Source organism: Bidens hawaiensis, unplaced genomic scaffold (assembly GCF_021521415.1).
Source record: "Bidens hawaiensis isolate Kalapana, Puna unplaced genomic scaffold, B.hawaiensis_p1.1 tig00004595_1, whole genome shotgun sequence".
NCBI lineage: Eukaryota > Viridiplantae > Streptophyta > Magnoliopsida > Asterales > Asteraceae > Bidens > Bidens hawaiensis.
In genome coordinates this window covers 931,967-985,306 of record NW_027491279.1, presented here as the reverse complement: position 1 = coordinate 985,306, position 53,340 = coordinate 931,967, and the positions used below count along the sequence as shown (strand labels likewise).

The 53,340-nt window shown below is 33.9% G+C and overlaps 5 protein-coding genes and 1 pseudogene across 6 annotated transcripts; 1 reads left to right on the top strand and 5 right to left on the bottom strand.

Annotated features, from left to right (window-relative positions):
- Positions 1-9,578: 9,578 nt before the first annotated feature.
- Positions 9,579-11,851, top strand: LOC143627055 (uncharacterized; the record flags this gene model as incomplete). The annotated part of the gene is made up of 4 exons (XM_077096954.1): positions 9,579-9,674; positions 11,017-11,264; positions 11,344-11,533; positions 11,611-11,851. Coding segments are annotated over 4 exons (681 nt in total), but the record flags the coding sequence as incomplete, so codon positions are not given.
- Positions 11,811-12,933, bottom strand: LOC143627028 (peroxidase 66-like). Its single transcript, XM_077096932.1, has 3 exons — positions 12,839-12,933; positions 12,554-12,739; positions 11,811-12,477 (listed from the first exon to the last, which is right to left on the bottom strand). The coding sequence occupies exons 1-3, from the start codon at positions 12,863-12,865 to the stop codon at positions 11,929-11,931; spliced, it is 762 nt and encodes a 253-aa protein (XP_076953047.1). The 5' UTR covers positions 12,866-12,933; the 3' UTR covers positions 11,811-11,928.
- A 1,554-nt stretch (positions 12,934-14,487) lies between these two features.
- Positions 14,488-15,811, bottom strand: LOC143627085 (peroxidase 66-like). Its single transcript, XM_077096986.1, has 3 exons — positions 15,437-15,811; positions 15,152-15,340; positions 14,488-15,076 (listed from the first exon to the last, which is right to left on the bottom strand). Exons 1-3 carry the CDS (start codon positions 15,644-15,646, stop codon positions 14,528-14,530), a joined length of 948 nt encoding a protein of 315 aa, XP_076953101.1. The 5' UTR covers positions 15,647-15,811; the 3' UTR covers positions 14,488-14,527.
- Positions 15,812-19,096: 3,285 nt separating this feature from the next.
- On the bottom strand, positions 19,097-21,781 carry LOC143627084 (protein HOTHEAD-like). Of its 2 annotated transcripts, none has more exons than XM_077096984.1 (5): positions 21,615-21,781; positions 20,581-21,222; positions 19,989-20,377; positions 19,335-19,870; positions 19,097-19,230 (listed from the first exon to the last, which is right to left on the bottom strand). In XM_077096984.1, exons 1-5 carry the CDS (start codon positions 21,709-21,711, stop codon positions 19,179-19,181), a joined length of 1,716 nt encoding a protein of 571 aa, XP_076953099.1. In that variant the 5' UTR covers positions 21,712-21,781; the 3' UTR covers positions 19,097-19,178. The 2 variants fall into 2 exon arrangements, with proteins under 2 accessions (XP_076953099.1, XP_076953100.1); XM_077096985.1 differs by lacking the exon at positions 21,615-21,781 and adding an exon at positions 21,462-21,488.
- A 7,754-nt stretch (positions 21,782-29,535) lies between these two features.
- LOC143627053 (uncharacterized) lies at positions 29,536-29,877 on the bottom strand. Its single transcript, XM_077096953.1, has one exon. The coding sequence runs from the start codon at positions 29,875-29,877 to the stop codon at positions 29,536-29,538; it is 342 nt and encodes a 113-aa protein (XP_076953068.1).
- Positions 29,878-44,284: 14,407 nt separating this feature from the next.
- On the bottom strand, positions 44,285-45,083 carry LOC143627083 (dehydration-responsive element-binding protein 1E pseudogene; annotated as a pseudogene).
- Between the last annotated feature and the right edge of the window lie 8,257 nt (positions 45,084-53,340).

The window sequence follows — 53,340 nt, the reverse complement described above, 5'->3', positions numbered from 1 at the left end:
CATACTACAATAATGATTTTCTTTACCTTGTTTTCCAACTACCGTTTTTAATTCTTTCTTTACTAAGGTAGGTTATAGCTTTTAAATGTGTATTATTATGTATGTAACACTCGTACAATTTATACTTATATGTTTTATGTATTAAAATTTGGACCAACTAGCATATAATTCCGGGTCCCTCCTTTGCCTACTTAGTATCTATATTAATGTTTTGAATTTATTCAAATTTTCTTTGATCATAAACACATCTACATCTTTAAAAGTTAGCTTTGAAGTATATAACGTCATACACATAATCACGTTTAAAAACCTAAGAGTCGTTATGTTTATAGTATACTCGTACCTAAACAAAAAATCATATCACGCACTAGTCGTTATTGTCAAGTCCTCGGATCGATAATCAAATACGAAGTAAACGAATAACTCTCGTTTATATTAATCAGAAAATCTAACTCAAAAAACAGATTACAATATCTATCAAACCTTAACTTGGTTTGACTCTTGATGAACTCTAACTCGGTTGCATCTAGATAAACCCTAACTCGGTTACATCTCGAGTGTGCCTCTTAGATAAATCCTAACTCAGTTGCATTTCACACCACAATCTATATTGTCTAACCATGACATGTTTATATTGACTAACCTAACTTGTTATCCAAGACATTACTAATTATAATTACAATACAATTAGGAAACATAACCACTTTATGACCTACTTGTCAATATTGGTCCATCAAGTTCACCGACTTATGACTTGGAGTCCAAAATTACTTCCAGCATATTGCAGAAGAATATGTTCTTATTAAAATATTTATAATCAAGGAGCTTGTTCATAACTATTCTTACTTTATAAACCTATAAGAACGTCTTGGAGGTTCAAGGGAGCAGCGCCCCCTTATTTCCAGTTATTCGTCCCACCCACCGACTTGCTTCACTCGTTTAACCAGTGTGTTCCATAATCATACGACTTAAACAGAGATTGTTTAAAAGTATTTGATTGGAGCGGGATTGGGTAGCCATTCCCGGTCCAACCATGTGAAAAACTACTTTAAACCCATATAAGATTCAGTTCAAATACATAACAAATAAGTATAATAATGAAGATGTGTAATGATGAAGAGCTTTTAATACATCTTGACGTATAATTTATATCTAGAATTTAATTTGCCTAGTGTACCTTTTGCATCACATATATCCCAACATACTAAAAGAGCTTTCCCAATAATCCATAACTAGTTGAATTATCTCGGGTGATATGGCAGGAATTCAGTTTTGGCCGTTATCCATTCATTACATTTTGTTACGATGTTGAAACTCGATATAGCAATCGAAAGAAAAAATCTATAGAGTATAGTTATGATACGCGCAAAATAAAGAAACGAATGAAATTGTGATATGTTCAAAAGGGATACCGGCAAGAGTTTTACATTCATCGAAAACATAAAAATCAACAGCGTTGAGGATAAAAAATCAAAGTTGTAGTTTCTTTTAAGCTAAAATTAAAAATTCAAAGTTGTGTAGTTAAATTTCAGAAAATAAAGGTTTTGTGATTTGTATAAAAATAAAAAAAGCTCTTTCATCAAACTTATAAGTATAAAACTTTGTGATCAATTTTAAAGAGTAAATGTACTATTTATTGTCGAATTCAAGACAGAAATATCAATATAGATTTAAAAATATATAAAACAAATCCATTTTTTTTATTTTAATTTGATAAATAATAACTTAGTGAAGAACCAGATCGAATACTAAACTTAACATAACATTTATAAATGAAATTAAACAAGCTAACTAAAATACCAATGTTAGCCTACCATGCCTAAACCTTCACATTATTTAATATTAATCTGTTATTTTTAAAAACACAAAAGAGTAATAATAAATAATATAATTAGGGGAAACGTGTCATGGGTCTGAGATCCAGATTCGTAACCTACACAAATATTCCTGACTTCTTGTGTGTATGTCGACTATTCAAATTTCGAAAGGTTTTGTGGGGTGTCACGATATATGCTTAAGTTTAATTATTATCACCTATTTATTTGAGTTTTTTTTTATTTAATAAATATATATAAGTTGAAATATTATTTTTGTACTAATAACCAATGCGACAACGCCAACTCTTAACTTATAAATGTGTGTGTTCAATTTTAGGAATAAAAAAACAAAGGACTTGAAAACTTTATATTAAACTTTAAAAATTTTTAGAAGTTTTTTTTTTTAAATTGATAGATTACTTTTGAAACATACTTAAACGTAACTAAAACGAATTTACATGGATTAAATCATGCATAAATAGTAAAATAAAATATAGTAACATACAAATTTGTAAGAAAATGTCATGTCTAGCTTGTGGTCAAAGTACAATATTAAGAAGAGAAGAATATACAGAGGGCTGACAATTGGGAACCTGTTAAAGACACGATAAGACCTGCTAATCAAAAAAGTGCGGTTTTTGAATTTTTTATTTTCTTAAATAATTGAAATTAGTATGCTAGACTCCCTCATTATCCCTTATTGGTACACAAAACTTAAAACTGTCTTATAGTTATGACATATAAAATAGTTAACCGAGTCGTATTCAAGTTTGATATTTGTGTTACGTGTGTCGCCTCTTACCTGTTAAACCTGTTAAGACACGGATTGCCAGCTCTTATATACTCAAGGGGTTTTTCTTTTTTTCATGACAAAAGTAATCAAATTTGAATTGAAAAAAAAAAATAGATTGAAACATGGAATATGTTATAGGTATAATGAGACATGTATTTGGGATCAATGCTAAGTATGATATTAGTGTGCACTTTAAAGTTATTGACTTCAAACAATTTTATTATACGAATTATTCTACTAATTGTGCTTTATCAAAGGAAATTCACAAAGTTTATACTCTTATTATCTTTTATAAAAAAGTGATATAAGCTTTATAGAGTCTTTTCCACTTTGGCATCTTCTATAGCATTTTAACCATATTTTTAATATTTTCATTTTACGATCTTGACCTATATGCATATTTGTATAAAGTAAATGAAAATGTCTCTTTCTTCTTATTCAAACACCCAATAAAATATGAGTTATTTAGTTAAGCTTGTAAGACAGAGTGTTGTGGATGGTTACGAGTAACGCCCCTTGACCATGCAGTTTGTTTTCAGTTCTAACCTCTCTCTCTTTAATGTTCGTCAACGGACCGGTGCCTTCACCCTTAGCGCCCATGCACAATAGTGTTTAACTCTCTTTGGTGGCCCGAAAGATGTTGACATTGCCATGGGTGGCGCCCCGTGGCCTTCCACAATATTTGATCTAATATGATTGAAGCTTGTTTTGTATATTACAACTTATAAGGTTATGTGTAGTGGGCTAGAGTTTGGGCGACATTTGGGCGCGAAGGGGCGCGAACACCGCCCCCTGGGCGAAATTGGGGAGATTTGGGCGGGGCGTGGGTTATTTGTCGCCGGAAGATGATTGATTTTATTATTATATTACTAGTGTGTGTTATATATATATATACATATATATACATATATATATTATTATATTTGTAGCCTATGTGTGAGTATATATATGTATATGTATATATGTTGTGTGTGTGTATATATGTATATGCAAAATGAATCCAAGAAACAACCCGAACCAACCGAACCACCCATTCCCTCCTTTCGGTCAACACCATGGTTCGCAAAACCAACCGAACGTGAACTTACAATGGAACCTGATGAACCTAAACCAACCGAGCTAACTGTTTTAATTTCCCGACCCGAACCTAAACATGCACGCCAACCGAGCTATATGTTTTTTTTTATTTTTAGTTATGTATTATTTTTGTATTTCTTTTTAATTTTAATGCATTTTTATTTAATTATTTAAATAAACTAGTTTTTATTTGATTAGTTTAATTATAAAAAGAAAATAATAAAAAAAAGATACTGTGTGCCTAACTTGTAGCTCATACACCATTACACCTAAAAAACAAATTCGCCCCCTTTGCTGACTGGGCGTCACGTGTCACAATTCGCCCCCAATTGTAACACCTCCACTACACATAGCCTAAGACACTTATTATGGGAGTTCATAAAATAGATTTGAAGTTAAAGAGAAGTACGTTCTTCATAATACAAATCAAAAAAAAAAAGAAAAAAGAAAAGAAAGTGTTCAAAATATGAGTAAGTAGGTATAGGCATATATCATATGATTTAATGATTGATATAATGTTGTTTTGTAAGGTTCGTAGAAAACGAAAACCATGTAAACTAAATGATCGAGATGGGGAGCGTTCTTGTCTCCAACATTTACATGTGTTTTTGTTTCTCTCCTCCTTGTCGTGTCTTTTGCAATGTATCATCCATCTTCAATTTAAGATAAAGATTATCCATTTTTCTATTATTATTATTATTATATGTTTTTTAATTTTTTTTATTTAAACTACATGACAATGCGTATAAATTAAGGGTTATTGGATTTTAATAATCTAAATTTTATTCATTGAATATTCATTGAACAATGCTAAGTCAAGCTTTAAGAATGTACCATAACAATCCCAAGTTTCGATTTATTGACCGCCAACAGACTTTTTATTAACGGGGTTAGATTTCGTTAGTTTTTTATGATGTGGATGATGATGCGTATGATGATGTGGCAAAAATAGTGATGTGGCTGCTTATGTGGTAAAAAGTTATTTTTAAATTAAAATTTAAATTTCTAACCAAAATAAACGAACCAGACCATTTTTTTTAACAAAAATAAATGAACGAAGTTACCTTTTTAACATAAATAAACTAACCGAATCATTTTTTTTTAACAAAAATAAACAAACAGAACCATTTTTTTAACAAAAATAAATGAACCAAGCCTTTTTTAACAAAAATAAACGAACCAAACCACTTTTTTTAAGAAAAACCAACGACCGAAACTAACGGAATCTAATCTCGTTAGTGAAAAGCTCGTTGAATAGATCAAAACTTGAGATTATGGTGGTACATTTTTAAAGTTTAGCTTAATGTCATCAATGAAATAAAGTTTGAATTATTAAAAAGGTTATTATCATAAATTAAAAACAAGTCTTTTTTTACATTTTTGGTAAATGCAACCAACTTACTTGAGTTAATATAACTTTTCAAGTGTTAACTAATTATATTGCCAGATAGATTATTTTCTTTCAATATTCTTTTAATAGTAAAGAAAGTTGTACATTCTGCTTTCAACGACAACAATGTTTACGTGATCGGACAAGTCGAATGAAAACCCGTGAGCATAGGTTATAATTTATGATCCTATCCTATTATTTCCCGGTTTTCTTATTTCACATTTGATTACTTTGTAATCAATATCCATGGTAAAGTTAAAATACAAAGGACAATAAAAATAAGAATGGTGAGAAGGAATTCAGTTCATTGATCATAGATTTGAATGGCTGAGATTAATTTAATAAATAAAAATTGATGGAAAGGGCATGAAGGTAATAACCCATCTTTGTTGACTTTCTCTCTCCACATGCAAGGAACATGTCAATTCCCCCCCATCATTTTAAAATGTCCATAACTTTTTCATACGACATTAATTTTTTTTAAAAAAAGTCACCATAATAATAAGCGTTTTTTTATCTTTAATATGAGTATCATATTATTATATAAAAATAAAAAAAAATTAATGGATTTTTAATTGTGTTTTTTTTGTTGTTCATTGTGTCATTGTGTAATATGTTGTTTCCATTGTATTTTACGTTTCAAGTCATTGTGTTATATATATATTCACCATTGTGTTTTATGTTTTAGGCCATTGTGTTATACGCATTCACCATTGTGTCTTACGTTTTAGGTCATTGTGTTATACGTATTCACCATTGTGTTTTACGTTTCAAGTTATTGTGTAACATGCATTAATCATTGTGTTTTATGTATTAGATAATTTGTTGTTATTTTATCATTATTTTTACATATTATTATTACACAATGGTGTTATTAGTATTTAAAAAACATAATGATGAGTTAAAAGACACAATGACGAAAAAAGACAAAACGATAAGCGAAAAGACACAATGGTGTGCGAAAAAAATACACAATGGTGTGCGAAAAGACACAATGGCGAAAAAAGATACAATGATGTGCGAAAAGAAACAATGACAAAAAGAGACACAATGATAAGCGAAAAGACACAATGGTGTGCGAAAAGACACAATGACGAAAAAAGACACAATGATAAGCGAAAAGACACAATGGTGTGCGAAAAGACACAATGACGAAAAAGACACAATGACGAAAAACGACACAATGATAAGCAAAAAGACACAATCAGTGTGTGAAAAGACACAATGCCAAAAAAAACACAATTATAAGCGAAAAGACACAATGGTGTGCGAAAAAACACAATGACGAAAAAAAAACACAATGAGAAGCGAAAAGACACAATGACGAAAAAAGACACAATGATAAGCGAAAAGACACAATGGTGTGTGAAAAGACACAATTATAAGCAAAAATACACAATGGTGTGCGAAAATACACAATGACGAAAAAAGACACAATGATAGGCGAAAAGACATAATGGTGTGCGAAAAGACACAATGACGAAAAAAGACACAATGATAAGCGAAAAGACATAATGGTGTGCGAAAAGACGCAATGACGAAAAAAGACACAATGATAAGCGAAAAGACACAATGGTGTGCGAAAAGACACAATGACGTGATTTTGTTTTAAATTTTATATAACAAATATAATACTCATATTAAAGATAAAAAAACGCTTGTTATTATGATGATTTTTTTTTAAATATCATACGAAAAAGTTATAAACGTTCTAAAATAATAGGGGTATTAACATGTGGAGAGAGAAAATGTGTATAATTACCTTTATACCCTTTTTTCTTTGGTCCCCACTTGACACATGTCATTTATTTATGGCTTCTCACCCTTCTCATTTTTATTACCCTTTGTAGAATAATTTGACTCTCTATATCTATCTATCTATAATATATATAAACGAAGACATAAAAATCCTACGTGTCGCGATGTAGTCGCTCCCCCTTTTTTTGGAGTCACCAGATTTGCTTGATTTTTAAATGGAGGCTTCTCATGCATTTGACCCGAATTCATGGGTATGGGTCTTACCAAACTCAGATATTCCTTAAACGGGTTATAACATCTTATTAAATTAAAAAATATTCTCACCAAATTATTTATGTAAAATCCTATAAAATAGAATATAATAAAAAAATAATATCTTATTTATTTAAAAAAAGATATATATATATATATATATATATATATATATTATTTAAATTAAAAAACCAATTTGATAGTAAAAAAAATAAACGGGTCTTAGGTCTCATCAAACCAAAAGTATATTATTAACTTTCATAAATATTATTTATTATTAAAAAACCAATTTCATAGTAAAAAAAATAAACGGGTCTTGGGTCTCATCAAAACCATATAGCTTTTAAATCGGGTTATAACATCTCATTTATTTGTGAAACAATTTATCATCAAACCATAAGTATATTATGAACTTTCATACAATAAAAAAATATAAATTAAAAAAATAAAAAAATATTTGAACAAACAATATAAAACAACCCCCGTAATACGGGGGATAAAAACTAGTAATATATATAAACGAAAACTTAAAAATCCTACGTGTCGCGATGTGGTCGCTCCCCCTTTTTTTGGAGTCATCAGATTTGCTTGATTTTTAAATGGAAGCTTCTTATGCATTTGACCCGAATTCACGGGTATAGGTCTTACCAAACCCAGATATTCCTTAAACGGATTATAACATCTCATTAAATTAAATATTATTTTCATCAAATTATTGATGTGAAAATCCTATAAAAGAGGATATACTAAAAAGTATTATATGATTTTTTTTTAAATATTATTTATAATTAAGAAACACTTTTATAGTAAAAAAAAGCAGGTCTTGGGTCTTTCCAAACTCATATAACTTTTAAATCGGGTTATAACATCTTAGTTATTTGTGAAACTTTTTTATCATCAAACTCTAAGGATATTCTAAATTTTATTATAATAAATAAAATAAAATCCAAAAAAGTATATAAATATTAAAAAAAAAGTAATGTAAAACAGTCCCGTAATACAAGGGATAAAAACTAATATTTAAATAGTTATCTATTGCCCCGTGCCATCTAATTTTTTTATTCAGTTCAGTAACCCACCCGGTTCACTGTCGGGTCCAGCGCAATGAAACACACATATGACAGAGGTGTTAAACCAAGTAACCGAAGGCCATGGGTGTGTTTTTGTAAATCATTTTAATATTGGTATTAGCCTAATGATGTCAATGAGTTGGACAAGACTTCACATTTTTTATAGTGGTTTGGACTTGAGTCTTTAAGTGGTAGACATATCTAAATATAGTTGAACGAACAATATTGAGAGAACATCATTCTATATTTTTTTCGATCCTAAAAAATTAACCAAACTAGATTAAAATGTAGTGTGTCTAGAAAGTTTAAATGAATATATAAATATATAAACGTAAGCCAATGAAAGTGATCTTAAACGAACAAACATAAATGAACAAGACACGTGTTCATGTTTATTCGTTTAACTAAACGGCATGAAAAATGTGTTCATGTTCATTTGTTCATTAATAAATAAACAAGCATAACCAAACTTCTTATGAAACATTATACAGAATGTCAGATACATTTACGTGCCTAGGTTTAGTTACTTCAAACGTATAAACTAATACGAAACCATACCATTGGTAAAACAACCATATATATCTAGGGTTAATCCCAATAGTACCCAAGTAAAAGTGCTTAAATGATTCGAACGAGATGGTTGAAGATAAACTTATGTGAAGAGATAAATTAAAAGAAAGAGATGTAATATTAATAACGTTTATAGAAATATTTGTTGAGTTTGAGTTGAAATTTATTATGTATGTGTTTTAAGTGTTATTAGATTTACAGTTGGAGTAGAAAAACACGTTAATGTTTGTAGAAGTAGAGGTTTCATTGCATTTTGTGTAATTTTCATTTTTAATAACACTGAAAGGGTCATAGTGTGTCATCATAAAGTTATCGGTGTTGTTTATGTTGCTCAATCCAATTATTTCCAATAATATATTTTACTTTCCATCAATAATATATATTATGGTAGGTGGGCAAGAAAGTCGATTCCAAACTTGACCGGTACGAACACTACCTGACATGCAGGTACGGACTGGGTTTTGGTTCCTTAGAAAAATCAGACCCGACGGAACCAGTTCCACCTATACCTGGTCAAAACCCAACCGAACCCTACCCGAAACCTAGCAAACCCGGTCAAATACCCAACCATACATAGAACCGGTTCCGGACCCGACCAGACAGTTCCTACTGTCCGAAGTCCTATATATTAAGATTAATAAGGTGGACCTGGACGTGTTCAGCCCAAAAATAATAATACTCTTGGGTCACTACTAGACCTTTGGGCCTGAAAACAAGTTCGTCAACGACCCGATTACCCGAAAACATGAACCGGGTTTGGGGCATTAGGTTTTACAAATTCACAGAACCAAATACACAGAGGTCAAATTCATGAAGAGAATGGGTGATCGAAAGAAAGACGGTAATAAAATAGTGAAGAAATCAAAGCAGATGAATCCAATTGGCCGGTGATTAAACCAAAATCAGATATCCGTATCACTCGCCTTAAAGATCTCGATCTTTTTACTGTACGTTGTCTGTTCTAATTCAGCTGTTTCTTTACCTAATTAATAATAATAATTAAGTTTATATAATGAATTATTGAAAAGTTGTCAATTTGAGCTAATATTCAAGTTCTGAACTTAATAGCGTGGAGCGGATTGAATTTAAAGAAGCTTTCAATATTAAATTTCTAAAAAAACAAAATATCATTAACTCAATACTTTCGACTCTATAATGTCACTTAAAGTTAAAAAGAAAACATATATAAAACGAGCGCGGTTTAAATTTGAACTATGAAGTCAACACAAAAGAGGGAAATTTTAAAACTTAAAAAAAATAGTAAACTTTTTTTATATATACATAAAATTTATATATAAAACTAATTATTAAAAACTAATTCGAGCAAAACGAATCGAACCAAACTGATTTGCTCGTGCTTGGCTTGTTTTTAAATCGAACGGAGCCGAAATCGAATGAACATTTTTCATGCACTTTGGACAGCCATAGTCAGATTAGGGTTTTTAGTTGTCTTGAGTATAGTTAAATGCTGAGATCTCTGAAATATGTGACTCTGTTAACCAGAGAATCAAAATTACGTCTAGACATTTGCTAGTTATCTTCTTAGTGGTAGCTCAGCTAGTTTATTACTTATTAACTAATTTACATACATTTTTAATTATTTTTATATTATATTTTGAGGAAACTTTAAACAAGCCTTAGCTCAGATGTAGCTCGTGTGCTGTACCTAAAACAAGCCTAAGCTCGGATTGAGCTCGTGTGCAGTACCTTAAACGAGCCAAAGCTCGCCTGTTGTGTGTGAAATTAATACGTAAAAGTCCAAAAGAGTTAAAACATAGAAAATGTGTTAGGCTCGTTAAGGCTTGACGAGACTAAATGATCTTCCCATACAGGGCTTGAGCTTTGGCTCGATAACTAAATGAGCTTTATTTGAGGCTCGAGCTCGTTAAGGCTTGGCTTGTTTCGAGTTTTTTGTCGATTGGATTTTGAGTAGCTCGTGAGCTGGCTGGCTCGTTTGCACTCCTACTTAGTGGTTCTTCTTTTGTTTAAGATTCTCAGGTGCAGAACTTTTTGGACCGCGTGCACCTTAGGTAGTCAAAAGCAATGGGCCTTAGACCTTAGCGCGCGCCTCAAGCACACTTTTTTAAACCAACGAGTGAATATTCAAGTTTTGAACTTAAAGTATGTCAGATTAAGGTTTTTGGTTGTGCTGAGTTGCAGAAGATCTCCTTCAATTCTATGATTCTATTAAGGATTTATTTGAATAACCAGAAAACTAAAATGGCTTCTAGACACTCACGCTTACTCTTTTATTTTCTTAGTGGTGGTTCTTTTGTTTAAGATTTTCAGGTGCAAAACTTTTTAACAGCTGCTGAATCAAAGGCATTCATCAAAGCTGCAGAATCGATAGGGTTTGTTCACCAAGGGAGTCTTGGTCCAGCGAAAGGTGAAGCTTATAGAGGCAATGATCGTATTGCTGTAAACGATCCTGTTCTTGCTGATACATTATGGGAAACTGGACTTAGCAAGCTATTATCTCATCTTACCATTCGGGGCAAGGTTCCCGTTGGCCTAAACCCAAATATTAGACTTTACAGGTTTGTTCAAAGTTCAAACTCGCATATACTATATCAGTATTTCAAATGAATATAAGTTGATTTAATGATTTATATTCAGGTATAAGGTTGGTCAACGTTTCGGCCGACATATTGATGAAAGTGTCAATCTTGGAGAAGGAAAACACACCCATTACACTATGCTGATATATCTCAACGGTGGTGATGTGAACGGTTCGGATGACTCCATTGAACCTTTAGTTGGAGGTGAAACCGTGTTTTATGGTTCAAGAAATAGCCTTGTAGCCGAGGTACATTTTCCTTCTAATTTCTTTTTATGCCATGTACAATTTGCATATGTTTATGTCAGTAATACGTTGACTTTTAGGTGACTCCTACTCAAGGAATGGCTCTTTTTCATATTCATGGTGCCAAATGTATGTTACATGAATCACGCAATGTTACGAAAGGTGTCAAGTATATCTTAAGGTCAGATGTAGCTTTTGCATTATTATATTTGTGGTTTAAAATATGAGTTATGTCTTTAACATTGCTAGTTTGTATATCATGATTCTTGATATAATGATTGCTATATTCTATATCGAATAAACGTTACTTCAATAGGACAATAGCTCTGTTTTATTCATTTTATTATATACAATATAAAAATTGTAAAAAAGTTCAATCTTTCTCTTCGTCTCACGTGTTAATTCACGACATTACACTTCACTCTGATTTCGCCGTCTTCAGTGACACCAACATTCCCAAGTTTGACCATCGAAGCTGCAAATTCTTTGAAGAACAGTTTCTCGTCTTTCGCATATGAATCCACAATCCCTTTAGTCCTGTAATCTCCATACAACGCTTGGTCTGACCCAAACACGCCCTTACCCATAATAATGTTTTTATAATAATCGTTATCGAACTTTGATGACGTCGAATCCAAAAACTCTCCCGCATTGCGATCCTTGGTTTGTATGGGGCATTTCTTTTTTAGGGTCATAGAAAACTCACTATTAATGGTGGGATCAGTTGAGTTGTGTATGTGGGCGCTAAACGAAGAACAGTGTGAGAACCCTAATGTGTGCCCGCCTGAAAGTGTGACCAAATCTTTGACATTAAGTCCTCGTTTAGCAAAACTTTGAATAAGTGTTGTGGTGTTGGAGAATGGTGATGGCAGGTTTATAGTTTCGTTAGCTTTTGACACGAGCCCGTCTTTCCTTCCTTTGAGCACAGGCCACCATGGACCTTGAGACTGGACAAAAATGAAAGCGTTATGCTTATTATTTGAAAACGATTTTTGCGACTGAATGATAAATGAAAATGTGTACCATTGCAACTACATCTCTTGCAGCTATTGCTAACGCATCAGCACAAGAAACCGTGCGTGGGCATGCTTTTTCGATCTTTGCTTTGGCCTCCTCGATTACATAAAATGATCGGACCGAGATGTTTGGTGGTCCTTTTTCTGCTTTGTTTCCCGGGGTTGAATCAAGCAACAATGATGCGTCACATCCCTTAATATAACATGCATTTAGATCATTAATTCATGATGAAAGGGTAGAAAAAAAAGGTTAATAAAATAATAATTAGTTATTTGGAAGCATACTGCATACCCTAATGAAACAGTCATGGAAGAACATCCTAAGAAGCCGGGCCGGGACTTTAGGGTCGTAAATAGAGGCGTTACGAACCGTTTGATAGATAATATTCTCAGATTGTATGTACTTTTAAGGTACTCAAGTGTATGTTTTAACAGCTTTGTTGGTCTTCTAAACAAATAAAGAAAGAGGAAAGGATAATAGTAAACTTGTTAAGAATAGAGGTTGACAATAAAGTTGCAGGTGTGGAGATAGAGTTGGTTAGGATGTGGCAATCAGTTAGATGGTCAAATTAGGACAGTTGGTAAAAGATGGAGTATTGTACTTTTGTACTTCGTGGTTCTTTTTTTAGGACAAAGGAACAAGAACTGAGGTTAGAACTTAGAAGAGATGGCTTTGTATTGAGATTTGGATGTTGCATCAGAAGTTTTTAAACATGCAATCATTTATGATAAGAACCATAGGGTGTTAAATCATAATCAACTAGAAGGGTGCCCGATCTGCATAGGGTATTTGAACATAGACCCTGGTAATCACATGGCAGTTATGGGCGTTCATGGTTCGGCACGACGTGAAACACGGCCCGAACACGACACGATTTTAAGTGAGTTCGACATAACACAAATAAATATATGGGTTGAGTAAGGGTTAAAATTAATAATGTCAAATATCTGGGATTTGTTTTAGTTTAAAGAATAGCGTAGAAATATGTAATGATTTATCAAGCTAGTTAATTTAAGGTTAAAACTTGAATTAATATGTGTTACGGTTAAAGATATGAACTCATGAGGGGCTGATTAAAAATGTTGAATTTGGTTTGGGTCAAAATGAGTCATTTAACGGTTTTGGTCATTTCAAACCTTAAGCACCAAAATTTAAGAAATTTGAGCATCATAATGCACACAACTTAATAAATGCGAATGACATTGGTTAGGATATCAAAATACATGAAGCAAAGTAGCAAACAAAAAAGATCTTATATCCAACAACGTGTTTTTTTTCGAACGGTGACCAACAATATGTAAAATGCATGCATTGTTACATATATGATCACTAGTAACCGGTGATCAAACGAACAATATAAGTTGAACTTCTTGATTGAGTTGACCTCATGTATTCCAATACCTGATGCATGTATCTCGAGCGAACCAACTAGTTCCAGGTAGCAAGTCAGTTAGACTCGTGAACACTTTGTTGCCATGTATTCATGTATTCAATTGCTTGATGCATGTATCTCGAGTGAACACTTTGTAGCATGTTGATAATAATCATGCGTGCTTCAAATAAGTTGTCATTGTAGGGTAACTGTTGGCTAGGCTATCAATTCGATATCTGAGACGAAGAACAACACACGTTTTTGTCGCTACGATGTTGTTCTAACTTCTAACATCCGTAAATCTGGTGGCTCTTGATATCACTATTTCTATTTCCTATTTTGATTAGTATTGTCTGTTTGCTTTTCATTTGCCAAGCATTTGTTTTTAATTATTTATTTTATTATTATTATTATTAAACTGTCTTCTATGTGCATATGTTTTACTTGCAGACATTATCATATCAAATATATAAACAAACAAGGCAATATGCATGCTTTATTCACTACGTAAAATACAATAAAGCCAATAAGCTTTTGTATAAAAATTGTAAAAAAAGGGTTCAATCTTTCTCTTCCTCTTCCATACTTCGCCTTCTCCCCCTCGCGCATTAATTCACGACATTACACTTCACTCTGACTTCACCGTCTTCAATGACACCAACATTTCCAAGTTTGACCATCGAAGCTGCAAATTCTTTAAAGAACAGTTTCTCATCTTTCGCATACGAATCCACAATCCCTTTAGTCCTGTAATCTCCATACAACGCTTGGTCTGACCCAAACACGCCTTTACCCATAATAATGTTTTTATAATAATCGTTATCGAACTTTGATGAAGTCGAATCCAAAAACGCTCCCGCATTGTGATCCTTGTTTTGTATGGGGCACTTCTTTTTTAGGGTCATAGCAAACTCACTATTAATGGTGGGATCAGTTGAGTTATGTATGCGGGCGCTAAACGAAGAACAGTGTGAGAATCCTAATGTGTGTCCACCTGAAAGTGTGACCAAATCTTTGACATTTAATCCTCGTTTAGCGAAACTTTGAATAAGTGTTGTGGTGTTGGAGAATGGTGATGGCAGGTTTATTGTTTCGTTAGCTTTTGACACGTGCCCGTCTTTCCTTCCTTTAAGCACATGCCACCATGGACCTTGAGACTGGAAAAAACGAAAGCATTATGCTTATTATTTGAAAACGATTTGTGCGAGTAGATGATAAATGAAAATGTGTACCATTGCTACTACATCTCTTGCAGCTATTGCCAGTGCATCAGCACAAGAAACCGTGTGTGGGCATGCCTTTTCGATCTTTGCTTTGGCCTCCTCAATTACATAAAATGATCGAACCGAGATGTTTGGTGGTCCGTCTTTTTCTGCTTTGTTTCCTGGTGTTGAGTCAAGCAACAAGGACGCGTCACATCCCTAAATACAACACACATTTAGATTATAAATTCATGTTTAAGTATTAGTAAAAATGTTAATAATAAGTTATGTTGAAGCATACTGCATAGTGCATACCCTAATGAAACAATCATGGAAGAACATCCTAAGAAGTCGGGCCGGGACTTTAGGGTCGTAAATAGAGGCGTTACGAACCGTTTGATAGATAATATTCTCTGCTTGTGGGCATGTTTGATGATAGTAATCAGCAGTAAGTGCTGCTTGTGAAAATGGAATTACTGTTAGTATGAGAATAAGCGCGGTTAATGAGGTGATACTGATAGCCATTTGTTTTTCGAAGAAGCGGTTGAAGGCAGAGGATGATGAGTTCCATGGAAATGGTTGGAGTATTTATAGTACATGTAGTTGAAGATTGTAATGTACTTTGAAGCTACTCAAACTGTATGTTTTACATCTTTGTTGGGCTTCTAAACAAAGACATAAAAAAGGATAATAGAAGGAGATTTGCTAAGAATAAATTTTGAAAATTGAGTTGCAGTTAGAGGTGTACAAAACCGGTTTTTTATTTCACACCGAACCGGTTTTTAAACGAACCAGTTTGGTCAAACCATGGCCCAAACCGGTTTGACTCAAACCGGTTTAGGAGCAAGAAAGGTCGAACTGATCCAACTTGATTCGGTTCGGTTTAGAAACCGGTTTAAGAGTAAGAAAGGCAGAACTGATCCAACTTGATTTGGTTCGGTCTAGAATTGGTTTAACCGGTTTTAACTTTTAACTGGTTTTTTCTCACACCAGTCCGGTTTTAAAACCATTTTGGTAGTTCAGAAGAGGAACCGATCTCAAAATCGGCGGGCTGGGTCGGTTTGGGTGAAACCGGTTTTCTTGTCAAACCGGTTCAAATCGGTTTGCAGTGAGACCGGGTTTTTTTTTAGTTGAAGTTTGTGGAGATAGAGTTGGTTAGGATGTGGCAATCAGTTAGATGGTCAAATTAGGACAGTTGGTAAAAGATGGAGTATTGTACTTTTGTACTTCATTGTTCTTTTTTTTATGACTAAGGAATAAGAAATGAGGTTAGAAGAGATTGCTTTGTATTGAAATTTGGATGTAAGTGTGTAACATGCAATTATTTATAATAAACCCTTGAGTAAATTACACGGACGGTCCATGTGATTCGGAACATGCAATAAGAATTGTCGGGTGTTCCGGTATTCATCTAAATTAATATGTAATGTAGGAATGGGGAGACTCTTAACCAGACGCAAGCAACCGGATTCAAAAGGCTATAACCAAAACCCCCCAAGTCTATAGAACAAACTTGATCGAAATTCAAATTTTTTGTTTCTTACGCTTCTAGCAGCTTTAGCGTAGAAACCAAGGAAATGTGCGAGCTCTTAAAAAAGACAACCCGATCGTTTCTCTAAAAGAGTGAAGGCGTTTACACGGGACAATGAAATCCTTGAAAATGTTATACCATTATATAATTATGAGTTTTTCCAAATATTAAATCGATGAATAAACATTTATTAATAGTTTATTTATAATTTAATTTGAATTCCATATATTAGATAGTATAATTATCTTTACAGACAATAACAATCAATGTTTATGACTATTCGTATATCAAAATAGATATAAACATTATTTTTCATAATAGAAAGTAAGGAAATACACACAAATGACACAACAATCTACACTTCTTTGAGAAGAGTGAAACAATCAACAGAATTAGGTGTGTCCACGGTCTGGTTTTAACGTTTTTTAGTCAAGCCATGAGCTAAATTGTTAGTAACAGTTTGTGTCCGTCAGAAATCGAAAGTAGTTCAAAACTGAATCGTTGTAAATTAAAACTAAACCGTGACTAACTTTTGGTTCGTGTTTGAGTTCATGGTTTGAGCTTTTAAGGCCTTAATATAAAATATACTACTTCATTTTCATTTCCGTAACTTGGTTTTATTTTTCTGGAAATTCATGACAACTACAACTATGATATTTGGAGTTTATTGTTTGATCTCATATTCTATACTACACTATATAGTTTATGCGATACGTCTCACATTCTAACCAACCATAAGTTGACACGTGTTACGTGTACTATCAGATCAAATGATTTTTAAACATGTGTTACTTATGGTAAAAACCCGAACCCGGAACCATACCCGGAAAAAAAAACCATAACCAAATCAAATGAGTTTTAAACATGTGTTACTTATGGGTTGAGGTGAAAAAAAACCCCGAACCCGGAACCATACCCGGAAAAAAACCGGTTTTTTTATACCCGGTTTTAATACCCGAACTCGTACCCGACCCTACCCGTAGGGTACGGATAGGGTATGCATTTTAGTACTAAAACCCGTACCCGAACCGGACCCGATTTGTACCCGGTAATACCTGAAAATCCGAACCGGTTTCATACCTAGAACCGGGTTTTTCCAATACCCGAAACCGGGTTTTTCAGATACCCGATATATAATCGAAAAATAACTGGAAAATACCTAAAAAATACCCCTAAAAAGTGCAACCCCTAAAAAATTCCAATTATACCCAAAAAATACCCGGAAAAAACCCAAAAATATGGTTTTTTTCAATACCCGGAAATAGGGTATTCAAATACCCGGGTTTAGAATACTCGGTTCTACACCTGACCCGAACCCGATACATAGGGTATGGTGTTTAAAGGCAATACCCGGACCTGAACCCGACCCGGGTATTGCTAATACCCGATTGTCCAATACCCGATCATACCCGAACCGGGTTTTTTAATACTTGATTTGTGCACGTCTACTTATGGGAGAATCTCATGCAAAGCGGGCTTAATTTAAACGTGGCCCATGAACAATATAATAAACTTTGGCCCAAGTGTCATATTCTGCCACATCAAAGTGGCCCATCTTTAAGAGAGAAGAAAACCAAAAAGATGTAAGAAAACCCATACATTCATATGCTCGCATTAAAAGATGTACAAAAATAACCGGTTCACTCAAAGCGGGTCCCAAACCAACCCGGCCCGTCGGTTTTGAGTCCGGTTCCCCTTATGAACTACCAAACGGTTTTAAAACTGGACCGGTATGAGGAAAAGCCGGTTCTAAACCGAATCGAATCAAGTTGGACAAGTTCGACAATTCTTCTCCTAAACCCAATTCTAAAAACCGAACCAATTTGAGTCAAACCGGTTTTGTACACCTTTAGTTGAAGGGAACTCTATTATTAAATCATCCGAACAAATTTTTTGAACTTGAATACGGTTAGCTTTATTTATTATTTTTTTGAACAACCATTTGGATTAGTGACGGATCACTGACTCACTCAATCATATTTATTCCTCCGAGAAAACCCCATAAACCAACCTGTAACCAAATGGTTAGTTTGATGTTATAGTCATTAATATTATTCTATTTTTGTGGATCATTATTATCAAGTCTATGTGTTCTAGTTCGGTGATAATATAAATGCATGACTATTTTTAGATCATGTACACAATTACAATCATGTTTGGAAATAGTAAACAGAAAATTGTCAACACCTTGTAAATTGTAATAAACAACAATAGAACTAGTTCTAGAAAGTTTTTCTTAATGTAGCATATGATGTTGATAATACATAAATGTTTTTCATATTAATTTGCAATCTTTTCAACCAACTCTCTTATTTTTTTCTATCTCAAAGAAACCATTTGACATTACATAGGTACTTCATAAAAACATGTAATAGTAATAACTTGTGAAATTAAGAAAAAAAAATCAAAATGAGATCAAAAAGTAAAAAACATGTAATTAAGCATCTATGCTTATAATATATGATGATAATAATATATAAATTGTATATAAAAAACATAAGTTATGTTTTCCCCATGCACATTTAGCTACTTCCTTTGATGAGCAGATCTTTCTTCTAGCATTTTTATCCCCATATATCTGTAATGGTCATAATATATAACAAAAAAAACTTTGTTAGTTGATATTTTAATTTTAATCTATTATTTTTGTAAATATTTATTGAACAATATGAATATATATACCTTCCAAGCATCATCATAGTAGCTTGAGGGTTTGTTCCAGGGGAATTTAAAAGAGTTGAACTATCAATAACACGTAGCGCGGATACACCGATAACTTTATAGTTGCGATCAATAACTCTATCAACTTGACAACCACCATGATAATGCCATATTGTCATCACAGTGTCTTTGCAATATTGCGCTAAGTCAAACGGGGCGTTTACATGTCTAGGCCTCAAGTTTAAAGGCAACGCGGCCACTAAAGCGAACAATTCTTGAACCGATAACAAAGGATCACGAAATTTTGATAGTGGTTTCGATTCTAACACCTTTATAATGGTTTCCAAGCCTTCAACGCACGATTGAAGGTCTCGAGGGTCTTGGAAGTAGTTAAATGTGACTTTAGGATTATCATCTGGTTTTTCTGTAACGAGCTCGAGACTGCCAAAAGAGAGTGGGCCCATCACCTTTTCGAGTATTAATCCGGCGTTAAGTCCTGATAGATCCAAGTCGAAGCGATGACCGATAATGGATTTGAACTTGTCAAGACTTGTGGTCTGAAATAATATACCAAAATAAAATATTCACATTTAAAAATGAATTATGTGGTTCTTCTTACTTTTAACATATTATTAATTCTGAAATAAACTTTATAAAATTCTAAATAATATATACCTGGTTAGAAATAAGTCCAAATTTGGAAGCCGCTTTTTGTAGCAACGGCAAATTAATATGGGTACTAGCGGCTTCGATGAAGCTCCCGAACCGGGTAATACCCACAACCTCAATGAGCGAAATCTCTACGGGCTGGCGTGAAGGAACGAGTACTAGATTCATCGGGTTATCAGATAACCCCTGTCCAACCATGGGTTGGTCCAACAACACCTTTATTCCATGGGCCGTTAGATGTCCTGAAGGCCCAATTCCACTCAACATTAGCAACTGCGGGCTCCCAAGCGTGCCCGCTGATAATATAACTTCGTTCATCGTTGACCCTTCGTTTAAAAAAGCCGTGTGCATTTTCCCTTTCGAGTCCACGTACAATACTCCGTGGGCCCGTAGCTCTACACCGTACAAATAAATAAAACACGAACTTTAAAGTTATTAAAACGTGTCATTTTTTTCGAAATTCGCGTAACCCGACCCGATATGTTTTGAACCATTTCATAAAAAAAAAAATTTAAAAATAATAAAAAAAAAATTTTAAAATAAAAAGTTTGTTCCTAAACAAGTTTTAGCCCATTACAGTTGCATTCAATGTAGTTACCATGTGATTTGAATAATATTTGGTGCACAGTTGCATTCAAGTACACAACAATGTTGCTTGGATCAGCATACTCTAACAAATCGGCAGCCGTGTGCCGCTTGCCGTCACGGTCGAAAATGCTACCGCCTACTTTCGTCCCGTATATATGCTCATACGTAAACCCGTTATCCGGCAACACTTCGGCTTCCAACAACCCGTCTCTAACCGCCGCCTGCCACGCCAACACCTTCGGCTCAAACGCCACTTTCTTTTCAACCCACTCGTATGACTCCTTCACCAACTGCGGGTCCCACCCGGCTCTGCTGACAAAATCAGCACTGGCCCTGGTGAAAAAGCCTGCGTTCAGGGCGGACCCACCACCCAGAACGCGGGCCCTTTGGTTGACCACCCCATCAGTGGACACAAAGGTCTGGGAAGCTGAGGTGGGACCCAGGTTTGCTAGTGTGTCTAGGAAACCGTTAATGGTGTTGACTGACGGGATTCCGTACGGTAAATCACCTCTTTCGAGGACTAGAACTTTTGCGGATTGTGAAAGTGTCGCCGCCAATGTGCACCCGGATGTTCCACCGCCGATTACTATGTAGTCGTAGGATGACTCCGTCAACGCTTCGTTCGCGTCTTTAGCGAATGTCATATACGGAGCTGAAAATAATAAAGAAATTTTATTTTTTCAAATGGTGAAAGAAACTTTTTCTTTTTTCGGTGTTTATATCGAAACAAAAGAATACAGACAATAACTTGTGTGTACAAACAAAATATTACTTACAATTTTCGGAGGCCGAAGGTGAAGCAAATAAAAAAAAATTAAGTTTTTAACGGTGTTTATATTGAAACAAAAAGCAAACAAATAATAAGTTGTGTACAAACAAAATATTACGCACGTTTTTCGGAGGTCGAAGGTGAAGCAAATAATAAAAAAATAAGTTTTTAACGGCAAGAGAAACTTTTTTTTTCTTTTCAATGTTTATATTGAAACAGAAAGTAAACAGATAATAATAAGTTGTGTGTACAACTACAAACAAAATATTACGTACGTTTTTCAGAGGTGGAAGAGGAAGCGAATAATATTATGAGCGAAAACATAAACCGGAAAACGAAGGGCGACCGCCGTGTGAAGCTGTTGTAATCCATGAGTGAGAACAAGAATGTAGTGAAGTGGATGAACAACTAGCGTTGGGTTTATAAGTAATTGCAAACAATATATAGCTTAAATTTAGTGACGAGCTAGTGACGACATATATAACCTTCCTCTTCTTATCTTGTGCAAATTTTCCCATCCGTTTATATATTTTTATATATATATTTGAATTTATTGCCAACTAATCAACGTCTATCATTTACATTATTAAGATACTTAGTTTTATTTTTTGTAATGACATAAATTCTAATCATTATTGATTAATATGAGTTTAGGGATGAAAATGGATCGGGTTTAAGTATTCTCAAACTCATACTCGATTATTAAAGTCCGTCCTAAACTTGTCGGGTTTTAATCAGGTAATTATCCTCTAGGTTTCGGATTTCTATATGGTTTTGACAAAATATAATTTATTATCGATTACAAACAATGATTATCATGAAAATAAAATGTTTCAAATAATTGTTATAAACAATTTTAGACAAATAATATATTTAAAATATTAAGAATAATATGTGATATTAAAAAAGTTATGTCAGGTAAATCGGGTATCTAGTTGGGTTAATGAGTCATATTATCAGGTAATCGAGTCGGGTAATCGGTTATATAACAAATCTAAAACCCACAAAAATTTTAAAATATAATCCCAAACCTTAATAGGTCAGATATTACCCGTCACATTATGTCAAACTTCGGGGTTTCTCATTGACTTCAAGTTTCACTTTCATCCCTATGCTAGTTTCATTTAAAAGCATGTATAATACATCATAAAAACATATATTATGTTGTTCTCTTGACATATTTGTAAATCATGATTGGGCGTATAATTAAGTATTATATCAAATAATAACTCCAATATATGAATTCATTATTATTTTAAAATAGAGCCATGCCTTAAAAATAAAAACAAAGCCTTTTTGATTATATGATAATGATAAGAAATCAAGGATTTTGTTTATATAAATACTCATCATAAGTATTATTAATGATCATAAAAAGTGGTCACACTGGAATACATCTATATTATCTATAAATCAATGTAACACTCAAAACTTTTTGAGTATTTTATGTTTTGATGTTTACATTTAAGACGACTTGTATAAATCAAAGTGAAAATGAATATAGATTGGCTACATTCGCATGTACAAGGTTAGATATGTATAGCTTTATCTTCCACCATTTTATTATTAATTTTGGCTGCTATAGTGTTATGCATATGAAAATAATTTGTTTTGATATTTTAGTTTTATCTCAATTTCTTTTATAATGATTGTAAACTATATATTATTCTAGTCAGTGTTTTTTTTTATCAAATTACACAATTAATACATTTTAGTAGTTCAATAAACAAATTATGAGGAAATTTACACATATTAACTTTAACTCGTCATAAAACTTTACAACCACTCAAAAACAATCAAAATTTTGTGACTTTTTGGCCAAGAGGCAGGATTCATGTTCACATGTAACAATCAAACAAAAGACAAGGCAACAAGGCCTCAAGGTCAATCACCTTGTCAATGGAGCTTATGGTTACACATCTTACATATTTATTTTCAAACTTTGTACACCATTAAAAAACAAATGTTTTAAATTGAACAAGATAAAAGTTTTCAATGTGATTTTATTAGGGTGGCAAATATAGGTGTACATAACTCGTATAACACGACAAACTTTGTTTCTTAACCGACTAGGCGCTCAAATTGTTCGATTGCAATTATTTTTTATGTTTTGTACTAAAGTCTTGTCGAATCAATTGCAATAGACTACACATACTTTAACTTGTTACTCAACTAGCTATCATCAAATAATTTTATCACCTTTTACTGAAAGTAGAAAGACGTGCAAGACATTTGTCTACTTATTAGTCTAGATATAGTAGCTAAAAGCTATTAGTTATTGCCACTTTTCACTAATTTGGTTCGTGCACCAACCATGTTGATTAGAGTTGCGATTATATAAGATGTCGTTCATTTCATAACGATTAACCAATGTATAACTGGGAATCATGAGAATCGCCTAAGCATGTGTGAATAACGCTTACAAAAAAAAAAAAAAGAAAAAAGAAAATCTGTTTCACTCTATTTACTATTTCTTTGATATTGTTACATTTGTGGCGAAATTTAAAACAATTTATTAAAGTGTCCATATATACATATATACATGTGTGTAGTTTATATCCACACATGCATTTAAGCAAAATACAATAAATACAACTTTTTGTAAAACAAAACTCCAAAGTTTATTAAAATGTACATACATTTTAGTTAGTTTAAGAGGTAAAACAGCCCTCGAATCTCGACAAATTATTGGGTTTAAAATGAACTTCATTTTCTCTAATTACACATAATAATAATAATAATAATAATAATAATAATAATAATAATTATTATTATTATTATTATTATTATTATTATTATTATTATAGTGGAAACGAAAAATCCACAACTATATTGGATTGCCTACAAAAATGGTTGTAATAATCACTGATCAATTTGGATTAATAGTTGATTCTTACACCGTCGGCGACTAACGATTATCACAACAATGGCTACAAGCATGTCTTATATTACTTACACAAAAATGGGGTCTAGTTGTCTAGACGTACCAACATTGAATCGGTGAAAGATATAACTGATTATCCTACTAAAGTTTTAAAGAACATGGAGTTGTGTCAAGTGGTTCAATTGATACCGGTGGTAACAAGTTGGATGATCTGGTTTGGTTATCGAGAATTCATTCATTTTCAACAATGTTCCCTTTATACGTCAACAATGATAAATGACATTAAATAAGCTTCATTCTTGTCGATTAAACAAAGGAGCAAAATAAGGAGTCTAGAATAGGAGATGTAGTGCAGATACAACTTTGTGGATTTTCCAATTTAATTGGTTGTTTCCCTTGTATTAGTCGTTTAATATTATTTATATTTACTTATGTTTTGTTTTTGGATTACTTGTGTCTTGTAAGTGGTCCTTTCGTTTAAATGATATCTAGCATTTCAAAAAGTAATAATAATAAACTAAAAATGGGGTATTCGTGTCATTTGTTGTTAATGCTCAAACTAATGATAAGAAAAATGTCAAAGATCTTAATAATTAATTATCAAAGTGGTAACTTATGTGACCGATAAATCATTTATGATTATTCCATTACGTTTTAGTAAAAGTCAAGCCATTGTTCAACAAACCCAAATTGCAATCAACACTCTTCCCATTTTGTCCGCTTTATGTTTTTTATGTAATATATAGAATTATTATTATTATTTAATTATTTAAAAAAATAATTTTTTTAACATGTAAAGTATAGAAATACACATAATTAATGGGTGGTACTCTAATAAATATTGTGAAGATGACCAAACTTTCGGGTTTTATTTTTGACCGCTAGAATGATCATTTTTTCTTGATATAAAAATTTTATTCACTCTTCTAGATTTTCTGGTTAAAAAATAGGAAATAAATGCTTCAAAAGTGTCAAAATGCATGCATGTTTTAGTAAATGATTATTATGTTTCAACTAGTACAATCTAAAATATAATTTTGTTCTCTTAAACCACTTTGAATCCGTCCCGATTTGTTAAACGTGCCAAAAAAGCCTGTTTTTTTTTTGTCCCAAACCGGATTCAACCTGCTCTACACCGGTTTGACCAGGCTGAACACTCCTACCTCCAAACTAGTTTTAAACCCGATCCAATTTCTTCCAAACCGGTTTTGAGCTTGCCTTGGTCAACCCAGACCAGTTTTTCACCCGAACCGGTATGGGATATAAGTATAACTAGAGGTGCACAAAATACCCGAACCAGGAAAAAAAAATCGGAACCGGTTTTTTTATACCCGGGTTTTTAATACTCGAACCCGTACCGGACCCTACCCGTAGGGGTACGGATAGGGTATGAATTTTAATACTAAAACCTGTACCCGAACTGGACCTGATTTGTATTCGGTAATACCCGAAAACCTGAACCGGTTCCATACCCAGAACCGGGTTTTTCCAATACCCGAAATCAGGTTTTTCAAATACCCGATCTATACCCAATATTACCTGAAAAATAACCGGAAAATAACCGACAAATGCCCCTAAAAAGTGCAACCCACTAAAAAATTCTAATATGTACCCAAAAAACACCCTGAAAAAAACCCGAAAATATGGTGTTTTCAATATCCGGAAATAGGGTATTCAAATACCCGGTTTTATACCCGTCCCGAACCCGATATTTAGGGTATGATTTTTAGAGGCAATACCCGGACCCGAACCCAACCCGGGTGTTGCTAATACCCGATAATACCCAAACACGGTTCTATACCCAAACCCGAGTTTTTTGTAATACCCATTTGTGCACCTCTAGATATAACATTTTTTACATGTCTAGTCCATGATATAAACATTATCACAGTTGCAAATAGTTGGGCCAAAACTATTATAGTAGGCTCATAGCATGGACCAAGTTTGAAAAATGATATGGGGCTGAAGCTATCAACTGGCTCAATAAAAAACCATCTTTGGCCAAGTTGACACTTTAACATGATATAAATTATAATAAAAGTTTGCTTGGTATGTTTTAATTCGTTGCGTTCACTCAGAAGCTTTCGGTATAAAAAATATCCTAAAATAACAATAATAATAATAATAATAATAACAAAATTTAACTCCATCTAGCGCCTAGCGTTGAGCATGATTCAATTCGGTTTCAGGCTAAAATCGAGCACATAACTGTTTTTAAGTTTGTATAGCTAATCGGATTTTGTTTACCAATGTTTCGGGTTTTGGAATTGACGGATCATATTTTAGTTAACCGTTTTTATTTGGGGGCTTAAACATGGTTTGGTTCAAGCGTAAATCAATTTATTAAATCCATTTTTAATTTGGATCAGATAGAAAATCAAAAATAAAAATAACCATTGTCGAATAGATTCATTCAACTATGATTATTAATATATATAACCAAATATATAAATATGTAACACAAAGTTTTGACTTAGATGAAAAGGGATTTAGTAAACATTTGAAAGCATCAAGCTTTTGTTTAAAAGTTGGTATCTTTATACAGAAAACTATCATGTTCGGATTATTGTTGTGTTTATTATCATTGTTTATAAATAATTAAATAAATACATAAATAAGCTTACTAAAAAGAGATTTTGATTGTACTTATTTTAATATTTTGTTTTAGATTGATTAAGAAGACTAAAAGAGAGAAAATATATAAAAGTTGGAAGAAGACTAAAAGAGAGAAAATATATAAAAGTTAAAAGCAGGTATTAGTGTGATTATGCTTCGAATAAAAAATTGAGTCTTCATATTATAAGTGATTTGAGTAAGGTTGACAAATTAAGTTGTTGGGTGTGGGTGCATCTAGTGCCGACCCATAACCCCTTTCGGTCCAGTCTTGATTCAATATTATAAAACATATATAAATAGGGTTTGGATTTGAGCATAACAAAATTTACTAAAACATTTATATAAATAGTAAACATTTATAAACTTTACACTATTTTGGCTAGATCACATACCAAGCCTCTTCTAGTAGAGGTAAAGACTTGTTCGGGAAAGAAACTAACTAATCTTATGTGTAGTGGTTTTAAATACACATTATTTCTAAAGTGTTATGTTATTGTCATGTAAACAATTAGACTTTAGTTAAATAAAAAAATAAGTTAAATAAAAAAAATTGTGATTAGTTGATTCCCGATGGACCCTATCTCTCACATCCCCACGCCACTTAAAATCTTTGGCAAAATAAGTTTCAGTGCCCCTTAGTGGCATGTGTAATAGTGTTGCTCATATTAAAGGCTAAGCATTTAATGCAGAAAAAATATCGGATATCGGCCAATGACTGATGAGATATCAATGTGATATTGCTAACTTAAACATCATGTAAAATTCGTATGCATAGCAAACTTAACACTAATAATTCAGTATATTCTCCTACCACTAACAAATTAACATTTTGTAACTTGCAAAAGACAAACAATTGTTGCAAGTAGGAACTGTTGAGACTTAAAGCACTAACATTGAACACTAAAAAATGATAATATATACTTAAAACACTAAGATCGAGAATATTGGTGATATATCGGTCCAATATCAATTAATATCGCCGATATTATCAGTACCGATAACCAATATATCACCGATATATATCACATATATCAGTGATATATCGGCTACAACTTAAAGGTGATGTGGTATACTGGTATGAGTCTAGCGACTCATGGTGTCCTTACTATACATAGTCTAAACCGACCCAGAGCCAATGAAAAATACAACACATGTTGAATATTCATATCTAGTGTATTATAACTCTCATATTCAGTATGAAACATAATCACTCGAAACAAAAATAAACAAGTTCAATGAAAGTAGTTTAGATAAGGGTTGGACCGCTTTGAATTTGATCATGGAAATGAGTTTTTATATCATTCGGCTCCTTATTTTACTTATGAGGACTTTTAAGTTGTTCGGAATATTCCATTATAAACTATTAAATATTAATGACTCATATTTTCACCAAAAAGAAAAATAAAACATAATAAATGACAGTGAGGTAAATAAAGCAATAAGCCCAAACACTTTTGCCTAGTCTCCTAGGGTATTTGTTACTTATACATTTTTTTTAAACCACAAATTACGTTAAAACAAGCTATTTATAAGGTGTTAGAGGCCAAACAAAATACAATATTAGAAAACAAAATCTCATCAATCTTTTCATAGTAGGTTATTCAAAGAGGAACGGTTTTTATCCAAAGGCCAAAGATTTAATGTCTTCCATCGTTTTAGTAACACAGAACTTGTTTGAAAAGATGATTTCATTTCTTGGCTTTCAAATACACCAACACCCCCCCGAGATGCAAGATCTATGTAACATAAGCTAATCACAAACTGAGAAAACATATAAATTAAAGGAATATGATATCAATTACTAATAATACCTGGTCAAACAAAGGAAGTAAAGTAATAAGAAGTAAAAAGGTGTTCACAAGTTACCTCATGATCCTCACATAACCAATAAAGCTATGTGTGTGTGTATATATATATGATTGATTTCTTTTAACAACCGCTTTGAGTTTTAAGAACTCGAAAGAACTTAACAACTTTTTTTTTGAATTTTTTTTTACACATGTGTAATACGTAAGTGTGAGTAATGTACAAAAAATTATTGTAATTTTTTACACACCGAATCGACTTATTACACATGTGTAACTAACATTTAAACTTGTGTAATCATCAGAAATACTTATTCTCTCTCCTGATTAATATTTTAATCAGATTTATTCTTAGACACATATTCCATACTAATTTAATTAAATGTGTGGTCCATATTGAGTTCTCAAAGTTCTAACAACTCAAGAGGTTCTCAAATTATCCCTCCCATATATATATATATATCACACTCACAAACATATATAATATTAATATATATATATATATATATATATATAAACACAAGCAGCGACAAATACACCCCCTATCGCCCCTCAAATCGGGGGGAGGGGGGTGTTTGCGCCCTTTGTCGCCGGAAGTCGCCCATAAATGCTGCTCACTACATACATACAGCCTAACTATACATTTTGGTTTATAAACTTAACACAATCATAAAATTTGAAGCTTCATAGGTAATAAACTTGTAACATTAACACTACTAATTGATACATTCTAAATCATGATTCTCTATTTTATTTATTTATTTATTTATTTATTTATTTATTTATTCATATAAACACACTAGTGAAAAATACAAGATGAAAAATTCAAACAATAAAATTCATAAATCTTTATATACTTCTTATGACTAAAAAAACGTGACAATGAAATTATCATGTACCCGAACAAGGGGTGATCTTGATAACAAGACCCGGGAAAACATCATCCGGGTCATGGATATGCGGGTTTCTTTCAACAATAAACGGGTCGCCACACTTATCGCTTATCGTGTGAAGTGTTTCGCCTTCTCCCACCACATATATCTCGTCACACGGCCGTATACTCATCAATGGCAGCATGTTTTCTCCTCCGCCTCCAGCCGCAAGCGAATAAGTGTACTTTTGATCATCTTTGAAAGCACCAGTGAGCATGAGGGCTAGTAAGGCTGTTGCACAACAAAATGAAAGAGTATCTGATATAGCTATTATTGTTCTAGCTTTCATGAGTTCAACCATGTTTAAAATAAATGAATATAAGTTTAATAATATGTATTTATATATGTTAATGTGAGAGAGAGTGTACATGTGTAGTGGGATTTGTGGGAAGACTTTGTGGCTTGATATATAGTTATTAGTTAAGGGGCTGAGGCTACGTGGGAAGAAGACTTTTGTCACTTTGTTTATGTGACTAAATTATTTGTTTACACTTTACACAAAATTATTTTATGAATCATGTTTTAAGCAATATTTAGAGCTATCTCATTTATGTTTGGGGTGATTTGGAGATTATAAGTCATTTACTATGTCATATATCATTTATTACTCTAAATGCCGTTACGTGATTCAGTGAAAAACACAAACTCTGATAATCACGTAACATTTTAAAACTCTTTTTGCATTGAAAAAAATACTATGGTGACACCATGCTCAAAATAAATAAAATAAAGTGTTCGTTTTTATGATGTTATTTTATTATAAAAAATATTCATGCATGAAAATTTTAATATCGAATAAAAATCATGAGAGAACTTAGTTTAAGAATAAAATTTAAAAAATATATGTGGGTAAGGATAAATGTTGAATGTTGTAAAGACTTGAGTAACGATAATGCTAAACCGGTATGTATCTTGTAATTTGTGTATATGATTGTATAAAAAGACATATATGCCCTCTTAACATCATAAAATATGCATGAACTCTTGTTCAATATAAATTAAAATTTGTATTATTTCAATGTTAAGATGTATATCGTTGTTGTATTATAAATAGTATAGATATAGATTAAAGGGCATTTTAGTTATTTATCATGTCATTTAAAAGATGCATATACAATTAGGGTAAAGGACGAGACGTGTGCATGATATATGTATTTCAAAGACGTTTAGTGACTTTATTAAAGTTAAAAGACTAGATTTACAAGTCATATCAAATATAAAGGACGTAATTTGTACTTTACTCATAACTAGCCAGTTGTCCACGCGATGCAGCGGTGTACGTGCAAACGTAATTGGTGTTAGTATGTTTGTAACCTCGCAACGGTATGTAAGTAACCCGACAGTGGTATGCATTTAACGTGGCATCGGACATGTAGCCGGTGCCAGTAAGCGCATCACATAACGTCTATACGTGAGCAACTCGGTATGTCATCCACGTAACTGATGCTTAAACGCGCGTAACTGGTGGCGACAAGCAAGAAGCAAAGATGAAATGTATAGTAATTTCAAATAAACTATTTTTTAAGCCAATTCGTTTTGACGGACCAGTTCCGACTCGAATTCCATTTTGACATGAACCCTTTAGATCTAAACTCATCCCACGATGAACTATATTAACCATTTTTGTATTAACATTAGAGATGATCATTCAAACCGGTTCCTGGAATCGAACCGGTAGACCCGAACCGGTTCCTACCCGTTTTTTGTAGGAACCGGACCCTATCTGATTCAACCCGATGATCCGTGACCGGTTCTTGCGTTTCTGAGTGGGGGCGGGTAGGAACCGGAACCGATCCGGAACCGGTTCCTAACCGGTTCTAGCCGTTTGATCGAGTATAGCCGTTGGAAATCGTTTTTTTGACCGTTTTTTTGACTGTTGGGGTCAAAAATAGCCGTTTTTTGGCTCCCCCAAGCACCCCACTACTAGTATAAATAGGTATTTGGTGTCATGGGTTCATCACAACACTCAAAACGCAAACCCGAACGCAAAAAAATACAAAAAAACGCTATTACAACGTTTTGAGTTCTCTAATCTCTTGTTTTCTCTTCTTCTATATTCATATTTGTTGTTATGGCTGCCTCACAATCATCGGTTGGTCAAGGTTCCAACGCCGAACCAAGTTTCGTTCGTATTGTACCTCATAATCGTAATCAAGAGATTTGGTGCAATTGGGATTTGGTTGAATTGAGTGACCATTCATTGAAGGCTCGGTGCAAGTTTTGTGGGGTTTATTTAAACCCACTTTCGAATTCAAATTTGAAGAAACACATCGAAAAACCGTATTGCAAGGCGTTGAAAAAGAACGTCGATTCGCAACAAACGCAAATGGATAGTGAATGCGGAATATTTACATACCAAATTGATCGAGTTCAAGATCGTATGGCGAAGTTTGTGATTCAAGAAGCTTTGCCGTTTAGCCACTTCGACAACCCTCGCTTAACCGCCATGATTCGAGATACGCTTCAACCACAATACACTCACGTAAGTCGTCATACTCTTAAACGTTATTGTTTAAAATTGTGGAAGAAGGCCAAAGAGGTACTAATTGCATATTTTGAAAATATAAATACGGGAATAAACTTAACTAGTGATGTTTGGTCGGCTCCACATGGTCTACCCGAATCTTATCTTTGTGTCACCGCTCATTGGGTAGACCCGTCATCGTGGGAAATGATGAAACGCACCATTGCTTTCGAACTCTTTGAGTATCCACATACGGGAGATAATTTGTTTGAAATTTTAGATTATGTTATAAAAACTTATAAACTAGAAAATAAAATATTTTCAATGGCATTTGATAACGCGTCGAATAATACATCGGCGGTTGATAAATTAAAATTAAAATATACGCCGATTTGCAATGGTGTATTTTTTCACTCAAGGTGTGTTGCACATATCATTAATTTAATCGTGCAAGACGGACTTGCTTCGGATGAGGTTACATCGGTTATAAACGATTTTAGACTAATGATACATGAAGTTTTTAAGAAAAGTAAAAAAAGACAAATGGATTATAGAAAATTTTGTAAAGATACGGGAAGAAAAGCTTTGGGAGCTAATTGGGATATACCTCATCGATGGAATTCCACTTGCATAATGTTTCAAAGTGCTTTGGAACAAAGAGAAACTTTACAAATGTTTCATTCTAGTCTTGCCGAGAATGATTTGGCAATCCCCTTTTCAAATGAGAAATGGGAAATTATCAATGACTTATCGACTTTTCTTGAAGTTTTTAAAACATCAACTACGAAACTATCGGGAACGTATTATCCGACAAGTCCCTTGGTTCTTTCGGAGTTATTTTTAATGGTTAACAATCTTAAAGAATTTGAATATAAAAGTCCAATGTTTTCAAACATCATATTACCAATGAAGTTTAAATTAAAAAAATACTTTCTTGAATTGCCACCGGTTTTTACTTGCGCCGCCGCTTTAAACCCAATGTTAAATGTTACGGGGGTTGAATGTGTGATAGACGAAATTTTTTCAGCCTTAGATATGCATGAAGTTGACCCAAACTTTTCAACAGAGGCAAAAAATTATTTTAACTTGAATTTTAAATTTATGTATGACTTTTATTTAAATAAATATGGGTCAAACATACACATGCCTATGTCGGGGGGGTCTTCATCAAGTTCAAGTGCTACTAGAGTACGAGATCCCATGATTAGCCTTATGAACACCGTTCGCAACGTAACGGCTATAAAACAAAGGGGTAACACCCCTTCAAGCGAACTAGGAAGGTATAGTGCAAATGATTACTCTACCGGTTTATCCGAAGAGGAATATGACACTTTTGATGTTTTGGCTTGGTGGAAGGTAAAGGAAACCGAGTTTCCGATTCTTGCCACCATGGCCCGTGATTTACTAACCGTCCAAGCTTCTACGGTAGCTTCGGAATCCGCTTTTTCTCTTAGTGGCAGGGTAATATCGGTGAGAAGAACAAGACTAAATTCGGAGTCGGTGGAGATGTGCATTTGCTTAAAGGATCACTTGGACTCAATCGATCGTATTCAACACGTAACCACTCTCGAAGATGAAACACCACTTGATGTTCGAGTGCACGACGAACAAGAAGGCATTTCTACAAGTAATCCCGAGGAAGAAGTCGCCGCTCAATAATTACGACGAACAAGAAGGCTTTTCTAGAAATAATATGTTACAACTTTATATTTATAAGTTTAATGTTTTGTTAGTTTGTTTTTGAAGATTTTAAAACATGTAACCTTTTTTTTTGAACTTCTTAAAGTAAATAAAATGAATTTTATGTTAATTGTTTTTTTTATTTTTCATGTTATATAAATACGAATCGTAGTTTAGAATCCAAATCGCAAACAAAAAACGAAAAAAAGAAAAAAAAATTTTACACTGTAACCGGTTGGAACCGGTTACAGTTCAGGAACCGGTTTAGGAACCGATAAGAACCGGTTAGATAGGTTAGGGGTCCGAGGGTGGGAGAACCGGTTCGGTTCCCTAACCGGTTCGAGCCTGGAACCGGTTTATAATGGGGTTTGGAATATAGGAACCGGTTAGGAACCGGTTCCGGTTCCTAGTCCCAAACCGTTTTGAACATCTCTAATTAACATGTTCCAATCTAACCCATTCCAACACCATTAGCCGAACATGTCCGACCAGTTGCCGGTAATAAATGGTAATCGCGTAACATGTTAGTTTTTTAAAAATTAATAAACTATAGCAATACCATACTCAAATAAAAGAGAATAAAATGCTCGTTTTTATGGTGTAATTTTTTAGAAAAAATATTAAATAGTTAAAATGTTACGGTCGTTAAAGAGTCATGGGGGTAGTTGGTTTAGAAATTAGAGGGAAATGTGTAACTATTTAATAAATTAACAAAACTTGATTAAAATTGAAGGACCATTATTGTAACTTATTTTTGAATGAGCAAAGGCTAAATTGCCCCTAAATTTTTAAAAATTTATGCTACTTGTATAATATGCAATAAGAGTGGTACCTCCTAAAATTTAAGAGATCCCCATATAGTATAGATATATTTATTTAGAATTGAAAAACATGCTTTGAATTAAACTTTGTTAAGAATATAAATGTGCATGTTGAATTTAACATTATACAACTACTTTCAATAAATAACGTTACCAATAAACCTACCAAAAAATCTTGCAACACGATGGTGATATTCGTTCAACACAAAAGAAAAGGTTATCTTACTCTCGTGTTTACGATTTAGAGGCGTATAGTAAAGTTCAAACCAAACGGAACCAAAATGATTTAGTTATCAGTTAAATAACGGAAGACATGTTTTGGCCATTCATTCTAATCACTTGATAAGACTTAGAAGACATCTATAAACAAATAATTGTACATAATTAACAATTTGTTAGGTTTAATTAGTATAAATTATAACATAAAATTGACATAGCTAGGGAGGGGTTATATATCTTTGTATCACCAGATGACCACTTATCAATTATCATCACCCACCCACTTAATTAATTATTACTCACATACCACACCCAAATAATTAATCAAAAAACAATATGTTCCTAGGTTAGGTGTACTATATATCATGTAAAAACATATATAAACCCTAATACTAGAACAGTATTAATTGATTAATTTAATACCAAAGTTGAATAAACATGTTGCGTTACTATGTTTTTCTAAGTATACATTTAATGGAACAATTAATAACAGAAATTAAATAAATAAATAAATAACCTTTAGGTTTGACCAAAAAATCAAATCTCAACCATAAACTGATGAACCACTCGCCCACTAAACCGCACCCACTACTAGTAGTAGATTGTGAATGGTCACCATGGTGATCATGTAGCCATTTTCCTATATATGGGACGTTGTTAAGTCAACCTTTGATAACCAAAAATAAAAAGACATGCTTATAATGTTATAAACATTTTAATAACAATTTTTTTTTTGCTTAAAGACCAACAAAAGATTTATGTATATAACAGAAGCTACAAAAAGAAAAGAAAAAAATAACTTACAATAATACGCCAAAAGCCTATACCGTGTTTATACTCCAAATATTATACTCCTGGAGAATTTAGATTAAAGGATCTCAAATCATTCGGAAAATAAATATAAAAGGTGGTGATGATTTGGAAACAGGGGCGGGACATCATTGGTGCCAATGAGGGTCTTGCCCCCTGACTTTGGGCCGAGTAAAACTAAAATTAGGGAGTGGGTAGCCAGTTGTAATTTAAAGGTTGTCGGACTGAGTTGTAATTTGGGGGGGGGGGGGTATATTCAAGTGTTTATTTATGATTTTTTAAAATTTTTTTTAATGTGTAACAACTCATTTTTATTTATTTATTTTAAGATTCCCGACCCCAATGCTTAAGTTCCAGCAATATGCAGAAAATGTAAGAATATATATATAGGGGATGGTTCAAGAGATAAATGATATTATTGCAAGAAATGTGATAAATGAATATGAACCACTAGTTTTGCTTTAAGTTTTAAATGCTTAAAGCTAAATAAAAAAATATTAATTATTCTCTTTCCTCAATTAATATAACTAATAAACTATAATACTTATTTATTTAATTAATATAACTAATTAAATTATTATAATTAGAAAATATTAAGAATTTCTTTATTTTTATAACTTATTTTTTGTGTCTTGAATTTTTATCCTACACAAGTATAATTTATTCATACATTAAAATTTCTTTCTATCCAAAACTAATTTCTTCCAACTCAATATATTAATATCCATCAAAACATACTTACATTATAATGAATAATACCAAAATACCATTTTACATGTGTTTGCATTAAAAATAAACAAAAAACATACAACCTACACAAAAACGTATAATCTACACTTGTTTTAAGAATAAGACAACATATAACCTACACACGAAAAACATATAACCTACACAAAAAAATTATCATCAACACACACGAAAATATATAACATACGCACGAAAAACATATAACCTACACACGAAAATTTTATATTACACAAATACAATTTATTCATACATTAATTTCTTTTTATTCAAAACTAATTTCTTCAAACTCAACATATCAATATCCATTAACACGTAGTTACATTGTGATGAATAATACAAAAAACTATCTTACACTTGTTTGCATTAAATGTCAATAAAAAATATACAACCTACACAAAAACATATAACTTACACTTGTTCTAAGAATAAAAAAAAACATATAACCTACATACGAAAAACATATAACTACGCATGTGTAGGATATGTGTACTTTGTGTAGTTTATATAATTGTTGATGTCGAATTACATATGTAAGTTGTATGCTTTTTGTATGGTGTACGTTTTATCGCTCAAAACAAGTGTAGGTTATATAACTTTGTGTAGGTTGTATATTTATTGTTTACATTTAATTGACACATTTGTATGATATTTTATTATTATTATTTATGACAATAATTTTATAAACATACTAATTGAAAAAATATATATATATATATTATGTTTTGATATTTAGTGTTAAAAACATGCTAATAAATTGAGTGAAAATTATTTTTTTAATATAAAGAATATTATTATATGAATAAATTGTATTTATGTTGAATAAAATAAAGAATGTGTAAATAAAAAATAGAACTAAAGTAGTGTTTTTATCTTTTTAATTATTATAGTTAAATTAGTTAGATATATTAATTAGAGAGAGATTTATTATGGTTATATTAGTTGTATTAATTGGAGAGAGAAAGTGCATTTATTGTTGCATTTACATCTTTTTTATTTATTTTTAAATATTTAAAACCTAAAATAAAACTAGTGGTTCATATTCATTTTTTTCATTTCTTGCAATAATTTGATTTCTTTCTTGAACTTAAATATATATATATATATATATATATATATATATATATATATATGAATGAAGTTTGAAGTGACAAGGTTTTTCTAAGCATTGATGAAAATCTAATGTAAAAACTAACTTTTCGCGTTTGTGCTCGTACGAGATACACATTGTCAAAGTATAAAACAATTATATTAGTTTGTACCTTGTAAACTTACACCTATATGCAAAAAGAAACTCACAACTCTTTGTAATAAATAACAAGAAACTTACAATTCTTTGTAATTAATAACAAGATAACTTTTTTTTTTTTGATATACACCAATATCTATTCTAATAAATAACTATTCATTTTTGCCACTTGTCACTCTCATAGCCCTCTTCACTCTTTTTTTAATATTTCAACATATGATCCTTATATTTTAAGTTATTTCAATATATGAATTCAAATTTATTTTTATTAAAAATTTAAATCATATTCGATTCATGTATTAATATTAATGGTGAAAGATAAGAAAACAAGGAAATATCTGAAGTTGCAGATCTATTAAATAAATTTTAAAATCATATGTAATTAAAATCATAGTAAACTATAACTTGTTTTTAAACTAGGATTGGAGCAGTCGTGGATACCTTTTTTTTACATAAGATTAGTTTTAAATTTAGATTTAAAATTTTCTCATATGTATTTGAATTCAAGAAAATGTGTATTTTCTTAATTTCTCCAAACATTTTATATACATATTGCAAACATGAAGAATACATATTATATATATTTTTGTGTTTAGCATTAAATCATTGAAGTTGAATATTATAATTATAATCCATATGAATAACGAGTTACTATATGAACTATCTATCATTTATTTATATAACTTTTTTGTATAGTATAAATGGTTAGCAACAAGAAGAACAATATTCAGTTTTCAATATTTTTCTTTCATAACTTAGACAGAAATGTTCCATAAACATATATTTTATGATTTGATTTATACTTTTTTATACATTCAAATATATTTAATTTAATATGTCTTATTAGACAAATTACTTAATTAAAAGTATTCAAATTTTTAAACCAAAAAATATGTTTCAATCCCTTTCCACTATTTTCGTTTTTCAAGAAATCATTTAGGATATGGAAACCTAGAATTTCGTTTTCATGAGTTATTTACATCATTTTAATATTATATTAACTTAGTAATTTTATATTTATACAAATACAACAATTTAAGGTTATGTTAGTGTTACATGTTGGGTAATACATAATTAAAGTGTCTATTAAAGTTTATATTCAAAATAATAAAGCTATACACAATTTTTTAAAGTCACTGTTAGTTGAACATGACTTTAAGGTTATTATTTCTTTGTCATTTTTCACTCATACGAAATGAAACAAATCATTTTGTTATATTTAAATTTTATGATTTATATGTTTCTTGATTATATAATTGTTAATTTAAATATATAAAATTAATTAAAATTTGACACATGCGGTATATTAATAACAACAAATAGTTTATCATGATCAATCAATTCCAAATTCTAAAGACTCTATGGATGATTATATCATCAAAGTTCAGGTAATCTGTTTTTTTTTTGTGGAATTATCATGTTTTTTTTATAAACATGAGCGAATGATCTCAAATGACATCATACATATTAATTGATCAAAAGATATGACGATTTATGTGTATGAATATTTTTTTGTTAGTATCATGGATATATATTATCATTTATCTAGGGTCGCGGTATGCAATTGAATAACCTTATTTGTCACAAAGATAACTATACATGGCTATATCAAGAGTTATAAGCAGACATATATGTTATCTTAACAAGAATTACAAGCATACATGGATTAAAGATTTTGATTTTTGATAAACAATGCATACCAACAAATACAATCACAAATGTAATGTACAAGAAAAGTTTTGCTTATTTGTAACATATTTGTGTAATCTTATTTATGTAATTTCTGTAATTATATATAAATTAGTATTAACAATATTTGATGATTTTGTTGACTGTAATTCACTTCATAGTTAAAATTTAAATTTTTCATTAATTACCCGTGTAATACACGAGGCTCAAACTAGTTTTATAATAAAAATGAATGTAATCAACAAAAACATCTCTATCTAAATTAAACTTTGTGAAAGTTATAAAGGTGCATTTAACTTAATAGCAACAATTCTCCATAAAAACTACTAAAAAGTGATTCTAACACAACAATAGTATTCGTCACATCATAAAACGAGATATATTATTTTATTTTGAAATAATCATAAAATGCTTAAATAGATTATTTTATTATTGTCATCCACGGTAACGAATTTGGCACGTATAATGAAATTAAAACCAAACCAAACCAAATCAAATCAAAGAATCTATTTTAACAAAACACCTATAACATGTTTTGGTCTTCTGCTAACTTTGTTTATGTTTATTTTCTAGCTACTTGATAAGGGATGACAGTAAAACCCTGAACTCGATGGGAATACCCGAAACCCGGCATAATTGGGACGGGTCTTACCTGTTCCATTAGATTTTAGGACGGGTCAGGGATTAGTTTTGAAATTTTTCGCGGGTTTGGACGGGTCTGGGATTTCTAATATACCCGATTATCTGACCCGATTACCCGATAATATGAACCTATTTATCCGATTATATACCCGAAGTTCCTAACATAATTATATATATAGTAACAATAAAATAATGGTATTTGTGTTGAATAAGTTGTGTTGAGTTTGTCTATAACAAAAGATAATTAAAGTAATAAATAATTTATTTAATATTTACTAGGTTTAATCCCTATAAATTATCTTTGCCTCACCATACGTCGATCATCTCATCATCATCACTCACCAACTCAATTAATTATTACTTTACAATTAATATCATAGACACAAATAATTAAATAAAATAATTCTAGATGGATATTGATTGATTAATTAAATATAAAAGATAGAAAGAACATGTCGTGTATAGATATCTCATACAACCAAGTTGTTCTACGTAATGCATTCTATATACACATTTTAATAAAGCAATTAATAACAAAAAGAAATAAACAACCTCTAACACAAAAGGTCACATGAAGAAAAAAAACTCAACCATAAAACGATCACCAGCATTCTATCGCAAATTCTCAACCATAAAACGATGAGCCACACGCCCACTAAACCGCATACATTAGTCAACATAAACAGGATCAACATTATACACTTCATGTAACATCCTGAAATTTATAATGTTGAATAAAGAAAGTTACGTTTAGTGATTTCGCGTTATTAATAAATTAATATCGAGTAAAGAACGGATCATGGACTTAGATTAATTGAGATGGGTTAAATGAGAATGGGCCTTAGGTCCATGGGCTTTAAGGGATATAAATATCTCCTAAACCCTAAACCATCATTCATTTCCATCTTATTCTCTAACACACTCCAAAACACACACACACACCACACATCGCCATATACGGCAGGCGGCCGAGGGAGAGAAACGAGCAAGATCCGAGAGAGAGTAAACGATTAGTTGTAATTAAACAAGTTAAACGAGATCCAAACGAGCACAAAAGGTATGTTCTTGACCTTTAAAGTTTAAAGATCCAAGCTTTATAGTATATACGGGGTATATATACGACCGAAAACGGTTAGGGAACGTAGTGGGTGATGTCGAACCATAACAAGGGTATTAAAATCGCCAAAATGCTTGATAAAAACCAAACCCGTGGCTGAACTGGGCAACTTCGCCTGCGAACTGGGCAACTTCGCCTTCAAAGCTTAACTACGCCTTCAAAGCTTAACTTCGCCTTCAAAGCTTAACTTCGCCTACGGCCAAGTTCGCCTAATTGATAACTTCGCCTAAGGCCAAGTTCGCCTAATTGATAACTTCGCCTACAGCCAAGTTCGCCTAACAGATAACTTCGCCTACGGCTAAGTTCGCTTAAGGATTAACTTCGCCTAAAGCTAAGTTCGCCTAAGGATTAACTTCGCCTAAAGCTAAGTTCGCCTAAGGTTTAACTTCGCCTAAAGCTAAGTTCGCCTAAGGTTTAACTTCGCCTAAAGCTAAGTTCGCCTAAGGTTTAACTTCGCCTAAAGCTAAGTTCGCCTAAGGTTTAACTTCGCCTAAAGCTAAGTTCGCTTAAGGTTTAACTTCGCTTAAAGCTAAGTTCGCCTAAGGTTTAACTTCGCTTAAAATCAAGTTCGATTAGGAAATAAATTAAAAACCTAATGAAAAATGTGTTAAGACAGTTAATGGAAATAAAATTTTTCCAAGCTGACCTGGCAGCTCGACCCCAGCCAGGGGCTCTGCCCCTTGGACCCTGCTAGGGGCTGCCGCCCCTAGACCCCGCTGCCAGGGGCGCTGGCCCCGGACCCCCGTTCGTTGTGGGTAGTAGTTAAGACTAGAAAGATGATATGAGTAGTGATAGTTAATTGATACGTATACTTGTTATACAGTCAGCCGTGCACAACTGAAGAAAGGGATTACGATTAACGGTGAACGTAACCGTGTTCAGGTGAGTTTCTAGCCCCATTTATGTCTTATGTTTTCGGGGTTGTGTGCATACTCGATATGTTTGTTAATACGCTTATCCTAAGAGATAAGTGTATGCCTTATGTGAATGATGTGATATGTATGAATGATTGCTTGAGGGTACGTGAACGATCTTCGGATATTGCACGTACTGTCAGGTTGTAACGCTAAGTATAAGGTAAGTATGATATGTATGCTTATGTGTATGAATGTGATAAAGTTAATAAAAGAAGGAAAGGATGGTTGTATGGTAACGAAGAGGGAATCGAACCCTACTAATATTCGAGAACTAGGGAACCGAACCCTACTAATATTCGAGGAAAGAGGGACCGAGCCCTAATAATACTCGAGGAAAGAGGGTACCGAGCCCTAATAATACTCGAGGAAGGAGGGTACCGAGCCCTAATAATACTCGAGGAAGGAGGGTACCGAGCCCTAATAATACTCGAGGAATGTAGGGTGTAATGCTCTTTATAACGTAAGATATGAAAGTAAGTTAATACAAAAGAAAGTATGAAAGTATGAAAGTATGAATGAAAGAATATAAGTTTATGTGTATTGTATAGTGTATGATTAACTAGAACTCACTCAGCGTAGCTGACTTTTAGTATGCACGCAGGTGAGTAGGATGAGGCAGCTCGCTTGAGGAGACACGTGGCACTGAATAAGAGGCTGGCATCGGAAGACTCAAGACGTTTAAGTTTAATGTTTCGTTTATTTTGAAAGACAAAATGATGTTTTAAGACAAGACGTGTTTTGTTATGAAATGTTTTATGAAAGCTTTTATATTCCGCGAATGTTTTAATTAACTCTGATATTTGGAACTGCGTTTATGAGTAAATCCAACACGAAAGTAGGGCTACCGGTAACGGGGCCTTACACTTCACTGTGTGTGTGTGATGAAACGAAAAATGGGATGTCGTATAGCAAGCGGCGTCATATAATCGTAGAGTGGGATGTTCGTGTCCCATAGAATATGATGAAAGGTAATAAACATATTCCTAGGGTGCACATAATGCATCCCATTGCTTGCTCTCCTCTCATCACCAAACCCAACTTCCAAATTGTAAACATTTGCAATGCTTTGCGATACCTCTGGACGTTTGTGTTCATCCGTGAAGGTTGAAGGGTTGCTAGACATATGTTAGTAGCCCCGACCATGTGACACCCTAGTTACTTATTTAGTGCATAATATATATTTAGGTTTAATGTATATATGTGTGAACCCTTGAGTGGGTAAAAGTGAAATTGTACTAATTTTGACGTTATTTTACTAATCTCGTGAAAATAACGTTAAAAGTGGCGGAGGGTTAATCAGGCATCATGTGGTAGCGTTGATAGCCGAAAGACAAGAGTACATGCACCAATCAGCCGGTGTCTCGATGATTGAGTGCTAAGTGCCTTATGTCAAAAGCTTGATGCAAAACTACTATCGAGCCGGGTGTCTCACCGGAAGCAGTCTCTCTATCCCTATGGGGTAGAGGTAAGGCTGTATACATCTTACCCTCCTCAGACTCTACCATAACTTTGCTATTAGTGGGATATACTGAGTACGATAATGATGATGATTATTTAGGTTTAGTAATTTAATTTTTTAAAGAAATGGTGGCTTGGTAATATTGGAATAAAATGAAGTTTTGTGGGCCCAAACGAGAATCAACAACAAAAAGGTTGGAGTAAACTAAAGGTCCATCATATTAATTAATGGGCTAAGTGAGATTCAGAGCTATAGGGTTATTGTTTTATGGTGGGCTTTAAACTGATCTCTTAAATTCATTTCTCAATAATCGATTACTATAAAAGCACACCCAAAATATTTACAATAATCAACTCTCAAAAACAAGAGAGAAAAGATAAATATTTATATTTTCTTTCTTAAACGCGGTATTATATTCACAACACGAACTAGCAACTAACTAGCCCGCAAAAACAACGAAATTATGATTTCCCAACATCAATATTTCCAACCGACACCTACTTTTTCAATCTTGATACCTCGCCCAAAGATAAACATCTGAACTAACGATCATGTTTGCATGGAACAGATCATACGTATGGAACATCCAATCTAGGTCGGGTAGGTCAAGCAGCAGTACCAGCTGATTGGTTGACGAGCCGAGTCTTATGGTAAATTGGTAACACATTTGTATCAACTCTCTATTCCTTGAAAGCATCCTTATCTGTAAGAACGTATACCGTAGAAGGCTTGGTGGTGCTCCATAGTAACCGCCACTTGGTTCTACCGGTGGCATTCGCATATGTCCTAAGAGAAATTTTTTAATGAATTATTTTTTTTTTAATTTTAGTGACGAGATAAAAACAAATATTGATTACAAAATCAACCTTTACTATTTTGTTTTATTGGCTTAAAAAGGTCTTGCTTGTATATATTACAATTATACAATTATATCAACTTCATTCTATTGTACTCAAAAGGGTATATTGGTAAATTCAAAAACTCCATAAAGACGCGTTAACACAAAATTCCACGTCATCCTCAAATCCGACAGTCCTAGGTGGAGGTAACATCATCCCTTCTGCCATGTCAGCAAGAATCCCATGCATCCCAAAAATACTTTCATCATCCACATAAACCTCATTTCCAACTAACTCTTTATTTCCGGTCACATCAGCTATCACGTCAGATTCTATAGGCCTAAACGCCTCAGCAGCCTCCACAGCAGCCTTTTGAGTATCTTTTACATCACTCGACTCTGGAACCGGCAACCGCCAAACCGAGTCCGCAAAATTCAAACACGCGCCCCGACCCCGCATCGCCAAAGCTGCCACGTCATGCTCCCTGGCCGCCATGTCAGCGGTCGGGTACGTCCCGAGCCACACTCTTGTTTTTTTATTATGCTCTCTCACCTCACACACCCATTTCCCCGGATCCCTCGGCCTTACTCCGCGGTACACCGGGTGTCTTGTCTCCCTAAACTTCTTCCTCCCGGCTCGCTTTTTCGGGTTTTTCGATGCCAACATCACTTCCTCATCCGATGTTGAACAACATTCCATTGCATTATTATTAATGTGATTATTATTATTAGGTGAGAGTGAAGAGTGTGATGATGATGATTGGAATTGGATAAAGGTGTCCATGAAATATAAATGTGTGAAATTGTGAATTATAGTTTATGTTGGTGTGAGTGAGTGAGTGAATGTGAAATTGATGCTATATATACATATGTATAGTCTATATATAATAATAATATTATAAAGTTGTTATAAACAGATAGAGACAGAATATGTATGATAAGCGAAATGCACACGGAGTGAAAGATGATATGATAAGGAGACAGCTGGGAAGATGAAAGTTAGGGGAAAGTGGGTTATGACGGTTAAGTTGTGTGACAACTGTTAACTAACTGTTGAATCTTTGACTATGTGGACTATTTCTTATCATATCAGCCACTTGATTATTATTATTATTATTATTATTATTATTATTAAAAAGGTGACACTTATCACTTATGTCACGTCATTTTCAATTATTCATAACCAAACCATGAAATTGTTTCTTTTCACACTTGTCCCAAATTCGATCACATGTCTTAGGTTTAGTTTAAGTTCAGCTCGTTTATTTTAACAAGTTAAAAATTTGAATTCGAACTTGGGTCGTCAAGTTTTTTTTTTGAACAGCTATATATTTGTTTCCAACTACTTTACTCAATGTCTTAAGTGAGCAGTGGCGCAGCCAGAAATATTTTCCTACGGGTTTGGAAAATTTCGAGGAACGGATGACCAATTGTTTGACACTTAAATTTGGGTTTTCTACGGGTTTGATGTTGAAATTTATACGGGTTTGATGTCAACATACACTAATATATACAAAAACAAAATTTTATACGGGTTCGGCCGAACCTGTTCCCCTAAAGCTATCTACGCCCAGGTAAGTGAGGCTAGAACTCATAATCATTTAATTGTAAGGTACGCACATTTGTCACTAAACCAAGTTAGTGGTTGCGGGTTCGTTTATATTTAAAAAAAATTACAATTTTGTATGTATTTTTACACATATTGATATGTATAAATAAGAGATTTTAATATTTTTTCACGTACCGTAAAGATTTTATATACATAGTTCATAATTTATATACATTAAAACTTGAGTTACAGTTATGTATTAAAAATCAAGTTTAGATTTAAATAGGTCAAATAGACGGCTAATGAAGCTTTCAATATTACCTTGGTTGAAGATGGTACATTCAGTTAGATAGTTATCTGTTCCATCCATTCTATATTTACTAAAAAGATACTTTTGGACTCTCTCTATGACTCTAGCCGGAAACCTATTCCGGTGGAGATATCGGCTAGAATAACCAAGTTTTTCGTTTAAAATCTCCCAGATAGATGCAGTGGCGCTGATTTGGCTAAGGAGGAAAGGAATTTTTGGTCGATCTTTGATATTTATGTGGCGAGAAAAAGGAACTGGGAGGGGAAACGGTTCACATTTGTCTCTTTATTGGATGTCAAGGATCGTCGTGAGATGGAGAAGGTTCTATCTTCCATTCGGTTGGGAGAATTCAAACTGAAAGTTAACGTAGCAAGATTCGTCTTGGAGGAAGGAGAAGTCAATGAGCAACGATCTTCTCGTCCTTCCAAGAATGCCGGGACGAATACTCAGTTTTGTACGGATGAAGGGAACAGGAATCAGAATGTTTTTGCTGCTAATACCATGTCGTTTAAGGAGGCGTTTTCTAGGGCATCTAAAGGGAAAACGATTGATATTGACGATTCCATTTGTGCTTTTGAGAATCTGCATGGGAGATCGTTAGTTGTTAAATCCTGCTCTTTAGAGGTCCTTAAGAATATTAGGTGGTTGTTGAATGAGATGGGGCTACGGGAAGGAGAGGTGCGGTGCCTGGGTGGGTTGATGGCGCTGATCTCTTTCCGGTCGAAGGAGCATGCAATCATGGCCAGAGATGAAATGACCGGTAGACCTGATTTGTTTAGTTCTGTGGCTGTTTGGGAAGGTCAAGTGGTGCCATTTGAACGTTTTGCATGGTTGAAGGTGGCGGGGATTCCGTTGTGCATGGTAGACGATAGGGTTCTCGATAACATTGGGAGCTTTTTTGGAGCGGTGGTCAAGAAACCTTCGCTGGATTTGGCTGGAGTTGGACTATTTGTTTCATTACATTGGTGTTGTACTTAGTCATGGAGCTCGAGTCCAAGAGGTAGTTTATTTAAAATGGCGAGGTAAAACGTTTAAAATTTGGATTGAGGAAGACGACAAAGATTGGATATCGGATTTCGTTAAGGATACCGATGGTGTGTGGTCCGGTGTTCCGATGAATGTAGTCGATCAGGAAGATGATCCGGTTGTGGAACCGATGTGTTCTCCGGTGATGGAACCTGTTTTGGAAAGGGAGGATTTTGAGGAAGTAGTTAATGATAAGATTAATGATAACAGGAGAGAGATAGTTGAAGACGTGAGATTGACTTCCAACGACACTGATGAGGACAATCATAGTCCTATCATTGGTCAAGGGGTTTCGGGTATTGATTATGGTATTGATGGTGGCAATCATTGCCATAATTATGGTGTGGAGAACTCGGTCAATGTGCTAAAAAGGAAAAAGTCCAAACAAAAATGTGTTGAAGTGGGCTGTGAATCTGGGGGGCACTATTCCAGCAGCAACAATAGGCCCACTAATGGTTTCAAGAATGATGGGCTGTCAGATGATGATCCATTTAACTTAAATCCTTTTATATTGGGCCAGGATGTAAATGTTTTAAAAACAAAGGGTATGGGCCCAGCCAACACTTCTAATTCTTTTCAAGCACTGATGGTCGAGAATGAAGAATTGCCTGAGGTGAATGAAACTGAAGACCCGGGTGTCGCTGTAGATACATCTACGAAATCAACTTCGGAAGCGGAATCAAAGGATAAAGAAATGGAAGTTACTAAGGAGTTCGGTGGTCGACTTGGTGTCGATCTACAGGGCTTTGATCAGTTGGTTTCAAACACAATTGAAAGTGAAGGTTTATAGTTCAGTAAGCGATTAATTTTTTATCATTGAATATTAGAGGGTTAGGGGCGGTTGGGAAAGCTCCTTGGTGTAAAGGGTTGATTTCAAAGTTCAAAGTTGATTTTTTGGGTCTCCAAGAAACTCTTCTTGTCAATCCTTTTAACTTCGATTTTTCTTCGATTTGGGGAAATAGGGATTGTGATGTTGATGTTGTTGGGGGCCAGGGGGAAATCTGGTGGTTTAATTAGCGTTTGGAATCCTAGGAAGTTTAAAAAAATTAAAACTACCTTGGATCAAAATTTTATAGTGACGACTGGCAATTTGGTTGAAGATGGGTCTGTGTTGAATGTGGTTAATGTCTACGTTCCGCAGAAGGTGGGGGAAAAAAGAGCGCTGTGGGAGCGTCTCTTGGCTGTTATGCAAGGGATGTTGGGGATGTGGATTTTTATAGGTGACTTTAATTCGTTTAGATGGAATTGTGAAAGAAAAAAATTCAAAATTCAACAACAGGGCTGCTCGAGATTTTAATAGTTTTATTGATGAGGCTTGTTTACAAGAATTTAATATGCAGGGAAGTAGATTCACTTTTATGACAGGTTATGGTAAGGAAGCGAAGATGAGCAAAATAGATCGTATGTTAGTGTGCCAGGATTTTTTTAATAAATGGCATGGAGCTTGTCTTAGAGCGTTACCAAGGGAGTTGTCTGACCACAGCCCTCTATTATTAACTGTTAGTGATTCGAATTATGGGGCTAAACCGTTAAAGTGGTTCAACTCGTGGCTTGATCGGGAAGGTTGTGAAGATATTGTTCGAGACGCATGGAATAAGGTTTCGTTTGTAGGGCCGGTAGATATAGTGTTCTCTAAAAAGTTTATGGCGGTTAAATGGGCTCTTAAGAGTTGGTGGAAATCATTATCTAAAAAAGAAGGGGCGGAGTTAGAATGCTTAAAAATGATATTAGGCGGTTAGAGCTGATTATGGAGTCTCGTGATCTTGAGGAAGATGAGCTGTGGGTCTGGGAGGAAAACAAGAAAGAGTTGGATAGAATGGTTTTTTTTTGAAGAATAAAGACCTAAAACAGAAATCTCGGGTGAATTGGGTGTCATTGGGGGATGAAAACTCGGCTTATTTTCATCGTTGTATCAACGGTAGGAAAGCGGCTATGATATTCCGGGGGTCTTGGTTAATGGGGATTGGATTTCTAAACCTCCGTTAGTCAAACGAGAAGTTCTTCGCTTTTATAGAGAGCTTTTTCGTGAGACTAACTTTAGGAGACCGGCTTTTATTTGTGATAATTTAAAGCAAGTTCCCGTGGAGAAGATAGAAGATTTGCGCCCCTTTTTCTAAGGAAGAAATTAAGGAAGCCGTATTGGATTGTGGTTCTGAAAAGGCGCCTGGTCCAGATGGATTTAATTTTCATTTTATTAAACACTTTTGGTCGTTGATGGAGGAGGATTTTTTGAGGCTTTTTGAAGAATTTCATGATACGGGCTATATTAGTAAAGAATGCAGCTTGTCTTATATTACTCTTATAACAAAAAATAAAACGCCTATGGGGTTGAAAGATTATCGGCCTATAAATCTTGTGGGGGTTATTAATAAATTGATCTCTAAGGTTATAGCTGCTAGGATTAAAAATGTCACGGTGGATGTGATTTCCTAGTCGCAATCCGCTTTTCTTAAGGAGCGATTTATCTTGGATGGGCCCCTGGTTCTTAACGAGTTGATCGGGTGGATCAAGAAGTATGATAAGAAGGCTTTCTTTTTGAAGATCGATTTTGAAAAGGTGTATGACAACGTGAACTGGGATTTTCTAGTGTCCATTATGGCTCAGATGGGGTTTCCGGACAAATGGTGCTTGTGGATTAGAGGTATTGCTCATTCTGCGGTTTTGGTGAATGGATCGCCTACGTTTGAGTTCAACTGTCAAAAAGGGCTTAGACAAGGCGATCCTCTATCTCCTTTTTTGTTTCTTATTGTGATGGAGGGTTTGGCTAATTTGATTACAGGGGCTTGTTTCTTGGGAGATATTGAGGGGACTAAAGTGATCGGGGGGGGGGGGGGGGGGTCCGTGTATTTCCCATATGTTGTATGCGGATGATGTTTTATTAATGGGTTCGTGGTCCCCTAATAATATCACAATGACCAACCGGTTGTTGCGTATATTCCATATGATTTCTGGATTGAAAATTAATGTTCAAAAATCCCATATTTTTGGGTTGGGGGTGTCCTCCTCGGAAGTGGCCTCCATGGCCGAGGTGTTGAGATGTAAGGTAGGCGATTTACCTTTCATTTACCTTGGTATAAAAATTGGCGCGAATATGAATAGATCGGCTCATTGGGGATCGGTCATAGATACGGTGAAAAGTAGACTTTTATCATGGAAGGCGAAGTTGTTATCTATGGGTGGGCGTCTGACGTTGATTAAATAGGTTCTAGCTAGCCTTTCGGTTTATTACTTTTCTCTATTCAAAGCCCCAAAGGAGGTAATGGAAGAAATCGAAAGATTGATAAAAAAGTTCTTGTGGGTTGGGAATAAAGTTAGTAAAGGTATTCATTGGGTCTCTTGGGAGGTGGTTACGAGGCCCAAGAAATATGGTGGGTTGGGCATTTCTAAGCTGTGTGACGTTAACGTGGCTTTATTGGTTAAATGGGCTTGGAGATTCAAATATAGTTATGAAGGGCTGTGGAGAAAACTGGTGATTAGTATCCATGGAGGCCGGAGTAAGTGGTCTTTTTTACCGGTCAAGAGATCTTTGCCGGGTGCTTGGAAGGCAATTGTAAATTTATTGGAGAATTTCGTATTAATGGTCAGCCTATCTCTAGTTTGATTACTTGTAATCTGGTGTCACACCCCCATCTAGGGCCTAGGAGTGCGACCCATTAGTTGGTATCATATTTGTAAATATTTCAGAGTTGCGTAAATTTGTGGAAGACTTATAAAACTTTAAGGATCGAAAGTGTAATTTATATATACATTCAAAAGACGGGAATTATAAAATAACCGTTTAAGTTGTTAACAAAAGATTACTTGTTTATGTTTTACAAACCACCATATTAAACTTATACAAAAGAAATCCGAGCCATCGGATATTAGTACTTCGTCATTTCCAAGCTCTAACTTTGTTCACCTGCAAAATGTAAGAAAATACGTCAGCAACGAATGCTGGTGAACACGGTGACGCGGAAATATTTCCTTTACTTTATTATCCCTCGAGACTACGCCTGCCTCGGCCCAACGTTGATTAGGAATAACAAAGTCAAATAACACATTATAAATATGAGCCTCTACGTTAGGTCACCTCAGCAAACACCGCAGCGTTCGACTTAGTTAAGTACCCGTAAATATACACAACGGTCGTACTCCCTGCAGGAGAGGATCCTACAACCAAGGGTTCTGCGATCATGCCCATACATCGCATAGTTCCACCTATGTAAGGATCCAGACATACGTATACCACAGCCTGAAGGCTAGGTTTATACTCTTTATTTATATCGGTTTTAGGAACACATAGTTCCTTGTAAACAATTTCAAATAACATGTTTGACTCATTTTAAATAAGTAAAAGTTTGGGGGCGTATTCACCTTGTCTCTTTAGGATCGGCTTCACTCATCGTCCAAGGATCTTTCCCTTTCTTTATCTCGCACCTATAGTACGAGTATAAATATTTGTTAGTCGGATACACGATCCGGCTTAAGACCTTTAGTCTTATATCTCAATCCTCGATTGAACCTTTAGTTCAATTCTTTATTTACTTGAAAACCTTTAGTTTAAAAGTAAATTATAAACCTTTAGTTTATATTCAAAACCCGACGTTTCTTCTTCTCTAAGAAACGTAATCTTTTTCTTTTATTATTTAAGAATACTCTTTATTCTTTAAATAATATTTCATAACAAAGAATATTTACATATATACTTACACACATATATACGTATTCAATCAATATTCATAATCATACTTTCATTCGTTTCTTTGTTATGTTTTCTTTTCTTTTCTTTTATCGAGGCATTGAGTATATCTTCGACTTAAGGCTTAAGCCTTGAATATAATATTGAATTCGATATTGAATTCGTTATTACGCCTAACCTTAAATGGCGTATAGAAACTCTAGAGAATTGAGCAGCACTCCGGCACCGCTTTAATTTTTTCTCGATCAACTTTGATATGCCAACTTCAACACTCGTCGGCACGTCTTTCGGGACTCTTTGCCATAACAACGCCTTCTTGATGAATGAGAGTGGAGGGTGGCACAAACTTCGAGGAAACGATGGTACACAAACGAGGTTCGAGGCACGCTTAACGAGGAAATCGTTTATATGATTTGTCGGGTTTTTAGAGAGAGGCTAGTGAGAGAGTGAACAACTGATTTGGGATGTGGAAATGAGCAGCCCATGGCTGCTATTTATATACGAAATTTTGGTCCCTATCGCGATACGCGATAGGTTCCTCAGCAGACCTATCGCGTATCGCGATATAGGTCTGCTGACTCACAGCGTAGACCTGCCACGTGGCAGGCACCGCTCCACGTGGCAGCAGTGTTACCACGCAGTGACACGTGGCGATAACCAGTGCCACCGTGTGCCACGTGGCACACGTGTCAACATGTGTCAGGTACCCCATCGCGATACGCGATGGGGCTCTCCTCTGACTTATCGCGTAGCGCGATGGGTCAGGAAATCAGAATTTTTAATTTAAACCCTCAACTATGGAATTTGGCAATTCTAGTCCCTAGACTTTGGAAAGTTGATACTTTGAACTTGAAATTTTCACGTTGTTACATCTGGGTAATGGGGAACGAATCAGCTTTTGGAAGGACGTTTGGTTTGGCGAAACACCCTTATTTATTAGATGGACAGCTCTATTTTCTTTGGAAAAAGACAAGGATTGTTCAGTCAGCTCCCGGGTGGTGCACGATAGGATTCAATATCAGATGTCGGCTAGTTGGTCTTCGAATGTTCATACAGTTGAAGGTATTTCGGAGAAACAAGATGTATTGATATGTTATCTCATGTTCGGATAGTTGACAACAAAGACAGGTGGATTTGGGATAAAAAAACCTGCAGTGGAGTTCTCGGTGGCTGCGGTTAAAGACTCCATTCGACAGTACCCAGTCGTTTGTTCCAGTCAAGTTTTTCGATGGTTTAATTGGGTCCCGATCAAGGTTAATACGCTGGTGTGGAGAATAGATAAAGGTAGATTCCCAACACGAGTCGAACTGATCAGGAGAAACGTCGTCCTGCCTAGCGCTATTTGACCGATGTGGGAATTCAGCTGACGAGTCGATAAGTCAAGTTTTTTTCAGCTGTTTCGTAGCCTCTGGGGTATGGTCGCTGGTTTGGAGCTGGTGCAAGATGGGTGTTGCTTCTTTCACTGACTATGATTCGGTTCTTAAATGGCCAAACTCGAGTTCCAGTTCTGCGAAGGAAAAGAAGATCATCGGTGGGATTTTTTGGGCCA

What these genes read in the sequence shown, in the direction of transcription:
- LOC143627053 (XM_077096953.1), bottom strand. Translation starts at nt 29,877, where the DNA reads ATGGTTGAACTCATGAAAGCTAGAACAATAATAGCTATATCAGATACT.
- LOC143627084 (XM_077096984.1), bottom strand. Translation starts at nt 21,711, where the DNA reads ATGGATTACAACAGCTTCACACGGCGGTCGCCCTTCGTTTTCCGGTTT. An exon ending in CTCTTCCACCTCTGAAAAAC is followed by an intron (nt 21,223 to 21,614) that starts GTACGTAATATT and finishes TATTATTTTCAG; the next exon opens with CTCCGTATATGACATTCGCT. An exon ending in TTGGACTTATTTCTAACCAG is followed by an intron (nt 19,871 to 19,988) that starts GTATATATTATT and finishes ATATTATTTCAG; the next exon opens with ACCACAAGTCTTGACAAGTT.
- LOC143627085 (XM_077096986.1), bottom strand. Translation starts at nt 15,646, where the DNA reads ATGGCTATCAGTATCACCTCATTAACCGCGCTTATTCTCATACTAACA. An exon ending in TCCATGATTGTTTCATTAGG is followed by an intron (nt 15,341 to 15,436) that starts GTATGCACTATG and finishes TGTTGTATTTAG; the next exon opens with GGATGTGACGCGTCCTTGTT. An exon ending in CAAGAGATGTAGTAGCAATG is followed by an intron (nt 15,077 to 15,151) that starts GTACACATTTTC and finishes CGTTTTTTCCAG; the next exon opens with TCTCAAGGTCCATGGTGGCA.
- LOC143627028 (XM_077096932.1), bottom strand. Translation starts at nt 12,865, where the DNA reads ATGTTCTTCCATGACTGTTTCATTAGG. An exon ending in TCCATGACTGTTTCATTAGG is followed by an intron (nt 12,740 to 12,838) that starts GTATGCAGTATG and finishes TGTTATATTAAG; the next exon opens with GGATGTGACGCATCATTGTT. An exon ending in CAAGAGATGTAGTTGCAATG is followed by an intron (nt 12,478 to 12,553) that starts GTACACATTTTC and finishes ATTTTTGTCCAG; the next exon opens with TCTCAAGGTCCATGGTGGCC.